The 72,089-nt window shown below is 36.3% G+C and overlaps 3 protein-coding genes and 1 long non-coding RNA gene across 6 annotated transcripts in view; 3 read left to right on the top strand and 1 right to left on the bottom strand.

Annotated features, from left to right (window-relative positions):
* LOC145095219 (uncharacterized) overlaps nt 1-58 on the top strand; it is a 1,794-nt gene extending 1,736 nt beyond the window's left edge. The window contains exon 1 of the mRNA XM_079033138.1: nt 1-58. This exon is cut by the window's left edge and continues 1,736 nt beyond it. Within this exon, the coding sequence (XP_078889264.1) occupies nt 1-58 (58 nt within the window).
* A 35,365-nt stretch (nt 59-35,423) lies between these two features.
* LOC145092168 (pentatricopeptide repeat-containing protein At1g09220, mitochondrial-like) lies at nt 35,424-37,523 on the top strand. The gene has a single exon (XM_079030080.1). It carries the CDS (start codon nt 35,807-35,809, stop codon nt 37,190-37,192), a length of 1,386 nt encoding a protein of 461 aa, XP_078886206.1. The 5' UTR covers nt 35,424-35,806; the 3' UTR covers nt 37,193-37,523.
* Nucleotides 37,524-38,728: 1,205 nt separating this feature from the next.
* Nucleotides 38,729-41,104, top strand: CCB3 (cofactor assembly, complex C (B6F)). Of its 2 annotated transcripts, none has more exons than XM_079030079.1 (4): nt 38,729-38,895; nt 39,042-39,100; nt 39,701-39,831; nt 40,624-41,104. In XM_079030079.1, the coding sequence occupies exons 1-4, from the start codon at nt 38,865-38,867 to the stop codon at nt 40,973-40,975; spliced, it is 573 nt and encodes a 190-aa protein (XP_078886205.1). In that variant the 5' UTR covers nt 38,729-38,864; the 3' UTR covers nt 40,976-41,104. The 2 variants fall into 2 exon arrangements, with proteins under 2 accessions (XP_078886205.1, XP_078886204.1); XM_079030078.1 differs by having other exon boundaries at nt 40,621-41,104.
* A 3,149-nt stretch (nt 41,105-44,253) lies between these two features.
* Nucleotides 44,254-46,091, bottom strand: LOC145094402 (uncharacterized). 2 transcript variants are annotated; one of them, XR_013703331.1, is made up of 4 exons: nt 45,961-46,091; nt 45,742-45,860; nt 44,791-44,867; nt 44,254-44,688 (listed from the first exon to the last, which is right to left on the bottom strand). It is a non-coding gene; the product is annotated as an uncharacterized LOC145094402 (long non-coding RNA). The 2 variants fall into 2 exon arrangements; XR_013703330.1 differs by having other exon boundaries at nt 44,791-45,860.
* Between the last annotated feature and the right edge of the window lie 25,998 nt (nt 46,092-72,089).

The following is a 72,089-nucleotide window of genomic DNA, read 5'->3' as shown; positions in this document are numbered from 1 at the left end:
TGACAAGAAGCATGTGAGGAGTTATGATATGTTAGAGAGTCCCACGTATCGAGACTGAAGCACAAATAGTTGGGGTCCAAGTCGAGCCAACGACATTAAAAAGGGGCGGCTAACCGGGAGGCAACCCGGGGGTATTTTTGTCATTTCGTATATTTTCATTGTATTTTCTTTATTTTCAAACTTCCAGGTTGTTTTTCATGCTAAAAAAGGGTTAAAAATCATTTTTCGGGTAGTAGAGATTTAGCGGGTTGCAATTTCAAAAAGTGAAAAAAATCAAGTTTTTTGGCTTTCTCAGAAGTTTACACGGCCGTGTAAACTAATGCATTGCATTTACATGGGCCGTGTAAACGATTGAACACGGGTTTTATGATTCAGGGATTTACACGGCCGTGTAAACCCTCCCCTTTGATTTACACGGGCCGTGTAAACGCAAAAACATGGCTGAACGATTTTAAAGTCAAATCTCGATTTTTCTAACTCATTCTTCACTCAATACCTGCGATTCCCTCTCTCCCTACTGCCCCCTTCGAAAAAAAACCTTCCACATACTCAATCTTCCTCAATTTTGCATAAAAAAATCAAGCTCCAAGGTATGAAATTCTTCCCTTTTCTTCATCTTCTTTATCTTTCACATCTATTTCAACCTCTCATGGCCGATTTTGGGGTTTTTGAGCAAAACCCTAGAATTTTTGAACCTCAAAATTTTGACCTAATGCTTGAAATTTCTTGTAGGATAAGCTTGGGGATAGCTTGGGGAAGCATTGGATATCATCTTACCACCATTATCAAGCACAAATTGGTATAGTTGTTCCAAACTCTTACTTTGTGCATTTAGATAGAACCACATTCCTTTTTTTGGTGTTTTTTTTGTGAAACTTGCTAGTTCTTGTGCTTCAATTGTCTTAATTGTGTGCAACATTTTGTTGCTTCATTTGGGTTATGGCTTCCCGGGGTAAAAGACATAGAGTTGGCACTTCACATGATGAACAAGACCCACATGCCATAGACAACCCCTATGAATTTGGTCTTATTTTTTAGACCAATCGACAGGAAATCTTGTATGCAAATCTTGTTACAAGAACAATGGGTGCTCAAAAATTTGTGGACATCCAAGCCCTCAAAGATTTACACATATACAAGGGTGTTCACAAGCTTTTTAAAAACATAGGATGGGAGGGTCTTTTGAATCTTCATGCAGTTAGTTACCAAACACCGATGTTGGAACTTTTGTCTTCCATTACCTTTGACTATCAAACCCATCTCCTAACTTTCCGTCTGCTCAACCAAACCCATCAATTTCATGCTGATATCCTTTGCGATATGATTGGTGCTCCTAAAGCAAGAAGGGATATATACACAGGTAAGGGTAGAAAAAATGTTGTTTTTGAGCAAGACTGTGCAAATTTTTGGAGAAACATCTCTTGTGAGTATGAGTATCAATCAGGCACTGCCAAAGCTTCTAGCATTATCCATCCGGTCTTGAAAGTCGCTCACCGGATCATTGCTTCTCTCTTATTCCCTCAAGAAGAGATTATCAAAGCTAATAAGAAAGAGCTAGAAGTTTTGTGGTGTATGATTAACAAGCCTGCAGAAGTCCCTCATTTTGGTTGTTGGGTTATTCAAAAAATGCTCAGAAGTGCTACGAGCAATGGTGGACAGCTACATTGTGGAGGCATGGTTTCTATTATTGCAGAGCATCTTGGCCTCCATCTACCCAATAACCCAACAAATATCATCATGGGCCGTACTCGTCTATCAATTGATGTTATGGAAACAATGCATCTCTTCCACCGCCTTCCCACTGGGGATATTCATTGGACAGTAGATGGGAAAGAGTATCTACATATAGACAGTAGAAATAAGAAGATACTCAATTTAGCCAATGATATTCCATCAACTAATTGGAAACTCAAATCCAACTTAGGTGTTACAGTAGACCATAGTCCTCCATCCTCTCCTCCTCCTGCTCCTACTGCTGGTGCTTCTAGCTCATCTCTCCCTATTCCTTTTTCTGAACATAATCTTTATATGGGCGAGTTTGCATGTTTGAATCATCGTTACACTAGTCTACAACAGGAAGTCGAGGAAATTTATACGGGTGTCGCTGAAATCACTTCTGATTTTCAAGACTACCGTAACTTGCAAGAAGAGCATTGGGCCCAACAAGAGTTGCGTTGGGCTGAGCAGGATCAAAGATGGGCCGCTCAAGAGCAGCACAACCGCAACATTCATCACCTGCTAAGCGATATCCATAGAGTTCTTGTCCTCCCCACACAGCCGCAGCCACCATCAACATCTCAACCCCAATGGCCGCCCTACTATCCTGCAGATTATCCTTCACAGTTCCCTCCATCTCAACCGCCCGGTCCTCAATAGGACAGCTATGCCTCTTTCCAAGCATCGATGACGATGCTTATTTTAAGCTTGGGGAGGGGCATCCATCCATGCATTATCCCGTTGCATGTAGGTTGCATGTAAATTTTGTACATATTGCATTGCATTGCATTAATTGCATTATTTTTCTTTGTCATTTTTTAGAAAAAAATTTCAAAAAAAAAAAAAAAAAAAATCTTTCAATTCTAATTTTTATTATTTTCTTTGCATCTAAATTTTTGCATTGCATTCATTGCATAATAATAAAAAAAATCGATCCAATCCCAAGCAACCGAATCTTTTCAAAACAGTTGAGCAGGTAAATGAGTCATGTGCCTTGAAATTGGCTTGCTCTTTTTATTGAAAAATCTAAAAGCAAGTTAATCACACACGAGCACATCTCCCGAAGCTACTTGTGCAAAACAAAAAATGAGAAGATTGCCAACACTGGAGCATAACAGCAGGTATGAGTCGATTCTTTGGGACATATGACCGGTCTTATGAGTAGTAATGCTCAATTGAACTTAAAATGCCAAATTCAAAAGTTCATAAAAAGAATGCAAAATCTCAATGTCCCGCCTTCCAGCGCTCTTAAAAGTCCTTTCTACTTATTCCCTTTTATATACCCTGCTTGAGGGCATAGCTTTCAACTATACTTACGGGTTTTTGCATGTTAACATTTAGTCCCCCGAAAAATGTCTTAGAAGTCCTCACGGTAATAGACCGTGAGATGTCCCATAACAGAAAAGTCAAGGAAGAAAATATAAAGAAATCGGCCAAATAAATAAATAAATTAAGTGTTATGTGTTAATTTAGTTATTTGTATTTAAATAATAATAATAATAATAGATCTTACGTGTATATATATATATATATATATATATATATAAAACTATTATTAAGTTAATCTATGACCTTTGGGATTCGAACAAGTAAACTCTAAGGGGTGTTTTACACCTAATCGCCTAAAGCTAAATTGTTTGGGACTGATTGAGTTGAAAATTCGTTACACGGGTTCCATAGAAAGTCATGAACTTAATAATAGCAAATAAAGCTAATATGTGGCCTTTGAGGTTCGGGCAAGTAAACCCGAGGGATCTTTTCAAATCTAGCACACTAAGGTCATTTGATTTGGATGTGTTGGTTGAAAGCCTGTTACACGGATTTCAAAGAAAGCCATGAGCTTTATTTGTAAAAAAAATGTAATTAGAAAGTTTGTACATAGTTGTGTTTATAGTTTAATTAGATGTTGTGTTTAGGAAAAATACTTGGCTGTCAAAAGATTCCCTTGGACTTGGATTTGAATTTATGACATTGGACTGAATGTTAATTACTTCGACTGGTGTAAGTGGTTTGAAGTTTGTAACCAATCTGGATAAATATTAGGGAATTTTTAGAAAAGACTTTTCAGAAAAAGATTATTGTTGACCAACAAATAGCTGGAATCGAACATTGTTATATTTTATGAAACAAAGATGGTTGAGCATGTTTTGTCACATATAATTTCACGAGAGTAAGACCATAATTTGTTCCAAGAATTGACTTGATAATATTGAAAAGGAATAAGTGTTGTGATCTTTAATTCTGTTGAGTTGTACTAGGGAGTGGCCAAAGTCTTGTTTCTATTATCATTTAATATTTTGAGACTAAAGCAAAGTTAACTCAAGGCATGATAGGTACATTCTCAACTATGGTACAAAACAGGGTAATTGGGTTGGATCTTTTCATGTTTGTTTTGATTTCATGCATTAAGTTTTAAATAGTTTTAACTTTAATTTTCTTTTCTTCTATTCTATTTTATTTATTTATTTATTTTTCTTCCAGTTTAAATCTTCTTGTTCTTTCTTGAGGACAAGAAAGGTTCAAGCTTGGGGAGATTTGTTAGGTGCATTTCATGCATTCATTTTTATAGTTTTAGTTCATAAAAGTGCATTACATTTAGGTTTAAACTCATGCATTTTGTATATTTTCGGGATTTTTCATGATGCAATTCCATTCACACGCTTTTAGGATATTTCAGGGACTTATGAAGGTTGGATCTTGTTGGAGGAAGTTATCAAGAGTTGGAGACAAAGTTGTAGAAGTTTTGGAGCTTTGAAGAGAGAGAATGAAGAAATGAAGAATTTGGCTTCACAGGAGTTTACACGGCCATGTAAATGTATACCTATAATTTACACGGGCCGTGTAAACGTATATGCAAGGACATTCTACTTCGAAGACCTGGAAGAATTAAGCATTCTACTTTTCTTGTTTACACGGCCGTGTAAATGGAACCCTTTGGTTTACACGGGCCGTGTAAACGTCTCGGCAGTTTTTAAAGTGGTTTTGTCTTCTTATAATTCAGACAATCAGTTTTGAGGGGAGTTAGGTCGGATTTTGGGAGGAGAAGAGACGATTTTCAGAGCCTTTACAAGTAGATTAACACTTGGAAAACACTTTAATTTCTTTTTGTAAGTCAATTTGAAGTTTAAACTTGTTTGATTTGTAGTCCAACCTAGATATGTGTGGTTGATTTTATTATCATTTCCGAATCTGGATTCTTAAGTATGTGTTGTTAGGCTATGATTTGAATTTAAGTTGTGTTTAACATCTAGTAATCTTTGATTTGATCTTAATCATGTGTTTGGTTAGTTCTCTTTTTCACTTGATCAATGAACTAGGGTTCTATTCAATCTAGTTAATCAAATCATGAAATTCGTATATGTTTTATGATTTGATGTTAGTAACACTCACTTACTTGGTTGTAATTAGATCAAAATTAGTGCAATCAAAGATTAAATGTTTATATTCCCAAGCTTAAGAGGAATGTTAAACATTGTTGGTAATTAGTGCAAGAACCTAATGTCATTTAATGATTTAATGCAAGAGCTTATTTGGGTTGAATCAATTAAATGAAGTTTTATTTAAAGAGCTTATTTTGAATAAAATACTTTTGCCAATTTGGATATTAGAGTTTATTAATATCCAACTTACCAACCTAGATTGAACATGAGTTATAATCATATTACATCTTTCAACATAATACATATATAAGAGTCAGAATCGGAAATGTACTTCTTTTACTACGTTTGTTTTAAATCTTTCTTATTTATGAAGTTTAATTCAAGTTTAAATACAAACCCCCATTTTAATATTACTTGTATTATGTGTGAAAATATGACAAGATAAAAAGTCTCGTATCTCTGTGGACCGACCCTGCTTACTCTATACTATCTTTAGTATTAGAAATAGCAGTGATTTGAGTTATCTTAATATTATTTTATCCCATCATTTGTTGGTTTGACACCCAAACAAGTACATACCAATTATAGTTTGGGGCTTAGACACCTAATCCAACAGATGTCATGGCTCAGAGGAAGCAACCCAACAGCATCAGGAAAGGCTCTTCGGATAACATTTACATACCATGCTCGGTTCAACAACACCCCATAATCCTTTACAATATGGGTTTGACGCCTACAATAGCCACTAGAGGTGGTGTGGATGGAGCATGGTGGCATCAACGATCGATTATCTTCCGACAACAAACAACTTAATCCTTTAGGCATGGAAATTATTTATGAATTTTATTTTTATCCCTCGGTTCATTCAAAATTTTAACAAGTCGGACCCGAGAAAAACAATCCTAGCTTCAGATAAATTTGCATCGGATAAAAATATGTATTTTAAGAATAAACTAGTGTACATGTGTTAATAACACTTCAAAAATATTGTAACATCCCATTTTCACAACCAAAATTTTTATTTTTATTAAGGTAAAATTTCCCTGTTATAAATCCATTTTCAAGAAAAACCATTTATTTCAAATTATATTTATCAAAAATCAAAGTAATATAATAAATGCAGAATCCTCAATGTTGCTGATGAGTGTGTACAGTCTCGCCTTCGCCTTCCTACGATCACCGAAAGAACCTAAAAACATAAACAACCGGGTAAGCACAAACCCTAGTAAGTTCCCCCAAGATAATCCATACAACAAACATACTAGCATACATATCGAGTCCACAATCATCGGATTGGATTACCCCGGGTATGTTGGCCTATTGTTTCAACCCAACCGCTCTTCTCGAGCATTCGTGCATACGGCTTACAGCCGGCATGCACCTGGTATCTTGGGTTATGTTTGGCGTACTAGTTACAAAGCTAGTTGTTAGCTAAAAAGCTAGATGATAGCTGAAAAGATAGTTGTTAAATAAAAACGTAGCTGATAACTGAAAAGTTAGCTGATAAAAAATAACAAACTAGCTGAAAATATGAAACGACATAAAATGACATTTAGAATAATTTGTTTTTATAATTTATTAAGGGGTGTATTTGGAAATTTTTTTAAAACTCCTAAAAAGCTAGTCTAAGTAGCTTCTTAAAAAGCTAGCTTATAACCTACTTTTTGGTAGCCAAACATGACAACTTAAAAAAAGCTCAAAAAATAATCTAACTTTTTAGCTAGTTGTGGCGCGCCAACCACAACCCAACAGCACACAGCAGGATCGCCTCAACCTCGTCCGCTACCATATGTCGACATATAAACAATCAAGGATAGGGTACACACATAATACACACAATTATCAATCATACAGCTCACTACCGCCTACTAACCCCTCACAACACACGGATCCGTTACCATCTAACCTCCATGGAATTCATAACCATAACCAGCGATGAGATAGCCACTCGAACAGATGATCATACTCTAGAGCCACAACCAAACAAGGAACATGCAAGAGAGCCTAAATTAAGAGTTCTCGGGCTATCTATTAGGTGCAATTTGTGCACCTTTATGCACACCTTTTAGTTCTATTTCATGCATCTATTTAGCATAATTGTTCTTTCCTTTTTCTTGCATTTCATCATATTCATGTTAGTCTCTAGAACAACCTTATTTGCACACTTTCATGTCTTTTTCAGGTAAACCGGAGCTTGGAATGCGCTTTGGGAGGTGCCGGGAAGCATTGGTAAAGATTACGGGAAGATCGGGCGAAGAACGAAAAAGTTGAAAAAAATCAAGTTTGGAGTCGGAGTCAAAAGGGTACACGGGCCGTGTTGGATTTACACTACAAAATCAACACGGGCCATGTTGACCAAAAATGAAAGCTATTGACCAAGCTGAACACGGGCCGTGCCCTCTTTGCCTTATGCTGAACACGGGCCGTGTTCGGCCCAAGAAAACTAACTTTTGGCAGTTTTTCTATTTTTCATATTACGGAAAATTGGGCCATTTTTACACACACACAACATATCATAGCACATTTTGAGAGGGGATTTCAAAGGTTTTTGCAAGGATTTGATCATTTATCATTTGGAAACATTATTTCTCTTATTTGTAAGTTGTAATTGCACATTATTTCCATCTTTTATTCTTGTGATCTTGTTCTAGCCATGTGTGGCTAAAACCCTAGTTTCTCCAACTTCATGTCTTGACTTCTTAGTTGTGATTTCAATCATATGACTTGATGTTTGCCTTTTAATTTCTATCTAGTGAATTTGGTTTTGATTTAATCAAATGTTTGATTCTAATTGTGATTCTTATTGGCCATTTGAATTAGGGTTAGGTCAATCAAGTTATCTCTTTTGCAAAATCCGTAATTGTTTTGTGAAATTGAACAAGTAACAAGCACTAAACTGATTTCCATTTAATGAATTTAGTGTAAATCTTATTCACACACTCTTACACACCCGAGCTTGTGAGGAGTATTGGGTGTTGTTGGGAACATTCACATAAAGTTTAATGCAATCTTTCAATCTAATTCTAAGAGCGTGTTTAGATTAGGTTAGTAAGGTTAGGGTTGATCAAAGAGCTTGTTTTGGTTAATTAATATGGTGAGTGGGAAGTGTTAGAGCTTGTTAACACTTTCAAGTACCAACTTAGATAGAATTGAGTAAATAACATGTTATCTTGGAATCACATTGCTAAGTTGTCATACATGAGGTTGGAGTCCTTACCATTTCTGAATTTAATTCACCCTTTTTGTTGATTACTGGTGTTTTTAATTGTTTGTTTTAATTATTTCATTCTAAACCCCCCTCTTTACTGTTGGTGACCATAGTACCTTGTGCAAAGAGGTATAGACCAATTATCTCGTGTCTCTGTGGATCGACCATGCTTGCCTTGTACTACCTTTTAGTGCAATATAGTGGGATTCTTTTGGAGTATATCGTACCCATTTATTTGTTGGGTTTGACACCCCTAACAAATTGGTGTCGTTGCCGGGGACACGGTGTTACTAATTGTTTATGCCTAGATCTTTTCTTACAGGTACGCCATTGCCAATTGACTCGGAGATAGAGAAGACTGCAAAGAAGCTAAGGAAGCAAGCCAAGCTTCGTAAGAAGCAATCGGGTTCCGGGACTTCTTCGTCATCTACTCCCCGGTCATCAACATTTGGGAGGACATACCCCTCTCAAGTGTATCCGCATCAGAAACAAAAAGTCTCTCACTCTCATCACAACCATCCTCACCCAAAAATACCACTCCACCATCTTCACCTACCTATAATACCCCAAACACTATACCCATAGAAACTTCAACCACTACTCACACCATGGGAGATAACCATGGAGGGAATCCACCTCCAAACCCACCACCCGAACAAACCCTCCGCCAATGGTCAAGACAAGAGGTTACTCAACAACCTCTTTGTATCACATATCCAGCTGCCACAAACCTCGAACTAAAATCCAAGCTTATCCACTTACTCCCAACTTTTAGAGGTTTGGAGAATAAAGATCCTCACAAGTTCCTCACCGAGTTCCATGTAGTATGTGTGGGTATGAAACCACACAATGTCACGGAGGATCAGATCAAGCTTAGGGCATTCCCCTTCGCAGTGCAAGATGCAGCCAAAGACTGGCTCTATGACCTCCCATCGGGGACGGTGACTACTTGGGTAGACCTTGCAAGGTTGTTCTTGGATAAGTACTTTCCCGAAATGAAAGCTTCAGCCCTACGGAGGGAAATTATCGGGATCAAGCAACACAAAAGGGAAGCTTTTCACACATATTGGGAGCGATTCAAGAAACTTTGTGTTCGATGCCAAAAGCATGGAATTACCGAATATCAGCTTCTCCAATATTTCATTGAAGGAATGACTCCAATGGAAAGAAGGCTTCTTAATGCCTCTAGTGGCGGATCTTTACCCGACAAGACTCCTACTGAAATCTGCAATCTAATCAAGAACATGGCTGAAGATTCCAAACATTCAAGCCATGATGAAGAATGGTACACGGATGCACCCCAAGGTGTACAGAAAGTTCAAACTCCTCAGATTGAAGATCAATTGTCCGAGCTCACAAAAGTTGTAATGATGTTGGCCAAAGACAAAGGTGTGCAGCCCACACCCCGCCCTTGCGGTATTTGTACTCAAGTGGGGCATCCAACTGACATGTGCCCTCAACTTCAAGATGCGGATTATGAAGAAGCAAAAGTCATGGGAGGATATTCCGGGTCAAACCAAAGGGGATTTGAGCAACCACAGAATGATCAAAGATGGAGTAACAATCAAGGTTGGGGAGGACATCAACAGGCGAATTATCAACCAAGTCAACCACATCAATACTAGCAAAGACCACCTTTTCCACCACAAAACTTCTAGCCAATGCAGCCACAGCATCCTCTTCAACAATCGGGTTCATCAAGTATGTCCTTAGAGGACATAGTGAAGAGTTTGGCAACTAGTACACAAGCTTTCCAACAAGAGACAAAAGCAAGCATAAAGAACTTAGAGAAACAAGTTTCACAGCTTGCTACTTCCGTAAGCAAATTAGAATCTCAAGGAAAGTTACATGCACAAACTGAAACAAACCCAAGGCACAAGGTGTGTGCCATCACATTGAGAGGCGGAAAGAGATATGATGGTCCAAAAGTGTCGGTTGATCAAAAGGAAGAAGAAATAGTGGTAGAAGAGGCAACCAAAGAAGAGAAGAAGGAAGAGAAAACAATCGAAAAGAAGCCCTTCACCACTGAGTCTAAAGTCACACCTGCTCCATTTCTCGAAAGATTAAAGAGCACGAAGAAAGAACGGGAGGAGAATGAGATCATGCAAATGTTCAAGAGAGTTCAAATCAACATTCCACTCCTCGAGGCGATCAAGCAGGTACCTAGATATGCAAGGTTCCTTAAGGATCTTTATGTATCTAAAAAGAAATTAAAAGGAAATCAAGTCGTAACAGTTGAGGAACATGTATCCGCAGTTTTACAAAAGACGATGCCCCCGAAGTGCAAGGATCCCGGTGTCTTTACCGTGCCTTGCAAATTGGGGAATCTTCATGTACCCCGAGCCATGTCGATCTAGGTGCATCCGTAAATGTCCTACCATATTCTCTTTTCAAATCAATTGGTGTAGGAACATTGAGCAAAACCGGTGTGATCATCCAACTTGTCGACCGGTCTTTGGTACACCCAAAGGGTGTACTAGAGGACGTGTTAGTGCAAGTCGATGAATTTATCTTCCTGGTTAATTTTTATGTCTTAGATATGGGAGATGATGACTCTCCAAGTTCAAGTTCCATACTTTTAGGTAGACCTTTTCTTAAAACTTCCAAAACAAAAATTGATGTCTACAATTGAACTTTAAGTATGGAATTTGATGGTCAAGTTATCAACTTCAATGTTCATGAAGCAAAAAAGGTTCCTTCCGAGGTTTAATCCATCAATCTTGTGAATTTGATCAAGCCCTCAACTAAAAAGGTTTTAAGTTTGTCTAACAATAAATTTCTAGAGTTAGTTTTGCAGGGAAAACTAGACAGAGACAAAGCCAAAGAGCTTGCAAAGGAGGTCGACATGGACAATGAGGTGTTGGAGAGTTTGGAGTTTACTGATGACAAGAAGCATGTGAGGAGTGATGATATAAAATCCAAGCCATCCACCAAAGTCAAATTCCTTCCACCGGTGGAACAAGCACTAGATCCGGGAGCAAAAACTCCATCGGACCCTTTAAAGCTAATACATGTCGAGAAGGAGAGCACTCAACTGGTCATCAACTCAAATAAACTATCGAAGGAGGAAGAGAGTGAGTTGATAACCATGCTGAACAAATACCAAAAAAAAAAGATTGAGTGGACAATCTCTGATAGTAAAGGGTTAAGTCCTTTTTGGTTTATGCACAAAAAGAAAACCAAAGGAAGGTTGAAGGTTCCGTTGAAGGAGGTGGCAAGAAGATTGATGTGTTGGAGAGGCCCACATACTTAGAACGAAGCATATGCGGGGGCAAAGTCGAGCCAACGACTTAAAACAAGGGCGGCTAACCGGGAGGCAACCCGGGGGTATTTTTGTCTTTTTCTTTAAAAACATTTCCATTTCTTTGAGTTTTTGGTTTTTAATGTTCCAAATGCATTTAAGCATGATTTAAAATCATCAAACGGACCTTGGGATGCAAAACCATAAAAAAAAGTGTGGAAGTCGCAATCAGAGAGGTACACAGCCCGTGTTCCTCTTTCCTTACAATGAACACGGGTCGTGTTCATCAATGGCAAGAAAGCTCGCAGTTAGAGAGGTACACGGACCGTGTCATTTTTCCTTTATGACCAACACGGGCCGTGTTCAGCCAAATCTCGCACATTTTATGCCCAACACGGGCCATGTGAATTTACTCTTATGCCCAACACGGGCTGTGTTCACGCAGCAGAACCTGTGAGTTTTAATGCTAAAAATCGGGATTTTGCCTCATTCTTCCACACATTCATTCCCAAACACTCTCTCTCTTTCTCCCAAGAAAACCCCAAGGTCCGGTTTTCACAAAAAAAAAATATACTTTGATTCTTCACGATTTGGGCTTAAATCTTCAAAGAGGTTTGATTTTCATCTTCCCTACTTCATCTCCTACATCTAATACACCATCTCCATACACTTTCATGGTGGATTTGAAGGGTTTTTGACAAACCCTAGGTCTGAAATTTTCTAAGAATTTTGGTGTTTTTCTGCTTGAATCTTCATGTAGGCAAGCTTGGGGAGGTTGAAGAAGGTGTTTGTCATCACCAACAACGCATTTCCACTAACGATTCGGTAAAATCTTTCCAACTCTCCACTTGTGGATTTTGTGTTTGTATGGTCAAATTTCATTCATTTTGGTCGTATTGGACTTGACAATCACTTAGAAACCACCAAGAACCGAATTTCCCACGAAATTTTGGTGGTCAAATTCGTGTTGACTGGACTCGTCAACAGTTGACTTTTTGACCCGTTAACATGTTGACTTTTTGACTTTAACCCAATTTTTTCATATGGAAGGTGAGAGTTCTAAACGACCTCGACACACCAAATCGTCGGTCCGCCATCGTAGGTCCCCATCACTGCCGCCCAGGTCCCCGTCACCCACACCTTCATCTCCACCCAATCTAGCACATTGTGGCGTGGTTTGTCGTGGCCCAATTCAAGCCGCCAAACTTGAGGCCTTTGTCCAACGCACGCATACCACCCAAAAATTCGCACATGTGCCCTCCCTCCGTGAGTTGCACATATACAACCAAGTCCACACACTGTTCCGGAACATTGGATGGCATGGGCTGTTAAAGGTCCATGAACTCAGCTATAAAGTTCCAACTGCCGAGTTCTTATCTTCATTCGATTTGGACCACGGTGTCCTAGGCATCCGGATTATGAACCAAGATCATGCCATGTCCTTAGACCAAATCAATGCCATAGTTGGGCCCCCCACAAAAAACACCTTTGGCCCCAATGACCCAATCCCAGGATACAGTGATCTTACGTGGTGGACCGACTTGACGCGTCAGCTTCCCTATGTCTCAAGTTTTGCTAAGGCCTCATCTCTCATCCACCCTGTGATGAAAGTGGCCCACAGGATCGTTGCTTCACTTGTCGTCCCTAGAGAAGAAAAAAGCACCATTAGCGCCCTTGAGCTCAAAATACTCTATGCGATGGCCCACCCGGACGATAATCTCATTCCTCACTATGGCTCATTCCTTTGTAACAAACTCACCCGCTTCAGCACATCACGGTCCGGCAAAATATCTTGTGGTGGCATTTTCAGTTTTATTGGCAAAAAGTGCTCCAGTTCGGGCCCCATACCCCGGAACTCACCAACCCCTTCCCGGTGAGACCTACCTGACCACGAGAGTTCTAGAATCTATGAGAATGTTCCAGGAGGAGGACGGGAATCATAATTGGACCGTGGGTCAAAACCACGATCCAAGGCTCCCCATCACCCCAGAGAACAAAGACATCCTTGCCCTCAGGCGTCCTAATAATTTCACCAACTGGAAAATCACACCATATCTCTTCCCCGATTCCTTCTCCGAAGAGGAAGAAAAGGAAGATGGTGACGATGATGATGAAGAGGAGGAGGAGCCCCACCATGCTTCTCCCACCGGTGGTGTCAGCTCATCCCATTATGCTGCACCCCCGTCTTATCATCAACAGTATATCGATGACTTCCAGTCAATCCATACTCGCCTCAACACCTACCAGCAAGATATTGCAAGCCTCACCTAGAGTTTCTCTTCCTTCACTACCCAATACGCTAGGGATCAAGAGCGCCAGCGTAAACATGAGGAGGACTTTTGGGCTTGGACCCACAACTCTGATTACTATCCTTATCCTCCTCCTCCTCCGCAATAGTTTGTTCCGCCCTCTCCAAGCATCGAGGACGATGCTTATATTTAAGCTTGGGGAGGGGTAGAGTTGTGCATTAGATTCATTTTCATCATGTTGCATTTTCATGTTCACGTCCATATTCATGCATGCATTGTTTAATATATATATATATATATATATATATATATATATATATCCTTTCTTTTTTTCATTTCCTTGCATTTTGCATTTATAAAACCCAAAAATATTTTTCTTTCCATCATTTTTATGCATTAAAAAAAACTTTATACGAGATGATGACACTCTTTACATACAATAGCTCCATGAAGTGGGAACTTGAGAGCTCAAATCAAAATGAAAAAAAAATACCAAAGCAACCGGATTGTTACCGGAAGTGTAGAATCAGTTGTTATAACTAGGGGACCCAAACACCGTAACTCGAGACCCTAGCCTTAGATAATAAAAAGAAATTATATTGAAACGTTTTTTGGGCGGTAATAACAGCTTTAGGATGTTTTGCTTATGAATGTTTAAAAAGAATCTTTATCGGCAACTTTGGACCCACAGAACACGGACCTATTTGTTGACACTTGTCACCCTCGCGGTGACAGAGAGCTTAAGTATCAAATCCACACAGTCAAGAAAGAAGGAAGGGTACAACTGTCATATCTAGTACCCAAATCAGAATTTCAAATGCCAAAACGAAGAAATCTCAAGAAATTCCAAAAATGAAGATTGAAGAATCCAAATTCAAAACGAAGTACCAATCAAAGTTCAATCAAATAGGAGTTGGGCCCCTTCGGGTGGGCTCACTGTTTCAGCGAAAGCTGATTCGCCATGACGGGTTCTTAAGGATGCGTCGATTCTGATTCTTGGTCATCTAGTCTTAAGGACATGAGATCCGGACTATGTTATTTTCACCCATAAATCTTAGTAAGGTATAAAGTTTTAATAAAACTAGGGTTGGATTATTGGGTTACATCGTTTCGGGTCTTCCTCACTTTGGGAGTCTGTGATATATGGAAGGAAGCAGGATGGTTGCCTAGGTATTAATGATTGGAGCAATATTGATGTAAAGTCTGATCGTACTTGTATAAATTATTTACTTGTGCCTTAAATTTCTTTTTGATACATTTTGTTTCTTTAGTGCTTCTGTACATATTTTTTGCCTTTCCTTTTTCATTGTTTGCATTGCATGCATTCATTCCTAGCCTTTAGGATCCTTCTGTCCCTTTTTGCTCTATGTTTCTTTTTGCCATCTAGAAATCGTCCTGTTTTGTTTGACTCTTGTTCTTTCTTGGGGACAAGAAAGGTCTAAGCTTGGGAGATTCGTTAGGTGCAATTTGTGCACCTTTTAGTCACATTTCATGCATCTATTTAGCATAATTGTTCTTTCCTTTTTCTTGCATTTCATCATATTCATGTTAGTCTCTAGAACAACCTTATTTGCACACTTTCATGTCTTTTTCAGGTAAACCGGAGCTTGGAATGCGCTTTGGGAGGTGCCGGGAAGCATTGGTAAAGATTACGGGAAGATCGGGCGAAGAACGAAAAAGTTGAAAAAAATCAAGTTTGGAGTCGGAGTCAAAAGGGTACACGGGCCGTGTTGGATTTACACTACAAAATCAACACGGGCCATGTTGACCAAAAATGAAAGCTATTGACCAAGCTGAACACGGGCCGTGCCCTCTTTGCCTTATGCTGAACACGGGCCGTGTTCGGCCCAAGAAAACTAACTTTTGGCAGTTTTTCTATTTTTCATATTACGGAAAATTGGGCCATTTTTACACACACACAACATATCATAGCACATTTTGAGAGGGGATTTCAAAGGTTTTTGCAAGGATTTGATCATTTATCATTTGGAAACATTATTTCTCTTATTTGTAAGTTGTAATTGCACATTATTTCCATCTTTTATTCTTGTGATCTTGTTCTAGCCATGTGTGGCTAAAACCCTAGTTTCTCCAACTTCATGTCTTGACTTCTTAGTTGTGATTTCAATCATATGACTTGATGTTTGCCTTTTAATTTCTATCTAGTGAATTTGGTTTTGATTTAATCAAATGTTTGATTCTAATTGTGATTCTTATTGGCCATTTGAATTAGGGTTAGGTCAATCAAGTTATCTCTTTTGCAAAATCCGTAATTGTTTTGTGAAATTGAACAAGTAACAAGCACTAAACTGATTTCCATTTAATGAATTTAGTGTAAATCTTATTCACACACTCTTACACACCCGAGCTTGTGAGGAGTATTGGGTGTTGTTGGGAACATTCACATAAAGTTTAATGCAATCTTTCAATCTAATTCTAAGAGCGTGTTTAGATTAGGTTAGTAAGGTTAGGGTTGATCAAAGAGCTTGTTTTGGTTAATTAATATGGTGAGTGGGAAGTGTTAGAGCTTGTTAACACTTTCAAGTACCAACTTAGATAGAATTGAGTAAATAACATGTTATCTTGGAATCACATTGCTAAGTTGTCATACATGAGGTTGGAGTCCTTACCATTTCTGAATTTAATTCACCCTTTTTGTTGATTACTGGTGTTTTTAATTGTTTGTTTTAATTATTTCATTCTAAACCCCCCTCTTTACTGTTGGTGACCATAGTACCTTGTGCAAAGAGGTATAGACCAATTATCTCGTGTCTCTGTGGATCGACCATGCTTGCCTTGTACTACCTTTTAGTGCAATATAGTGGGATTCTTTTGGAGTATATCGTACCCATTTATTTGTTGGGTTTGACACCCCTAACACTATCCTACATGACTACATACAACCCTTAGGTGCTCCACTAGACGATAACCAACCTACTGGTATTATAACCAGCATATCACTATTGATGCGTCCTATCATACAAGGATATATATATATATAGGCTTAGGTTATTCTATTCAAAGTAATTATTGTGTTATTGTATGCATAAATAGGTAACATTCACTTTCTTAAATTACCAAAAAGTTACTAATTAGGAAACACAAGTTTATTTAATAAAAAGTTTCGAATTTTCAGATATATTTGATTTTCTTAATTTTGAATTGTCATTTTTTTAATTAATTAGATTATAATTCTAATATAATTCTGTTAGAATGATATTCTATGAGAATGTCAGATTATCTATTCTTGGAGAATAACAAATTCTTGAACAATCAATTGAAGAATAAAAACAAACATTACATTATTTCTTATAGAATACGGGTAACAATTGTTAAGAATTAAATTTATTGTTAAAGAATAAAACTAAAAAAAACTTTCAAATCGGGAAAGAAAACATCAAAATCTAACAACGAGTAATACATTCTAAAAGAATAAAGTGGTCCGTTTCAATTTTGTGGTCCGTTCTTCAAGCATCAACTTCTGTGATTCCAACAGAACTGGAATTCGTGATTCCATTCCAACAGAATTGGAATTCGTATCATACCTAACCAATTGCAAATAAAATCATATTCTCCAGCATAAACAAGTATCTGAATACCATTTTCCAAAAGCACTGGAATCCCAACCTTGAAGTTGGAACACAAGAATACCCCGTTTGACTTAGGAAAAGTCAAAATTGAACCACTTCACATCTATCATGAATTCCGATTGACATCCATTAAACCCGATGTATGTTCTAAATTCAATTCCGATCGTGATTGATCCAGATTTTGAAGATATGATATCGACTTTCAATGAAGCTTGCAATACACAAACCAATTTTCCATCATCTGATTCTCGAACAGTGAATGATAATAGCGATTTTTGCTTCTAAATGATTTTAGTTGCAACATTCAATCCCAAGTTAGTAATATTCGAAATCGTTGAAGGCTGATACGATCGATTTTTGTTTTAGGATTAATGTGATTTCAAAATCGACTCAAGAATTGTGATTCTAAAGATTAGACATCGTTCCAAGTGTGCTACTGATCTCCAAACGAAAGTGGCTTGTGCGAATTTGATTCCAAGTGCAAATCATAATCAACAAACGAAATCAGAATATAAAGCTTGAAAACGAACGAAAGTCTTACAGAGCGAAACCGATTTCCCCTGACTTTCGCTTCTTGACTTGCAAATTCTGGTGAGTTCGGTGGCGATGGTAGCTGATGGTGTTGGTCGGCGAACGGGCAAGCTCCAACTTCTTATCTTCTTCAATCATTGGCATCTGTTAGGTTGAAAAAGTAGGGATGGATCTGTGATAAAGAAGTTGTAACAGTTTCAAGGGATTTAAAGGAAAGCAATTCAATATTTTAGGGATTAATTAAATTTTTATTTAATTAACAAAATTAATTAATAGGTAAGATTACAGATCCTTATTTAAGTTTATGAAATGATTGGCCCACATTTATGCATACAATAACACAATACTTACTTTAAACACCTGAACCTATCTCTCTCTCTCTCTCTCTCTCTCTCTTCCTATATATATATATATATATATATATATATATATATATATATATATATATATATATATATATGCATAAATCTGGCAGATCGCTACAGCATAGAAACATCCTATACACAAGGATACATAACCAACAATCCAAGGAATGCATAATCATATGTACCCAGAGGTGAGATAGACACCCGGATAGGTGACCCTACTCTAGAGCCACAATCAAACAAGATATAGACAAGAAAGCCTACATCAAGAGTCCTTAGTCTATCCTACGTGACCACATACATTCCTTATGGCATCCATCTACTAAATGATAACCAAAACTAGTGGGTAACATTGATACCTTCGAGACACGGGTATAGTGAGGAAACTCACCATAATCAAAGAACTCGGAAACACTATGACACACTCCCTTCCTGCAAATCCACTAGCACCAAAACCAGGTAGAATCTTAATCAACAGTCCAAAACCCTCAAGTTTGACCCAAAGTCAAACTTGGTCAAAAAAGTCAACGGTCAATGTGTTGGATTAGGTGTCTAAGTCCATAACTATAATTGGTATGTACTTGATTTGATTGTAGCATGGTCCTTTTGGGTTGCCTTCACTCATGCAACTTAACACGATGACTAGTGGAGAGAGAATAGAATTTGTTATTTGAAATAATAAATTGGTACTCAAAATGATTTTATTAATATATTATAAGATTAATATATTATTTGGAATTCATATTATTAAATAGTATTTAATCAGAAATTAATTTGATATTAATTTTAGGATTAAAGGAACTGATTAATAATAGATGGATTGTTTTGAAAATCTTTGATAGTTGCAAAACTGGGCTAATGGACTCCTTATATAGGAGTGGACGAAATCCTATAGGGAGGCCCTATAGATTTCGTCCAAGGCCTACTGGTAAGAAGTCCATGGGCTGCTTATGCCTTAAGCAGGAAATTAGGGTTTCCACTTGAAAACCCTAGCAGCCCACAACTATATAAACCCCTTCATACATTAGGAATTTAGGCCCTATGCTTCCTTGAAGAACCCTAGTCGATTTTCCTTGTCTCTCCTCTCATCGTTTTCCCTACGAAGTTGGTTTTTGACTTGGTACTTCGATCACTTCCTGAGTCGTATGGTTAGTTTGTTAAAGCCTACTATATGCTAAATCACGACGTGACCCTTGTTGATCTTAACTATTTGCTAATTGTTGTTGAATCAACAATGATTTGGCACACTGGTCAAGAAAATTTGATTGGAAGATCAATCTCCCGAAATTCCATGGACATTGACAATGGCAACGTTGGAAGTCCAGAAAAGTTTTCTCTTCCCAATGGAATGGATCAGCCAAGGTCAAACCGTTTGACCAAATGATAAAGAGAAAGGCTAAGTCTGAGATTGTACAGTGTGCCATTTCAAAAGAGTCTGTTTATTTCTATTGTCAAGAGAAGGGGCATTGGATGCGAAGCTGTCGTATCTACCTGAAAGATCGCAAGGATGGTAAAGTCAAAATGTATGACTCTACTCAAGGTAGTCCATTATCTAACTCTATTAAGTTCCTATTAGTGATTCTTATTACAGGATGTAAAGTTACATTTTGATGTTTTGCAGAATCAAAGAGAAAGAAGGAAGCTTAACGGAAATAGCATGCTAAGTCTGATCATGAGGAAGTGGATTTCGATCACATGGTTCAACGATCAGAATTTTGAGCCGTTGTTTAGGAGTTATGATAGATTGCTTAGGGATATTTAGTAATATAGTTTTCATTTGTAATTGTTTTGTAAGGACAAGTTTTTCCGTATTTTTATAAATAAAGAAATTTTTTACTTTTGTCTTATTTTATGTTATCCTTGCAATGGCATTTGTGAAAATTGTTGTTTATATGTTTTGATTAATAGCAATGTTGAAAATGTTCGATTCTTAGTTATATCGATTGTGGTAGTTCATAATTTTCTAAGTAAGGAAAGATTCTCATCGCCCAAGTTTCAATTGGACAGAAACTTCGAATCATGTGATTTGAATTATATGAAGTATGGAAATCTTGGTACTTGAGAAAATTGAGACTAATTCCTTGTTCGCATATATATGTGAGTCAAGTGAAGGACTAAAGGATCTAGTACACATTGATGTGAACTGGTCAGATCCACCACAAAGAACGATAAGATTATTCGTCATAATTTGTTAAAAGTTTAGTTAATATGGTTATACTTACAAGATTAAGTGTAATTCTAATACCTTGAAAAGTTTCAAAGTATAAGCATAACGAATAAGAAGAATCAATTAGGCAGAAAGATAAAAGGTTCTCCAATCTGAAAGGAAAGAAGAATACTTTAGTATCATGTCTTATAATCATCCTAATGATTATGGAACCGTATCATAATTGATCATATAAGGACACCTTAGTGCATTTATATGACTAAGGAGAGGAATCGGGAATTGTTGAAATGGTTAAAATCAAAAGGATGTGTCATACTTCGTTCTAAAATCGGTTCTTAGAGTTATACTCCAGTTACTCCAAGTGATACCTTGAGTAACATGTTCTAAGTAGGTTTATAACACCTCATGAAATGTGGATTAGAAATGTTTCTTACTCTTTCACATTTGGAATTGGTAGTTGTGATGTTTTGTATAAAACAACGACAAACTAAGACCAATTGCATGAAGTGTTGTTTTGATAAGAACCCACATTGACCCTTGAATATTTGTTTGTCAAAGAATGTTCTCTGACAAGAGAATCTTATATGTCAAGAGGTCAGTGGGAGTCTTAAAGATCTTGAAAAGTTTCAAGAACTAATCAAAACTAAACCTATTGTTAAATGATAGCACACGACTTGACGTTTTTAACCCATCATGTAGATATATTATTGTTTATGTGTCATTCCAGTTAAGTCGACTATGCATGTGAGTTATATGAGTCCTCATTTGATTGCGTAAGGCAAAGCACCTTGATTAGTGAAAGTACATTGATCAATGTGGGTGAGCTGCTCAATAACTTGGAAGCAATGGTAGGCCCTTGTGCTACCAAATGGCAAGAAATTAAGATTGAACAAGTTAAGTTCATATGAGTTCGGATTTGTCACAAACTTTGTCTTGTGATTATGGTTATGACAAATTCACATGGATAGGAGCACATGCACCATAAAATCTAAGTGACAAAGGTTTCTCTCCGCTTCATAAAAGGATTGTGAGGAAACGCTTTCACTAAGTAGATTTAAAGAAATAGCAGTTGTGTTAATTGCATTCTCAAATTCTATTATGATTATGGCATCCATCTTCATAGTTCAAATCATGAGAAATGAAAAATAGTCTGAACATTCGGGACTTACTGCTGTAAGTTCTGAAATAGTTTAGACACACATATGAGTTATCTAAGGAAAGTTGTATGAGTTTGAGAAGCCTAGATAAAGTCTTATCGAAGCGTCTTGTATCAGAAATCTGAACTTTGGTAAGAAAGTTAATAAGTATTGATTTCTAGAAGTCCAACTAATTTCTGGGTACATGTCAAAGCTAGTGGGAGCATAAGTGTTATGCTAGTAATGACATAATTATTGTGCTAGTGGGAGCATAATCATTATGATAGGTGTTGCGAGTTAGCAATGCTATTTATAGGAAACAAAGTTTGATTTGCAAAGTTGCAGAGTTTGAAAAGTTGTTTTGCTATAGTAAGGGAGAGGATACTTATACTTTATTTCGAATCTAAAAGTTTAGATTGAAGTGTTAATTAGACTTAGTCATGAGTGTATATGAATAATAGGTTGAAATGTTTCAACATTGGAAATTCTTAATATGGAAATATTATAAAAAAGGATTGGTCAAGTGTCATGTATTTATGTAAGACATTATGAATCGTATCCCATATGCTTCGGGTATAGGATCGATTGCATATGCTATAATAGTCGCTTGTTCTGATTTTTCCAAATGCCTAGTGCATTAAGAGGGAAAAAGGACTGGAACCAGATATGACTAAAAGTTGTTAAACAACTGTCAAGGACAATCTAAGGTTTATCGATGATTGGTTGCTTATGGACGGTTGGAAGTATAAGAATAGATGGACCATATTGATATAATTTTGAATAGATTGGATTCTATTAAGAATGGATTGTCATATGGAAATTATGGAAATGTTTCCATAATGGGAGTTGGATATTAAGAGACTATGTGTAAGTTAGAAACTTTTGTACAAGAAGGATGTTTAAGGAATGTATCTTGAATGTGAGACTTCATTTCCAGGGAATTGTCTTGTAACAATCCCAATGGAATGTTTTGTAATTGGCAAAGTCTCTGTGACTTTGGTGCCTAAACATTACAAAAGGATAATTGCATGTGAGTTTAGATCTAACAAGACTCTAATAGTGGCAATAATTTTGTATTCTTACACTTATAATAAGGATTAGAGAATTGTGAAATGAGCATCATTGGAAATGTGTTCGGCTGATCTGTTTCACAAGGTAAGGACCATAGGCAAACATAGTGTGCATGTTTGGAGCATGGGATAACTGGTGTTTTAATTCAAGTATTAAGTTGATTAGTCGAAACATTATACCATTAATAAAGTGTAATCAATATGGTTGAGACCATATTGGATTGGTTTATTCTTGTGTTTCTCTTTGCATATTTTACTTCCCGAATAATAATATTATTCAAACATCCATAGTCAATCATACTTTGGAAGTAAGTAATGAGGTAAGACTGTCATGAATCAGTCTGTAGATTGTCTAAGTGTTTAGACATAGCACAAGTTTGCGGCAGTGTTCATGAGTACTCCTGTAATAAGATTTGAGTATTGGATTAAACCCATGCTCATCTGAATCACTTCATGGATTTTATCACGAGTGATTGTGTGAATATAATATCTTATATTCTTGAAATAGAGACATAGGAGTTGTAGTTTACAAGTCGGTTTCACATTGATGATACGTAAACGCACCAGTAACTTGGTGTTATAAAACGTATTGTTGTGTGTGATTTGATGAGTAAATTGAGCAAGCATATGAGTCAAAGTTTGTCCGTTCCTTTTACCCAATGTGGGATAAAAGCGATATATGTGGGCCCCTCAGTAATTTAGTGATGACACCCTAAGCGCTTGGCCAAGCCTAGACTAAGTTGATGTATTCAATTGTAGTTTGATTGTCAGTCGCCATAAGTCGGAAATCGGGAAACAACACATGGACAAAGAGAATTATTATAATCCATGTCCCAGTCCATACGATATCTTGTAGAACGGAGGAATATTTGATCCCTTATCTAAAGGACGTGGTTCTGATATGATCAGAGTTCGACAACGACTTTTGAGAGCTATGATTGCTAATCGGATTTTAAAGTTACATTGGCAGTTATAGTTATTAGACTTATCTAAGTGGGAGACCGTTGGATTAGGTGTCTAAGCCCATAACTATAATTGGTATGTACTTGACCCGATAGTAGCATGGTCCTTTTGGGTTACCTTCACCGGATCAATTTGATAGGATAGATATTTAAGAAAGAGGTTATTTGTGATTTATTAATATATTATAAGGATAATATATTAATTGAAAAATCATATTATTTAATTAGTATTGATCAAGAATTAATTTTGAATTAATTTAGTGATCAAAAGAGACTGATTAAATTAATGGGGACTGATTAGGTAAATCAGTAATACTTATAATTTGGGCTAATGATCCATGTTGATTGGGGATGGACTAAATCTATGTGAGGGTCCATGAAGATTTAGTCTAAAGGGCCCATCAATAAGTTATTGGATTAAAGGCCTAAGTGAATGAATTAGGGTTTACAAGTTGAAACCCTAGGAATTACACACTATAAATGTAACCCCTATCACTCCAAAAGTTGGCCAAGACTTCCAAGAAGAAACCCTAGCCATTTTTGGATGCCTCCTAACCTCTCTCTCATAATCCTCCATTTTCTTGTGGTGTTTGTGTCTTATTAGAGGTATCACACTTGAGGTACTAAGCTCTTGAAGGGCCAGGAACTACAAGCTACAACCAAGAGGTATTCATCTAACTAGTTTTATGTTGTATATCTCCAATTGCATGCTAGCTAGGGTATATGCTTTGGATAAAATGAAATTGCATGTATAACTTGAGAAAACTTAGATCCAAAGCATTAGGGTTGTATGTGCACCACAAGATTGTTATAGTGCTCAAAACCCATCAACAAGGTGGCCGATAATAGAGGTAGAGATCACTATAGGTAAAAGAGACAATGATCAGTGTCGGTGGTGGTAGCAACAACTAGTAGTAGTGTCGAGCGGTGTGAATGTATGGGATTAGGAAGAAAAAATGATCGTCACCGTCTTCCACCTTAGGGTTTTGTTTATATAGCTTAAGATCATTTAGTCTTTTCATAGTGCTAGTAATGGAGATTAACGCTCTTGGACCAATGATATTAACAAAACCCTCAACATGAACCATCCATGAGAAAAAACCAACATTAGGACCAAAAGTGTGATTTTAGCCGAACCATAGGAATCAAAACTGTATTTTACTAAAATAATTAAGACAAAACTGCAAAAATGGTCCCTATGGTATGCATTTTTCTGAGGTTTAGTCCAAACCTCGACTTTTTTGGCTTTATGGTCATTTTGACCATGTTTATTTGTGATTTTGGTCCCTTTGAAAATTGAAAAAACTAAAATGCCCTTCTGATATATATATTTATATATTTTTTCTATTTAATTTAAATGAAAAAGAAAATAAATAATTAATTTTTGCCTCTCTCTCTCTCTCACACACACACTCACTCACTCAAAGCCATCCAAAGTTCATATTCACCATCCAATTCACCCAATTACAACCCTAAAACATTAAATATGTTCATAAACTAAAAATGATAAACGCCCAGATCATCCCCTCTAATCGGAAAACCAGTCAATCTCTACCAACCTTCCCTTTTGTGATCTCATGTTACCACCTTCACTTTAGCAACAACCTCCATTGACCGTCATCATACACCACTGCGTCACATCTACTATGCCTCACATCCCTAACTATGCAGATCATTGTATCTTTATGTGTACAACCCTAAGCCCCTAACTCTGCCATATCAACTATTTGACTTCACTACTTCAAGACGATTGACTGAAAGGAAAAAGGAACGAATGAAGGGGAAAGAAAGAAAGAGATAGTGAGGTGGGTCTCAAGAACCTTAGTTGTCAATTGATTTTACAAGCATGCCAGCTTAATTTGCGTTTGATAAACCTCCACCCCTACATCGCTAAACCATTCCACACCATACCACCGTCTCCACCATCTGCAATCCAAATTGAAAGAGAGAAACCATGGGTTCGTGTTGTGAAATCATCTGAATCCATTATAATCGTTGTTGTAGAAGACGATGAACAATACTCGATTTTGATTTCTAGGTTTTTGGATTTGGAGGGTAAGATGAAGTTCATCAAAGCCAAACAACACCAGCAGAGCAAGGAAAGAATGAGTGAGACCACAAATTCACACAAGGATTTAGATACATTAGAGCATGACCACATGTAACACCCGGTTCCTAGTACGTATTTAAATTCAAGTAATGTTGTAATTTACTCTGGGACTCGGCGAGTTGGAGGCCCAAATTGTCGAGTAGAATCGACATTATGCGGGGTTTTTAATGATCTACTTGACGAGTCGGGAGACCGACTTGATGAGTAGGAGCTTTCTGGACAAAACCCTAATGTTTAGGGTTTGCACCCTATTTAAACACTTTATCTCGTCCCAAACCAGCCTCCATCACCCTCCCAACTCAGAGAAACACTAGATTGAAACCCTAAACCCTTATTAAGTGTTCTTGAGCCTTTTTGTGAGAAGAAGGAAGCTTGGAAGTTCAAGTAGAAGCAAGGAGATCCGGAAGTTTTACTACATTCTCAGCTCATTCAAGGTAAAAAAGCTAGAACCTTGACCATCTATCTCTTAGATTTTGATTTGGGGCTATTTCTATCCTTTTTATAAGTATAAAGAAGTAAAAATCAGATTTTGTGGGTGTGCTTAGAGTTTCACTTTGGATATGGGGCTATTGGGGGTCTTTATGGCATAACGGTGCCAACTTTGTTGCTATAAACACCCCATGAATCCTGTAGACCTCTTTTTATGGCTTTTTAATCCAAAGTTCTCATGCACATCAAGTTTGTAGCTTTACGTATAAAATGGACCCTATGAGGCCAGATCTATGGTTTTGATGCGTTAAGACCTATTATATAACGCCCGCGTTTCCAGGCTAGGCATTTTCGTTGATATAATAGTCTAGGTTAACCGTTGTAACCCATTTTGAAATAATAAGAGTGTATTATTTGAGTATTATGTGTTTTGTGCTTAATTGCTTAGTTATGTGGTTTGATTAATTAAGAATAAAAATAAGCATCAAAATTTAAGTGTAAAATAAACTTGATATCTTTGGATAATGTTGTAGTAGTTGAAACGAGGTTTCCGAATATATATAGAACGCCCAAATCTAACTTCGTATGAGGAAGTTATGATTTATTGAAGTTTCGACTTAACGGTATGCAGCCTGAAATACTCGATTTGAGATCGAGCGGTTTTTAGCCGAAACAATCTAAACGAGAATCGAAGATCTCGTTGTTGGTATCGAAGCGATGGAAAGTTAGGCGAGAACGGACGTCAAACGAAGAAGTTATGAATTTATAACGATGTTTTCCTGTCCGGGCCTACTAAAAATAAATAATAAAAATAAAGTCAAAATTAGCCGACGAAGTCTAAACGAAAGTTGTAGAGCGTAGTCTCGCCTACGCGTGGATATAAAGAACGTCGAAAACGGAGTTCGTATGAAAAAGATATGAATTTCCAAAGTTTATTAAATAATTAATATTTAAATTTAATTATAAAAGCTGACATTATCCAAAGAGGAGTCACCGATCTGATCTGAGGTACGCCCCGCGTACTCGCGTACGCCCAACGTACCCCGATGCATGCACCGCCTCGCACTCAAGTGACTTCGGATACGTAAGCCATGACGACCGAGGCAGTACGCCCCGCGTAGCTAAGTATGCCCCGCGTACTCCGAGGCTCTAGCATCCTATAAATAGGATGCGAGGGCAGCCGACTCAATTGCTCTTTTTCTCTCTTCTCTCTCCCGTTTTGCATCGTTTTGCGTGTCAGAAGTACCCCGAAGCCCCGGTATCATTCCCGAGCCCCGAAGCAAGTCCCGAGGTCCCGAAGATCCCGAGAAGTAAGATTCCCGAGCCGAAGCTCTGCCCGCGAGGAGTCCGGTTTTTGTGAAGATCTTCCAGATCTGCCGAAGAATACTACTTCTGCAAGCCGTAGTGCTGTCCGATCATCTTCTGAGCAAGTGAGTGTGTGGTTACTTTCTTCTAACACATAATTATGAAGTATTTTATATAAAATACGTGCTATGTGTATATATTTTATTGTTATATGTGTGAATGTATATTCACTTTCTTCTATCTTATAGATCTGATTATTTCTCTATGAAATACGTGTTATGTGTGTGTGCCTCATCTGTTATGTGGAAAATGTATTGATTGAGCATGCTATACAGGTTTTGAAACTATGTATAAAAAAATGTATATTTTATCTACTAATATGTTGGGTAGAACATGGGTAGATAGTTGGTGTATAATAAACAGATGAGAGGCCTCGATGTAGTTTTGATTCAGTCATCTAACAGAGTTTAGATGACGACCACAGACTTTTCTAGACAGTCCTGTGGAACGCTAGCAGGTTCGCCACCTGTAGGTGTTAATGAACTTGGGTGTTCATTCGCTGTACTCCATCCCCCTCATGGTTGCCTTATTTGACTTATATTGCCGAGGAACCCACGAAGCATGTGTTGTCGCCCCGATGAAATATTCTTAGACTAGGTTCCTTATGTTAGTTGTCTTAGGGACGTAAAGTGAGAATAACGGGAATGGGTAATTGGGTTATTGTTGGTTGGTGGAAATTAAATATATTTATTTATTGTGGGTTGAAAACCCTATATGCTCACCGGGCTCCCAAGCCTGACCCACTCAGTTTTATTTGTATTACAGGAAGTGGCGCAAGGGCATAAGATGGATGAACCATCAAGTTGTTTTGTTTACAAGTCTGTATGTGTATATATTTGTTGAATGACTTGTAATGTTATCGTTTATGCTTTATGGTCTGTATCGGAACATGACATCCCGAGTTTTGATTATATAATGAAAATACATTTCTTTTATGAAATGCTTTGGTAAACATTGTTTTATCACGTTTTGTTTTTGGGAACAAATTCCGCAACTCTTTCAAATCAAAAGGATTTACTCTGAAACTATTTTAAAAGCATAAATGAAAATCGGTCTTTTCTGGCCGAGATTTTGGGGATGTCACACATTATAATCGACTGTATAATTTTGGACAAAGAGGGACTCGGCGAGTCGGGGTGTATTTTCCACCAAATCCTTTCTGCTTTTGGACCAGATGTTAAGATCGAAGGTTCCCCAATTGTTGAGGTTCACTAAGACCTGGAAATCACAGGACTCGGCGAGTTCAAGGGAATGTTCCAGCCATATCAAGACAGACTCGGCGAGTTCAAGGGAACTCGGTGAGTCATAGACTGAACACCTTCTTATGGATGAAGATGAACTCGGCGAGTCGGTTGAAGATAGTCTGATGTGTTGTTGAAGGCGAACTCGTCGAGCTCTTGCTAGACTCGACGAGTAGGGACAGAATTATGGTATTTTTTGGATATGGGGACTCGACAAGTTGGCAGGCCAACTTAGCGAGTCGACTCAACCAGATGTTGACTTTGACCAATGATTTGACTTCGACTTTGTCTTAGATTTGAGTGACTCTTGTAAGGGTTATGAGTATGAGTTGATAACTTAGAAAAGTTGTCGTGTAGGGATTGAGGATTCGAGGAGAGGTGATTTTCACACCGAGGACAGTGTAGACACCACATGACGTTGAGGTGGGTTACCCTTCAGTAGAAGTGGGTCTAAGGCACCAAGGTCGACCCACTAGTAGTTGATTACAGTTGAGATGATTGTCTGGTTTGCTATTACTTGATGAGTTCTATGCGCCAGTATGATATGTTCTATGTGATAGAGGTAGTAGGAGGGGAATAGTCCCATGATTCGGTCGTTAGGACCGATGGGTAGGTCGGACACCCCAGATATGTCTGACAACTTGTTTATGATATGTTATTATGCGATAGTAGTAGGGGATGAAATAGTCCCTGTGACCGGATGAGTTAGACCGGAGGGTAGGCAGGCACACCAGAATGGCCTGACACGGGTAGGTCAACACCCTATAATGGCTTGACATTGGTAGGTCAGCACCCCATAATGGCTTGACATGGGTAGGTCGGGCACCCCAGAATTGCCCGACAGTATGTATGATTGTATGGTATGTGGTATGATGGGGGAAGCTCACTACGCTTCATGCTTACAGTTTTTAATTTTGTTCTCAGGTACCTCTTCAGCTAAAGGGAAGGAGCCGACAGCGTAGCAGCGCATCACACACATATGATTTCCGCTTTGAGAACCCTGGGATTGTACTCTGATATTTTACCATTTGATGATATGATTTTTGAGACTTTTGATTTGGGACTTGATATTTGAAATGATAACAATGATGTTTTCCGTAAACTATTTTCATAAGTAATATAATTAAGCAAAAAAATTTGGGTCTCGATTTTGGGATGTTACACCATAAAAAAACTAGAAGAAATTAGACCAATTTGGGGCTACAACCAGGGGGTTTGGTTGGAAAAGATGAATTAGGGGGGGGGGGTTGGGGTGGTTTGCTTTGCCGTCGCTAGAAAGCTGCATCTGGATCTAAAGTTGTTGCAAGAGTTTTGCAGCCACTACCTGTTCCTTAACACATGATTTCTTTCCCTCTGTATCCATCGATCGATTTATCACTCGGTCTCTTTTCCTTCTACCTCCAAATCATCATAAGATCTTCAGTCAACACCAGATGAAGATGATCTTGAGTTTTACTTTCTTTGATGTGTATATGAGGGATAAGAGAGAGAGAGATAGATAGAATAATTGATGGTGGTGGTGGTGGATAGTGGTGGCTAACAGTGGTGGGTGGGTAATGGACCAGTTTCTAGGTGTGGAGAGAGAGAGAGAGAGATAGGTGGGCCCAGTTTTATATTTAATAATAATAATAATTTTCAAAAGTGAAAGAAAAATGAAAACTAAATTCATTAAGTGTATAATAGTCTTTTAGTTTGGACAGGGACCAAAACTGCAAGTAAGCTAGTTCAAAAGGACCACTAAAAAAGTCGAGGTTTGGACTAAACCTCAGAAAAAATAGATATCATAGTCAACATTTTTGCAAGTTTGTCAATAGAAATAACAACGGGGCGGGTTCGGGGAGGGCATGGTTTCCCAAACCCACCCCGATATCTTTCGGGTATCTTATCGAGGCGCCCCATTGGGTTTCGAGTATCTTATCGGGTTTACAACAATTCATAACGGAATCTTTATTCCATTTTAGGGTACCCAGATGTCTTATAAAAAATACATGTTCTATCCTCATTTTTAAATTAAAAATATGATGAATCACTTTAATAAAATGAACTAGATCTTATATTAAAAATTATTTGATTTAAGTTTAGTGTAATACGGTCAAAACATAAAAAGTAATCATTCACACCAAATTGTTAATGACTAGGGTAAATTACACAGATGGTCCCTGTGGTTTAGGGTAATCTGCATGTTTGGTCCCTAACAACTTTTTATAACTCGGACCATCCCTATCAATTGATTTTGTTGCATCGTTGGTCCCTAACCGACTTAAAATGACCAATATGCCCTTATCAATTATTTTAATTGTTTTATTTATTATTAAATAATTAAAAAATTGTAAAAGAAAATATTTAATAAATGTGGGTCCCACACACCCTTCATCCGTCTCATGGCATCGACCTCTTCATCTTCACCCCCTTTACGCCATTTCTTCATCGTAACCATTGCTTCTCCATCTCCGATTCTGGATGACTACCATCGGCCATCACCGCTACCATTCCACTACTATCTCTCTCTTGTCAACCCAAGTCCCCAACCATTACCGGGAACCCTTATCCACTAAAATTACTTCCTAACCCTAGGTCTACCTTTACACCCAACAATCTCTTTCAATCTGCTTCAACACCCTCTCTAGCATTCAATAACCACTAGAAACAATATGGGTTTTACTATGAATTAGCAGGTTTTGAAAACAATACTTTGGTTTTACTAGTTATCAATCTTGATTGCTTTGATTGCTTTATATGAATAATGCTTTAGATTTGTTCCAATTTGGAATGTTCTGATAGGGACAGAGACCATGGTGAAACTTGATATATGGCGATGAGAGGGGTAAGGGAAGTGAGTTCCATCATACACCTGCAAGCCCATCGATGAATCTGGTTTTCCGTTTCAATGGTGGATTTTGATTTCACAACACCGACCTTCAACCTCAGTGAGCTACTTAGAGCGCTTATCTATATTTTCTAGCTGGAGAAGATGATTGTGCTTCATAGTGTTCTAGCGATTTTGTCGATTTGTGTTTGATGATTGTGTTTTGTGGGTTCTATTCCAAACTCCAACCGTCAGAGCAAATAAATCAAACAATGGAGCCTTTTTATTTCCTTTACCAAAATTTGATTTTGATTTATATTGTGTGGATTGAATGTTAGATATAATGTTTCTAATGATTTGAGTTTTAGGTTTCAATTGGTATGATTTTATGGTTTGTGGTTTTTAGGGCAAGAAAGGGGAGGGGTTATGCAGGTTTTCGGGAGGGGATGGGAGGGAGGAGGAAGAAGATGTGCATGGTGGTGACCGATGATGCAGGTGCCGATGATGTTGGTGGTGGGCGATAGTGGAAAAGGAGAGGTGATGTAGGTGGGGTGGGGGTTAAGTGTGGGTTTCATTTTAACTTATTTTATTGTTTATTAATATATTTTTATTTAACTCATATTTTAAAAAGGCTAAAAAAAATCAGTAAGGGTAAAGTAGTCTTTTTAGAACGGGTAAGGACCAAGCGTGCAACAAAAATATAAAGTAGGGATGTTCTGAGTTAAAAAAATTATTAGGGACCAAGCACGCAGATTACCCCAAACCATAAGGACCATAGTAAATATTTTATCTTTGAATGCGTGCAATTAACATCAAAATGATATATATATATATATATATATATATATATATATATATATATATATATATATATATATATATATATATAATCGAGGCGGGGCGAGTCTTGGCGATGATAACCCACTCCCTGCTCCGAATCCGATAAAAAACCCGATAACGACCCGTTACGTGACCCGAAATGATCAGGTTTCGGGTTTCCCAGTCGGATTCAGGCTTTTTTGTCATCCCTAAAAATTAACAAAACCATCTTTCTATTTAGGGTGCTGATTTTGCCACTGACCCTTTTTATACATCTATCTATATATATATATATATATATATATATATATATATATATATATATATATATATATATATATATATATATATATATTGACAATAATACCCTTATTTTAATTCAAAGAAAGAAGGAAAACTCCGTTGAATTTGTTTCCAAATGGCACACAAGACTAGGGATGAGATTTAGAACCGGAAAACCGGACCGGAACCGGAATCGGATCGGAACCGGAACCGTTAGAACCGGAATATGTAGAACCGGGTCCGGTTCCGGGTTTAAAAATTGGCTTTATCCGGGTTCCGGGTAATCCGGGTTTGGGTCCATCGGGTCCGGGTAAACCGGGTCTAAAAACCGGAACCGGTTTTTGGAACCGGAACCACTTTTAGGGCCGGAACCGGTTTTTGTGAAACGTTTAAAAAATGCATATCTTATTCGTTTCAACTCCAATTGACATACGATTTTTTCCAATATGTTGTTTAGAGTTTGTACATGATTTTTAGACTATGAATTTGTCATTTTTAGTTTTATATTCATTGACTTACAGTCCTCCAAAGTCGAGATATCAAAGCTGGAAGTTTTTAGTTTTTCAGTTTTTTTATATTCGGTGAAAGTTTTAAAACATACATATCTAATTCGTTTGAAGCTGGATTGACATGTGGTTTTTTCCAACTTCTAGTTTACAGTTTGTACATGAGTTTAGACTATAATTTTGTCATTTTTGGTTTAATATTCAATGATTTACAGTCCTCCGAAGTCGGGATATGAAAACTGAAAATTTTCAACTTTTCAGCTATTTGTTTTTGTACTTTGTATTATGTGAAAATATTAACATAAGCATATCTCATTCGTTTAAAGTTGGATTCACATGCGGGTTTTTCCATAGTGTATTTTAGAGTTTGTATATGATTTTAGACTATAATTTTGTTAATTTTGGTTTCGTATTTAATGAGTTACAGTCCCCCAAAGTCGGGATATCAATATGAAAATTTTCAAAGTTCAACCCCTAAGTAGTAAGTAATTACCAAAAAATTCCAGTTTTTCGGTTCTAAACCCACTTTATCCGGTTTCAACCTACCCACTTTGATGTTTCCGGGTTTCCCGGTTTTAGTCCCACTTTACCCGGAACCATACCCAGAACCGAACCGGAACCGGTTCCTATATACCGGTCCGGTTTCGGTTCTATAAAATCCCGTTAACCGGTTCCGGGTTTTCCGGGTCCGGGTCCATCTGGTCCGGGTTTGGACCCACTTTCATCCCTACACAAGACTCCTTCCTTATTTCTTTTTCCTTCCTCCTTCTTCTTTCTTCCCTTCTTTTACTTCTTCAGATTTTTACACCCCGCTCCCGAGTTATAGCAAAGAAAAGAAGAGAAGAGAAAAGAAAGGAAAAAGAAATTGTCATTTGTGCTCCCGAGTCGGAGAGAAATGGAAGGAAAGTTAAACATTTTGTTCTTTCTTTTCAAATCCTCCCAAATCGGGAGGAAAGGTAAGAGGGAAAGTTTTCCTTCCATTTCCTTCCTTTAATGAAACTCGGGACTTGCTTTCCTCTCATTTCCTCCCATTTCCTTTCTTTTCAAAATCGATTTCTACAAACCATGGATGCACTCAATTATATATACCCCATCTGCTTTCAATCGATTAGACTAGGGCTTGAATCGACTAATTTGCATCGAAGGTGTGAAATCATGTCTATTTGAATCAGAGCTCAATCAACTGTAAGATTAGTTTTTTATGTTGTCTGATTTCTTCCTTTATTTTTTTTGTGCGATTAGAGTACGTTTTATGGATATGCGATTTCTTCATGTGTTTTTTTCCTCCTCGTGCGCTTTCTTTCACCATGTTCGTGTATGTTCATGTATTTTTTGGTCTTATACGAGTTATGTTCTTCTCATGCCTTTTCTTCTATTGAATTTTAAAAGTGGATACAAGAAAACAATTGATTTTTCAGAGGCAGCAAATGCTCTATCTATACCTGGTGGATTAATTCTAATTTAATCGTTTCCCTTCTGTTCACTTTTAGTTTGTTTTCGAGGTTAACAAATGCAAATTTCTCTTTGTTTATGCGTATGTCTACTAGGTTAATACTTTATTCGTGGAAGATCGTGGGTTAGAGTAATAGAACCGAAAGAGAAATTGATTTTGGTATTTAGCATTGAACATTTCATGCACCCACCTCTACAATTTACGTACCACAGAAGGAGGAATATGGCAAGTCCACTAACGGTTGGGACCACACCAGATAACAAGAACACTACACACCCTGGAGGGGACCAAGGGCAAATCGGGAATTAATCCCAGAGTATCCTTTGTGGGTATTTAAGTTAGTGGAGTGGTAGTAGAGGCAATGAGAATTTTTGTGTGAATTGTCATTCTGGAGATAGTTAGGGTTTCGAAGGCTAACATTCTATCTGTTCTTTCCATTTTCAATCAAGAATCATTTGAGTTTGGTTCATTTCTGTGTTTGTGTTTGTGCTTGTTATTGTGAGTGAGTCCATAACAATGCACTTTTATATTTGTTTTTTTTTTTCCTATAAAAGCATGTCATTTCTGAGCTAGACAAAGTATGCTATTCTAAATAAGAAAATGAGATGCACATTGACTTTTGAGACCATTAACATTTTTAGTATTTTTTGTTTTGCTAGAGTGTAATGAAGTTGTCAAGCTCTTCCAAACACCAATATCCCATTATCAGCTTCAACCAACTTGGCAGAACCTATGTATGTAAACATCCCCCCCCCCCTTTTTTTTTTTTTTCCTTTTAATTATTACTCCCTCTGTCCTCTGAAATTGCAACACCAGAATATAGGTCATACACATATTTCATACCGAAAGTTTGACTATTAATTAAATGTCTAAATACCCTTCAGTGATACAAGTAGAGACAATCTTGTAAGCTAAAATCATTACCCTTCAGGAGGGGTAAGCAGGTAATTTTGGCTTCATAGGGTCAAAATACATAAAGCAGCCATTGTACTTTCACCATCATATCAATTTAACGATTAAACCATTATATTTTTTTTAACCTTTAAAAAAAACAAATTTCCCAGTTACCGGCAAAATACAGAAAAGTAAAATGTAATGTCAAAATTTTATTGGTTTAGCCTTTAAACAAGTGCTCTTTCGTGATAGTTCATTGGCTAAATCCATCAGAATCACCAAACTAATGAGGAAAGACCACTACAACCTGTTATCGTTACTACACAAGCATCACTGCAACCGCCGATCGATTCAACAAATCCACGCTCACTTGGTCATCACTGCCGCCATAATCCAAACACCACCACCACCAGTCAGTCTCTGGACCACCATCCTCCACCATTATTCACTTGGGAATTCCCCCGATGAAGCTTTTTTGCTCTATAAGCATCATCTCCACCCCACCAGCTTGTTTTATGGCGATAGTTTCACATATGCTTTCTTGATAAAATCATGTGCTAATTCACATCTACCCATGTCGGGTTCACAACTCCATTCTCTCACATTCAAATTCGGGTTTGAGAGTCATGTTTACATCCAAACCGCTTTAGTCAACATGTATGTTGTATGTGGGCATTTACTCGAATGTCGCAAAGTGTTCGATGAAATGCCTGAAAGAAATCTAGTCACATGGAACGTTTTAGTAACAGGTTTAGCAAAACTCGGTGAAATTGTGCTAGCGCAATCTTTTTTTGATATAATGCCTATTAAGAATGTTGTTTCTTGGAGTGGTATGATAGACGGGTATACACGAGCAAATCAACCCAAGGAAGCAATTTCATTGTTTAGACACATGCTTGCACTTAACGATAATACAAAGCCAACTGAGATCACCATTTTAGCAATTTACCCTGCGATTTGGAATCTAGGGTCTTTGGAGTTATGTCAGTCAATTCATGCTTATGGGGAAAAAAACGGATTTTATATGATAGATATACGTGTTACGAATGCTTTAATTGATGTGTATTCAAGGTGCGGAAGTGTGGAGAGTGCTTTGCAAGTTTTTGAAGGCATAACAAGTGAGATGAGGAATTTAGTGTCGTGGACATCGATTATCTCTGTATTTGCAATGCATGGAATGGCAAGGGAGGCTGTGGATAGTTTTAAAAGAATGGAGGAAATAGGGATGAAGCCTAATAGAGTTACTTACTTGAGTATTCTAAGTGCTTGTAGTCATGGAGGATTAGTTGAAGAAGGGTTAGTGTTTTTCAAGAAAATGGTGGATGAGTCTGGTATTGTGCCTGATATAAAGCATTATGGGTGCTTGGTTGACATGTTAGCGAGAGCAGGGAGGATTGAAGAAGCAGAGAAAGTGGCTTTGAAGGTGCCTAAAGATTTGGATAATGATGTGATTTGGAGGGTGCTTCTTGGGGCATGTAGCTCCTATAATAATGTTGAGACAGGGAAGAGAGTCACGAGGAGAATATTTGAAAAGGAGAGAGGTTACTCTAGTGATTATGTGCTTATGTCAAACATCTTCTCTAGTGTTGGTGATTATGTTGATTCAGAGAAGGTTAGGAGAAAAATGGATCAACTGGGTGTTTCTAAACTACCTGGTCGTAGTTCCATCTAAGCTTTGAAATGGCAAAAAGGTGATATTACTTATGAGGTTTGAACCTATGGAGAATATACATTGGAGCTGAAATTTGTTCGTATATTTATGCGGATTGGTGATTGTGTTGGTGTGGGAAATTATTAGTCTTGGTTTGTTTGCAAGCCCCACTAACGAGACATTCAGGGAAGCAAACGATGAATGATTCAATGAAATTATTTCGTATGTTGTGTGTTTTTTGAGCATTTTTGAGAAGCAAAATTTTGGCGTATTTTGATCCAAATATTGTAATTGTACACGAGGTTTCATACCCGTTAATGAAATAAAATTGGCCCAATGAGACTTTGGCCTATTTTGGTCCAAATATTTTGAAGTATTTTATTTCACTCGATTATAAATTGGACTTCCAACTCAAATTCTTGAGGTTTCATAACCGTTAATCGTTATAAAGAGAAACCTATACTATACAATATACATACAAAGATCCAGGCTACACTGCTACAACCTACAGAAAGACATAACCAAGCCAAGAAATAACCAAGAAAAGGGCCCAAATAATGAAATAAAATTGGCCCAACGAGTGGACAAACTATAACTATTTGTGCACCTATAACCAGAGGTGCACATTAACCGCCTGTTTTAATCTGTTTCGGTTTTTTTTATAGAACATGTATGTTTTCTTGTTATCGGCTTTGGTTAAAATTTGTTTGTTTCTTTCGGTTTTTTGATGTGAAATTAAGTTTAAAAAATCGGTTGTTTTTGGTTAAAAACCAGTTCTGTTGGAAAAACCGGTTTGCAATATGTTAAAATTTATATCAAATTATCGGTTCGGTTTTAGTTGAATCATTATTATTTCTTTTAAACAGGTTTATTATTATTATTTTTTTATTTTTTGTTTTTTTAAACCAGTTGTGTTTGTGCACCTCTACCTCTAACTACAATCATTAAGCCATACAATAAAGGTCGATGAACAACAAATAGCATCAGGTAGTACCCTCCCTCTTTGAGGTCGAGGGTTCAAGTCCCGTCGTGGATATAAATGGAATAGGTGTTGTTAGCTTAGGAGTAGATTAGATTTGTCGGTTCAAAAAAAAAAAAAAAAAAAAACAAATAGTATCAAATATCTTTTCTCCGATTTAGTTCCAACTAAGTGGAATTAATGTTTCCCTCTTCTTATTAATGTTTCCATCATTTAAGTGAACTAACTCTCTTTCAGAAAGAGTAGTCTTGTACTCCAAAATTGCAACACGTTTCCATTATGTTCAGTTAATCATTGCCTAATCATTCCATGCCAATAACCACAATTTTCCCCAAATAATGATTCTTAAATACAATATACCTAAATTACATAGAAAGTTTTTGTATGTTTCAAAGGGTTTATCATTTATGTAACTCTTATTTATATGGCTTCTACATGGCAAAAAAATATAGGGGTATCCATGTTTCTATCCGTAAAAAAGCATTACCTAAAGAATCGAGGGTATTTAGGTAATTATACGTGCTGTCAACTTGACAGGCTATATTAGTGGATGAAAAGTTGAAAACATGCCTAAATTACTTTTTTTCTTTTATCACAATTCTTTGTTCGGTTCATGTAAAATCCCGGACGGACTAGACCGTTCAAAACCAGGATAACCTTCTCTTCTATTTCTAGAAGGAAGTTCTATCATACCTTCTTCCCAATTTAGCTTCAATGGCTGCATCTTGTTCAATTCAGAGCAAATGTACAGTTTTTATACTTAATTCAGTAGCTAGGGCTCGCGTTTTACCTACATATGTCTAAATTCAAGCATTGTTTGGGCAAATTCCTCTTTTGATTAACATATCGACTCATGATCTGCTGTTTTCTTTTCTCCTTGCAATTTTGCAGGTTATGCAGCACCACTACACCTAATTTCGACCTCAGGCGGATCAAATTTATTCGTTCCTGTAAGCTAATTCTCCGTCTCATCTTTCTTTTACTAGGCAGCAAATGCTCTTGTATATCTGTTCGTTTAATTCTGCTTTGATCGTTTCCCTTTTTTCATGTTGAATAAATGTCCAAATGCAGATTTCTCTTCGTTTATGCGTGTTCATATATACTAGAATGGATCCATTAGTCCAATTCGTTACTAAAATTTGTCAAATATAATTGACTAGGTGAGAGCCTTAAGGGAACATGAAACTGTTAGGTTAATTCGTCGCTTGTGGAAATCATGGCTTTGCGTAATGGAACCACAAGAGAAATGGACATGTTGCATAAAAGGGATGTTTATTATTCAGTATTGAACAGAAAACCACTTTTATATTTGTTTTTTTTTTTTTTTTCATATAGATCAATCAAATACTGTATGAGATTCATAATTTACATGTAGTTGACATACTTGAAGTTCAAGTTCAAGTCATTAGCATATATTAGCTTCTTACATGTTTCTGAGAAGTTTCCTCGTGTTCTATGCCCATTTCAATTTAGTGATTAATGTGAAGAACTTTTATGAGATCTTTACATTTGAAAGTCGAAACACTCATGTTTTCTCTCTTGTGTTTCAGAAATCCGTATGCCCAACAAAAAGAAAACCAAATCAGCAAGTCCAAAGATATCGAGCATGTTGCCTTTTAGAAGTTGCAGTTCCTAGCATTGATATTCCCTTATCAGCTTCAATTAACTTGGCAGATCCCATGTATGTAAACCTTCCTTTCACCCTTCTTTTTTACTTTTAATTATTACTCCCTCCATCCTGTGGAATTTCAGAACTTGGAAGTTAGACCATACACATATACATGTTCCAGATGAAAATTTTGACTATTAATTAAATGTCTAAAATACCCTTCAATTACTACAAATAGGGACAATCTTAGCTTTAGCTTTGATGTTATGAAATTAATGTAAATCTTGTATGGAGGGAGTACTTTTATGGGTAAAATAGAGAAAATCACTTGAACTTTTACTACATTATCAATTAAGCCACATAATTATTTTCTGTACATATCAAACCATCAAACATTTTTTACTGTTAAAAAAAAACAAATCTTCCTGGTACCCGTTTTGGAAAAAGGGTAAGATATAAAAATTATAGTTCAAGGGCTAAATCAAGAGGAATATACTACGTAATAGTTTAGACGCTACATCGATAAAATTAATAGTCTAGTAGCTAAACTGATAAAAGATTGTTGGTCATTTGGATACAATTAGAATTTTGGTGACTTAAAAGAGCAAATAAAGCGTTATTGTTGGTCATTTTTCCTTTCTTTTAAACAGACAACGAAAGTATAATGGATTAATCACTAAAGAAAGATCGTTAAGTAACTAAATCAATATATTGGTGAAAGTACAAATGCTTTTTTGTATTTTGCTTTATTTTTATCGTCAATTTAGGTGGATATATATATATATATATATATATATATATATATATATATATATATATATATATATATTTGTTTGTAACCTGAGCCATTGCTCTAAACAGAAGAGATGCATCGGACTTGATACCAGAGTACATGCAAAGGTTGGTTTTAATGGATCTGGACCCGGGAACAGCTAAGTTGGCAATACCCATATTGGGGCCTTTACTATCAGCATTTTCATTCCTGTTCATTGTAAGAATTGTCATGTCATGGTATCCAAAGCTTCCTGTTGAGAAATTCCCATATGTAGTAGCATACGCCCCTACAGAGCCGATTTTGACAGTCACACGCAAGGTGATTCCTCCCCTTGGTGGAGTTGATGTAACTCCCGTGGTTTGGTTTGGATTGATCAGTTTCCTTAATGAAATATTAGTTGGCCCTCAGGGCCTCCTTGTCCTCCTATCTCAACAGGTTTAGATTATGTAATAATGAATCATATACAGAATCTACATTTTTTCAACCCCTACCTTTCACTCTCTCTGAATATAATAGTTAGGGGATGTTTCCTTTTACGTAATAAGCTTTATGGGCATGTTTGTTTCCTTTTGACTTGATCCGAACAGAATGACTTAATGAATTAAACCTGAAAACCTGGCTTAATGTATTAAAAAACTAACCGTTTACTTATTTGCTTTTTTTTTTTTCATCCAACTCCTCTCACATTAAAATTGATAAACATTGTTAAAGATTGATAAATATTGGAATTCAAGAGTATCGGTTTGTTAAATCTAAAAAAGAAAACAAGTCTTGTGTTTGATAACATTTTATTCAAACATCTATGATCACCTACAAAGCTACTTTAGTTGCTTGGAATAGCCGTGTTGGTTGTGTGAAGGATCGGTTCGAAAGATATTTTTCTTTTTGTATACATTTAATTATTGATTATTTTTTGTTTATATTTAACCATTTAATTTGTTTTTTTGTACACATTCAGTTTTTAACCGATTACACTATATTAAGTTGGGAACGATGACTTAATAGGGTAATATAGTTTTCAATTTGTACACATTTAATTTTTAATCTTTTTTTGTTGCAAAATAAGTTTTTGTTGTTATTTTACATATTCAGTCCTTATAACAAATTTCTTTAGGTTTTACCCTACTAAATTGAACAAAAAAAGGACGGCACTAAAAATGGACAAAAAACACTGCTTGTTATTTCGGCTTAATTCAATTTTAATTCTAACGTAATTTGTAAGCATAACCGATTTTATTCTGTTAGAATATTTTTTTTGTTAGAATGATGCTCTTTCGGAATTTTATTCTATTAGAAGATTATTGAAGAATAACAAAATTCTTGAATCCGAGGTTCAAAAATAACACCATTCTAATATATTCTTATACATCCGAACTTAAATACAAATTCATACATATTCTTATAGACAAAAAGTCTTATACATTTTAATATAATTATACATATTCTAAAAAAATATCAACAAAAATGAATAAAATTCTTAAAAAATAACATTATTAAAATGTGAGTATGATCAAAATTTATTTATTCTTCAAGTTATTTCTATTAGGTCTTCAACACATTCTTCCAGCTATTCCTATCACAAATACAACAAAAACTAACAATGGTTAAAAACATGTTGCTTGCAAGTACCTATCACTTTATATATTCTGGTAGAATACATAAAATATGAGAGAATACATAAAATAGATTCTGGCAGAATACATAGATTTTATTTTGGTAGAATATATTCTGACAGAATACATAGAATACATTAGAAATTGTATTTACTGCTAATATAATTTTAGATTCCAAATACACAATAACGAGGGACACTAGAAATTGGAATTCAAAATCACAAATTGAACCAAAATAATACACAAATAAATTCTGGCAGAATACATCACAGAATACACTTAAATCATATTATTTTCTTTTATATGACAAAAAAATACATCACAAAATGTTTTTACTTTTCCTATCTTGACAAATAAGGAGATTTAAATCTAATTTTGTTAGATTAATAGGCATCAAATTGATGAGTGTTACTAACCTCATTCTAAAAGAATATTGTGTTTTCTCATTTTATAAGAATTTGCAGGTTTAAAATAATATTCATTATAATTTGTATTGGTAGAATACCAAACTTTCCATTTGTTCCCATTAAGAAAAAGGCTTAAACATGTGAATGAAGAAACAAGATAGGACAGCAAGAAAAAAAAATCATTATTTATAACCAAATATATCATAAACATGACTTATTATGGAGATCCCAATTCATTGCTATATACAAATTGCTATTAAATTAGATATATAAAAAAGGTAAACAATAAACTGGCGATTAAAAATGAAAAACAATCAACAATATAAAAACAATAAATAAACTATTAGTGGAGGTAATACGTATTTGATAATCATGTAAAAAGAAGAAATATTTTATCGTATGTATGATTTTTAATCACAAACATCTTATGAAAACTTAATTCATGTGTACAAAATCACTAAACACAACAATCTTTCTTAATTCAATAAAGGAGAGTCGCTTGATAAAATATTTATCCTTATGAAATAAACAGGAACACGAATACATACCTTCAATACTTTGGTGTTCAATTCATCAATACTTCGGTGTTTGGACTGATCCCCCTTGCGTTCGTCGTCGCACACTTTGACGGAGAACATAATTAAGCGTCGATTGACAACAATTTCCATGAACGACAAACCAACCAGAACTGAATCAAGGATGAAATCGGCATGGATGTGGAGACCGGGAGTCTGGCGATGCCATTGATGCCTTTTTGGGTCCAAGATGGGGGTGGATATGCAGTCGACGAGGGGAACAAACAAAGAAGACGGAGGAAGAAAAATAGGTTATGATGCGACTAAATAGAAGGATGCGTATTAGTAGGTTTTTGACTAGGTTAAAAAAAAGAATAAACGTCTTTGTTGCCTTCCAATTTTTACCCGGTTTGACTTTGATATGTGGATAATAAATATATTAATTATCTACCATAATTAAATATGCAAAGATTACTATAATACCCTTAAATAATTTATTTAATTATTTATTTTTTTTTCTAAATTTCTTTTGGTACATTCATGCACCCAATAGTTGTCAAAAACATTTGAACATCTCTCTCTCTCTCTCTCTCTCTCTCTATATATATATATATATATATATATATATATATATATATATATATATATATATATATATATCTTCTCTAATAAATGAAGGTTTTTTTGCCACTTGTCACACTCTCATTCATTTTGCCACATGTCATTTTGTGGTTATTTTGAATTAATTTTTATTCCATATGTAATTTTGTGGTTTTCCTATTTTATTAAATTCCATATGGTATTTAAATTTAATAATAAATGCATATCAATTTCATTAATGAACTTTCCTTATAATTTTAAAATTTTAAAATAAAATGTGATTAATTTGCTTTGATTATTTTATTTAAATGATTTGTTTAAATTTAAAAGAGAAAAAAAAAACACTTTAATTTTAGTAATTCAATATTTTTCTCATTTTTCTTATAAATTCAAATTTCTCAAATGTTTATACATATTTAATTATTTTAAATACACCCATGTAATACATGGGGCTCACACCTAGTATATGTATATATATATATATATATATATATATATATATATATATATATACATACTAGGTTACAATCCGTGAAAACCACGAGTAATAAAAAAAACAATATTGATAATTGAAAATAGTGTAATGAAAAATCAAAAATTTATAAAATTTTATTAAATTAATAAGATATGATTGCACTTGTATTGTCTTTTCACTTAACACATCTCATCTAAAAATGATATTAAGTTGTTGAATTGCTCGTTTCAGTTTTTTCCATTATCAACAAATTTTGTCTCCAAGTCCATATATTTTGTTCTCGTGTAGTAACTCGAAGAAATACTTTTTTTGACCCACACAAGTTCGTTTTCTTGAATTTGTTTGTTTGACCCATACCATTCCTCCATGCATACTCAAATCCTTTACCTATCTATTTCGAGCAACAAAAAAGGCTAAACATGCATTTAATGTTAATGAAATGCCTTATAAGCAAGCTTTCATTGAAAGCCTCCACAATTCCTCAAGGTATATGAGATTATGTCGATTATGCTAAAACTTGGGGTTCCCTCGAGTAGTTCCAGACCTATAAAAACAAACAAAAACAATAAGTAAAATGACCAAAATACCCTTGAAACAAAAACTTGGCTAACAAATATGAAACAATACATAAACGTTATAGAGGAACCTTGATACATCTCATCTTCTTGTTAATGGACTTCAAATGGAAATAGAGGAATCGATGAGGAATGATGAACATGTGATCTACGGGGATGAAATATTGAAACTTACGAACTTCAATCAAGAGGTTAAATGAATAAAGACTGGTTTCCTATAAAGGATTAAGAAATCACCATAGAAAGTAGTATCCAAATCTTTAAACGTTATAGAAAAGAAAAAACTAGTGAAAAAGATGACTTTTATGATAATTGAGATGAAAAGGAGATGGAAAATCGAGGTAGATCAAAAGCGATTTGTACTCTAATCATGCTAAATGAATCAAATCCGTTCCAAAAAATGAATCAAAGTCATTCTTATTAGACAAAACAGTTACAAATTCAACTTGTTCCTTACTAATCTTATCAATTCTTTCAAGCATTTCATCAAGCACTTGGTATGTATTTTCAAACCTGCCAATTTTCAACTTGTTTTTTGAACTTGTTAAGCATTCAATTTATAAGAATTACTTATAAAATAAAAACTAAGATAAATAGATCAGAAGTTTAGTTGAGTAAAATATATCAATATACTTCATTGAGATATGCATGATTTTGATTTAATTTTTACCTTGTATTAACATGAAAAGTGAAATACGTGATATTATAAAAAAGTATATTGAAGTGTAGTGTTTTTTCTTGCCTTTCCCTACGCAGCGTAAGCATTATTTCAAATACATAGCAGGTTCTTGCAACAGACCAAACTTTTCCTAATATTATACTTGTATAATGAACATAAATTATTAAAAGCATCCATAATACACAACAACTTCAATTTCAAGACAAATTAGGGTATATGAATTTAAAATAAGGGAAGGCAAACTAACCTGAACAAAACAATATCAACAGAACAACATATTTACAAGAAATGTCACAATAAATATAAAGAAGATGATCCTTAACATTTAGAAACACATCCATACCAGATAGGATGAAGATGACCGTTTTTCCTAGCCAAACAATGTCACAGGTTTAGAAGGTGATATCAGAACATACCAGCGGTGAAATCTTTTGACTTAAATCTGGAAGGAAAAATACTATGCTAACAAAAAAAACATATATAATAAGAATAACAAAGAAAATATAAACGAACACTTGTTTGCATTACAAAATCAAAATGTTATCTTTCAATATATACGAACCTAAGAAGAGTGAGAGGCTCAAATCTACAAGATTTGAATAATACAAAGGGGATGAGACGACACCATCGTTGCAACATCGTTTGTGTCGACCATTCCAAACTCCGAGCACTTTTCAATCGAAAGTAATAAAGAATTAAAGATCATTAGTGTATGTGACCATAAGAGAGAGAGATTTTTATTACATTAAACTAAGAGAAAATTACAAATATAGCTTAAACCATTAATTATTTTATGAATAGTAAAAAAAACAAATTACAAATATAGCCATGAAAATTGCAGATAAATTAAGCCTATCTGTGATTTTAGCATTCCATCTGCGAACGTACAAGTCGCTAAAGCACAGTCATCCTTCAGTGACTTGTACGTTCGCAGGTGGTTCTCATCCCACCTACGATTTTGCGTTTTCTTTTTAATTTTTAAAATTCTTTTTATTTTGATTACGAAATTGATAAGGTTTTTGAAGTGATAATTTTTTACAAAACTTTATATATAATACAATTGTTTCTTAGTTAAATCTTATCAATTTCGTAGTCAAAACAAAAAAAAAATGCAAAATCACAGGTGGCATGAGAGGAAATCGCAGATGAATTTAGTTCATCTGTGATTTTAGTCAGAGATCGGGGTATTTATATGTAAAAAAACCACTTGTGAACGCATAAGTCACTAAAGCACAGCTATATTTTAGCGACTTGTACGTTCGTAGATGGAATGCTAAAATCGCAGATGAGCTTAATCTATCTGTAATTTTTATGGCTATATTTGTAATTTGAGTTTTTTTTGCTATTCTCTATAAAGTAATTAAGAGATTAGGCTATATTTGTATTTTCTCTTAAATTAAAGAGGAATTTCATCATTGATGTTTTTTTGAAATATATGACGGAGCTATTAATAATTTGGCAAGATTTATGGAAAGTAGGAACAAAAATTAGCGAGAATTATGGATGAGAGTTATTATTTGTTCCTTATTTACTGCTTTGTGAATTTAAAGTACCATACAATTCCGCAAATTAGTTATATACATTAATGATTTCCAAAATATTAATTAAAAATACGAAGGGTATAAAGGTAAAAACATTTTTGGCTGGAAATGAATGTTGAAATGGCATGCAGAGAAAAAAAGTCTTTTATTAACATAAAAGATATTCTTATTCTTTCATATAATTTATTTTTTACTTTCATTTTCTATTGAAATCATATTTCACCATTGTTCATCAATTTGTACCTATTTTATCATATTTCAAAAATATTCCATAATTTTCTTCACTATCGAATGTCTTTAAGGATCCCGATGGTTTTTCAACATCACCATCATCCTAATTAAAATTTAAAAATTTTGTCCACCCCACCACTACCGGATTGGATGATATCTTCAAAATATTTAAAATAAATTAGAAGATGTCGGATGAGTGGGATTGAACTAAAAGAATTAATGCAATAAAAATGAAATTAAAAAAATTAACTAAAAAATTTAAAAATCCAATTAATTAGTATTTATTAATATACAAATATTATATATTAAAAATAATATTTATTAATATGTAAAAATTTAATTTTTTTTAAACTGATTAATTAGAAAAATTAATAATATTTATTAATATTTAAATATTGTATATATTAAACTAATATTTATTAATATATAATAATCCAAGAAAAAAAATTAAAAAATAATTAATTAAAAAATTAATGTATGATAATTCAATAAAATTAAAAAGAAGAGATTTAGAAGTGGTCCTTGTAGTATGTAAACAAACACAATTAGAGAAATGGATTCCAATATATATATATATATATATATATATATATATATATATATATATATATATATATATATATATATATATATATATATATATATATATCCGACAAAACTGTTAAATTTAACGAGATATGGATCAATATTATATCATGTATCAAAAATTGAACCAAAGACATTTGTCTTTGGACAAAAACCTCAAAGACCATTTTTACAAATTTTATTTAAAACATTATTATATCATATCAACTAAAAACAAGACATGATCGTATGATTTGCTATCTTAATGATTTCCAAATATTTATACATACTAGATGTGAAACCTGTGTATTACACGGGTTTATTAAAGTTAAAAATCTAATATCAATATATAAATATTAAATATTTTATAAATTAATATTTTTATATAACAAAATATAATATTTTGGAACATTTATAAAAAAAATCAAATCATTTGGAGTATTTATGAGAATTTATTATCAAATTAATATATAGAATAAATATCTTTCCTTATAAAACTCGTTAGAATTTTATGAAATTTTATTTTAAGAAAATAGAAATCTCCAAAAAATGACAAGTGGAAAATAATAATTCTAAAACTCCTACAAAATGACATGCGTCAAAATGAAGTAGAAGATGACATGTGACAAAAAAAACTTCATTTATTATGGTAGATGTGTCATCAAATTTTTTGGACTATGATAGACGAGAACACTACAATTTACCATGTTAAAATATGAACTTATATCATTTATAAACATATACTTTTTATTATCTGTAATACTCCATGATCTTAAATTTGTAATTTTATATTAAATTTTAATATATATATATATATATATATATATATATATATATATATATATATATATATATATATATATATATATATATATGGAAAGATTCAATTGAGAAAAAAAAGGTTAAGAATGGGGGAATCATTCTCAGCCAATCATTTATTTTTGCCGCAAAAACGTCCAACTTACCGGCGGAAATGGGAAAGGAATGCACATGTGTTTTCCAACAAAACATATTTCCTTAAACTATGCTAATCATTACCTTAATATATACAAAAACATAGTTTTTTTTTTTCGTTTTTTTAAAATTTTTAGAAGCTATTTTTATCAAAAAATGATTTTAAATATACAAAAATTCATGATTTTTTATTCTCTACAAATAGACATTCATATTGATATAGTTTTAAGATAAAATAATTTTTTTTTATATTTTCAGCTATCGTTATTCATAAGTGAATAAAAATGCATCAGGTTTTATTACAATACATTCGTTATTCACTTATGAATAAAAAGTATGATTTTTCTTTTTTTACAATTTAAGTATCATTCATATATGAATATAGCATATAATAAACATAGTATATTCATATTTTAATATTGGACGATGCATTTACTTGTGAATATTAACATAGTATATTCACTTGTGAATATTAGATGATATATTCACTTATGAGTATTAAATAATATTTCATATGTGAATATTACACAATATTCCATGGTATATCAAATGTGAATATTACATACTATATTCACTTGTGAATATTAGATGATATATTCACTTATGAATATTACACATTATATTCACATATGAATATTACAAGGTATATTCACTTGTGAATATATTCACTTATGAATATTTGAAGGTATTTTGACAAATATATATAATTTTTATATGTTATTCACATATGAATAACATACAGACTTGCATATTTGTTTTGTGTTTTTAATAATCATATCCTGATTCAAGTGAGAAAACATATCCATATGTGAATATAACGTGGTAATTTAGTTTATGCATTTCATCAAACAGTTGGAGTGCATACAAGTTAACTACTTTAAAATTGTTAAAAACATCAAGTTATCAATTCCAAATCATCATATACTTCCGATTTCGACTTCAGATGCGACATCCTATGTCTGATTGATTTCTTATTTTGATTTTGATTTCGATTTCCGAAAATCCAGTTGGGAACCTGTGAGTACCGATTCTGAGTCCTTCAATGTCGACTGTGACTGCGAGTCCAGAACTCCGATTCCAATTTCATGAACAGCGAAGAAATTCCGGTTTAGTTGAAGAAATCTGAATGATTATTGAAGGCTGGAGGAAAATTTTTGATGATGAATGGATTGTTATCGATACGTATTTGAGATTGAAGGTTATTAACATATTTACAAGTTTGCCACCGTGTCTTTTTATGCTTAGATTAAATGAGTGATTGAGAATGATTCTCCCATTCTCAACCTTTTATATTTTCTCAATTGAATCCACCTATATATATATATATATATATATATATATATATATATATATATATATATATATATATTAACTTGGATTCAATTTTCTAGAACCAAAAGTTAAAATTAATGATTAAGAAATTTGATAAAACATATTTGGTTTTCTTTTTAACCTATCAACATGATTTTTATAGTGGTGCGATTAGTTTTATATTTTGTTACATATTTTCTATAAAATTGAGCTAAAGTATTATAATTAGTAAGGTATATAACGAAAATATATTAGAAAGATGTGATATGTAAATAAAATAGAAGATAAAGGCAAATGAGATATATAATGTGAGATATTGGTGTAAGAAGCTAAATAATAGATAAGATAAAGCCTAAAGGAGATGTACCTTACCAAAGTTTAAACCGATTTCTCTCTCATGAACCGACTTTCATTCCACTAGGCTTCCTGTGCCGATCAATTGGCCCGATATTTAAGATCCATGGACCTCCAACATTTAACGCATTGTGGACTGTGGCCTTGCCGATGATGCTAAGTATTATCAGCTATGGACTTTCATTCATGGACCATTTTCTTTTGTCGTGTACAAATATCTCGAAGTTAGTGAATATCCAAATATAACTTGAAGTAAGTGAAGTATAGATAGAAAAAAAACCCATACCTGATCGAAACCTCAGACCCGCATCTATATTTACTTGGGAATCCCCGTATAAAAAGGCAGGGATGAAGATGGGATGAGAACACCCCTATTCTTCGATCATGGACCCGGATTCGATATATATTAACATATAAAACATATATTTATACTGCAATTTATAATACTTCAAATTCAATCCATATAATTTATGAAGCATATTTTTTTTTTTCTTTTGTTTATTTATTTTATTTTCAATATCACTCTGATAATTTTTTTCTATTGATGTATATATTTAAATTTAATAGACTGATTGTTTATGTAATCTATAGATATTTTTATATTTTGTAAAATATTTAAATTTATATTGGTAAAATTCAAATTTAAAGCTTTTCTTACGTAAAAGTTTTCATATTAAAAGAGAGAAATAAATCATCGATTCCTTATTGGGGATTCACAGGTTCCGTTCGGGGTGGGGATGATCAATGATAGTTTATTTATATTCCCGGATGAGAATAAAGGATTCAAAGATAAAGATAGAGATTGGGTCCCTTGTATTCCGCACCCTGTTTCCATCTCTGACATGAAGTGAGCAATAGGAGTAACGAGGCATTATGAAACCTATGAATTTCATTTCACAGATTCTATTTACAACAAATTTATAGTATGCATTTGTAAATTTTATTATCTATTTTATCACCTAATGATTGTATTAAATATTTTTAAAGTTGCTAATATTAAATGTGAAAGTTTATGTTTTTATGATATTTCCACATGCCTTTATTATTCTATGAAAGAATAGATTTTTTTATATTAAATCTCACATATTAAATATGTAAGTAAAGGTAAAAATAAATTGAGAGCTTGAACGTTCGCTTACACCCAAGATTTTAAATAATATGGGTCATAGCCTCCTTTCATGGTTAATTCTTTTAGGAGAAATGGGGAGTGTTTGCAACGACCCAAAAATCACGACTAAAAATTTCTTTTAAAACATTACTAAAACTAGATTTATAAAAATGTATCATAAGTCAAACATAACTTTCGAGTATTAAATTCAAAACATAATATCATTATCAGAGTCAAACATTCCCAGGCTAACTGACTATGGTGTGTGCTCTGCAATCTTCCCGAGCTCCTCTTTTTAAAACCGAGTACCTGAAACCAAAACTGAAAACCGTAAGCACGAAGCTTAGTGAGCTCCCCCAATCTACCACATACCACACAATAACATATAAAGCACATACTGAGCCTTGCCCACTACATCGGACCGAAGTCCAGACTAACTGGGGCCTTGCCCCCCACATCAGACCGAAGTCCGAAGTTGACATCGGACCGAAGTCCGAAGCTGACTGGGACCTTGTCCCCTACATCGAACCGAAGTCCGAAGCTGACATCAAACCGAAGTCAGAAGCTGACTGGGACCTTGTCCCCTACATCGAACCGAAGTCCGAAGCTGACATCGGACCGAAATCCGAAGCTGACTGGGACCTTGTCCCCTACATCGGACCGAAGTCCGAAGCTGACTGAACATAGCATAAACATATCAACTAGCATAAACACATAAACCCTGTTTGAGCCATGAAGCCATCAAACATACTAACTGCTACATCGGATCGAGGTCCGAAGCTGACTGCTAGCTAAACGGGCCGGCATTGTGGCCTTAGACCCGTTCCTACTGGAAGGACACTCACCTGAACTGCTGAGCTCTGCTGATAAACCTCTGGCTGCCACTCGACAATCCCCTGAACCGCTGCTCCTCTAGCTCTCCGGGCTATCAATATACATATAACACTTAGTCTGGCAGTCAACTAAGTCAACTCTGGCCAAAGTTAACCTTCCAGGTCAACCCTACTCGCCGAGTCCTCCTAATGACTCGTCGAGTTCATAAGCTCAGGGTCTTTCTATTTGCGACTCGACTCGCCGAGTCCAACTAGTTCCAAGTCCTGTCCTGTCCAACTCGCTGAGTCACCATCCGACTCACTGATTCGAGTCTCAACTCGAAGGGTTTGAGGTTTCGCGACCTGACTCGCCGAGTCCACTAATAGACTCGCCGAGTCCAAGGCAATCTTCAACCAACTCGTCGAGTTGCTCTTCCAACTCGCCGAGTTCATGCTTAACTTCATCCGACTCGACGAGCTGTTCATCTCACTCGTCGAGTTCCTCCTCATCTTCAAGCTACTCGCCGAGTCCACTCGAAGGACTCGCCGAGTCTATTCAGATCTTCATACATGCAGAGGACTTTTGAGTCATGCATGGACTCCATACTGCAGATCTACCCTTCCCAAGCCTATTCCCCACGTAAAGTTGCAAACTTTACGTGTAGGGAAGGAGATCTAGGCACCATACACCATAAACTTAGGGTTTGAGACAAAGGGGCTCAACAATCAACCCATAGACTGATGCTTTATGATTCTCTAGGCCAAGATACACATAGATCTGAAGTAGCAACTTCAGATCTAGGCTTCTAACTCGAAATGGTTCAAGAACTTGCCCTAAAAGCCCCAAATCCTATGATAAAGGTTGATCTATATGCAAAAGAGGGAAGGTAACGACTCATTACCTTCAAATGCTCTGGAAGACCTCACAAACTCTGGATCTACTGCCAATTCTTGAATCCCCAATGTGTGCCTTCTTCCTTCTTCCTTCAAATCACCCAAAATGGCAAGAAAACTTAAATGAGCAACAATGGAGGCTTAGGGTTTCTTGTTCTGGACTATAGGGCCGCAACTGAGCCCTAGGAAAGAGAATAAGATGCTTAAATAGGGTACCAAGTCCTGAAATTAGGGTTTCCAAACCCAGACCTGACTCGCCGAGTCCACTTGCCGACTCGCCGAGTCGGTCAATTGCTTTACACCCAGATCCCGCTCCGACTCGCCAAGTTCCTCCCTGGACTCGACGAGTCAACCCTCTTCAATTTAGGGTTTTTCCTTTCTTTTCTTGACCTTTCTGATCTCGGGTGTTACAACTCTCCCCCACTTAAACTAAACTTCGTCCTCGAAGTTTGCTATGGCCAACTGTCCTGAGAAATGCCTCCAACTTTCTATCTGGGAAAACTAACACCCTATTGTCCATCACTCCAGCCACTCACAGTGCCGATCACTACTGAAACGAAGCTACTGGAACCAGCTTGCTTATATCCTATCTGATTACTCAACTCCTGGTAACTCGAGCCTTCGATCCTGAAAGAAAAGCTACCTGCCTAGCTATCCTTACAGATCACTTATACTTGGCAGAAGGCTCGACTGATCCTGCTGAGAGGGACTTACCATTTCCAAATCAACCAACTATACCACCAACACTTGTCTTTCAACACAAATACTAATATTGTCCAAAACTCTGAAACTTTCCAAACACTGAACTGCCTGCAATATTGATCGTGCCTGAAACCCTAAACTGCCTGAAACGCTGAACCGACTGAAACGCTGAACAGCCTGAAACACTGAACTGACTGAAACACTGAGCTGCCTGAAATACTGAACTGACTGACACACTGAGCTGCCTGAAACACTGGACTGGCTGAAACACTAAGCTGCCTGAAACACTGAACTGGCTGAAACATTGAGTTGCCCGAAACACTGATCTGATTGAAACACTAAGCTGCCTGAAACACTGAACTGGCTGAAACACTGAGCTGCCTGAAACACTGGACTGGCTGAAACACTAAGCTGCCTGAAACACTGAACTGGCTGAAACACTAAGCTGCCCGAAACACTGATCTGACTGAAACACTAAGCTGCCTGAAACACTGAACTGGCTGAAATACTGAGCTGCCTAAAACACTGATCTGACTGAAACACTGAGTTCCAACTCAACCGTGGAGTCAAAGGACTCCTTACTTAGTCGCTCCCACGACTTCTGAACGAAATCTTTCTCTGGAACTAGTTTCCACTAGTTATCCTGTCCCTATGACTCTAACATCCTTCCGATCCAACCGATCGGGTCCATACGTCACATCCTGACATCATAAATTCCGCGACTAACAACACGACGGATCCCAGACTGAAGGTAACCCTTAACATGCCCGAACCCCATCGGTCCACTACTACTCTGATCCCATAACTGAAATACTTGGAAGTCCGAAATCTATCCCATGGATTCCCAACCTCACTGCTGCACCCGAACGGGTGTGAACTACTGCTTTCCCGCGCCCAACAATGCGCTCATGCTGCCTACCAATCCGAATAAGGCCACGGCTACACCCGCGGACTTACGACTCTCTAATACTATCTGGCTGCTAGTGAATGCTACGGCTACCCCCGTAGGCTTACAACACTACTGCTATCTGACTGCTAGTGAATGCTACGGCTACCCCCACAGACTTACAACACTACTACTATCTGACTGCTAGTGAATGCTATGGCTACCCCCGCAGACTTACAACACTACTACTATCTGACTGCTAGTGAATGCTACGGCTACCCCCGCAGACTTACAACACTACTACTATCTGACTGCTAGTGAATGCTACAGCTACCCCCGCAGGCTTACAACACTACTGCTATCTGACTGCTAGTGAATGCTACGGCTACCCCCGCAGACTTACAACACTACTACTACTATCTGACTGCTAGTGAATGCTACGGCTACCCCCGCAGGCTTACAACACTACTGCTATCTGACTGCTAGTGAATGCTACGGCTACCCCCGCAGACTTACAACACTACTACTATCTCGAGGACATCCTGACTGTCCCTAGTCCCGCTAGTAATTCCTCATCCTGATTTCTCAAAACAACCCTCAATCTTTGAATACTGCATCATCCTCGACATCTTATATCCTTGATATACGTAGCGCTTCGTCAAGGAACTCTTCGGCTTGGTTTCCAAACCAACCGTCTACTAATCCGGATACAAGAAGCTATTGTTGGGAAGTTTCCAAACTCCCAACTCCTGAGTCTACGCAATCTTGTATGCTGACTCTGCCACTGGCTACTAATACGAAAGCATCTCTTGCTAACCGTTCTCAGGATCCTCATTCCGACTCACTTGAGCCTCTACGGGTGATCCTCCAATCCAGGATTCTCCACCAACTTCTAACCATCTCGATTACATGAACTAACTACTGTGAAGGTCCTTGAACTTCCAGTTCTGAACCTCTCGATCCATCGATCACTGAGCTACTATCATATCCTTCTCGGAGGACGCGCACTCATTCTGAGTCTATGTGGCTCTTATCCCTGTATACTTGTAAGGGTTCTCCCCCACTTGGATTCGACTAGATCCCTTCTTCTCACAGGTCGAAAGGATTTCCATCCTTCCTTTCATTAAAGGGCGATATGCTGTCCGCCGACGTTTATCCTTGCCAGCGCTCCAACTAAATCTTACCAGATCCGCACCCTTCCTGCTATCTGATTGAGCACCCTTCGATCCTTAACTGAATTTGCTTTAAGGACTACATCCCGAGAACCTGCGTTTGGGGTGCACCTCCCCAACCCACTTCCTTACTGACCGCTAGCTATACCACTAAAAACTCTTGGTTATCACGACTGAAAATATAACTGATCATTACTCGACTAACGCCCTTCGCAAGTAGTAAGGCACTACTGCATCTTACACATACATGGTACAATTACTGTATCCGAAGTAACCTGATCTAGAGGGAACGACCTCCAATCCATCATTCGAATTCCAAGGTATGCAGATGGCATAAAACTCGACCACAAGTAGGTATTATAATGCCTCAACACTCCAGCTTACTGATAACAATGCAGCAATATAACAATAATATCACAATAATAGATGACAGAAAAGCAAAGATACATACCTCCATCACTTAGGGCTGTTCGAATCCCTGCTGAAATCTACCGGAAAACTCGGCTCCGAGCCGTAGGCGCCCTTGCCCGGCCCTGACGTCCGTCGGTCTCTCGAAGTCCCAGGGGAAGGAGCTGGCACCTGCCCAGCTGTATACAAACTCGGACAGTGGGCCTTCTTGTGGCCTCTCTGACCGCAATGGAAACATATCGGGTCAAGTCCCTGAGCAAAGGTAACAACACAGTCTCTACTAAAATGACCATTCTGGCCGCACCTGAAACATCCGGCATCGCCACCACTTCTACGCCTGCACACACCCATGTGCGTCCTTCCGCACTTCCCGCATCGGTTGCGGTTCTGATAGTTCTTCGTCCTCAAATCCGAACCCTTGGGCCTCTTACCCGAACCTGGGGCTACCTGAGTCTCATCCATTTTCCTCTTCCTTTCCGACTCCCTGCCCGCTGACTGAACAACAGCTGTCTGATCCTGGAGTCTCTCGATCAATCTATCAGTGATCCTCACGATCACGTCGGGCAGATCCTCGTGAATGGCTCGCGAAACTTCCTCAACTATCCAATCATACAGAGGTCTCTCTTGGAGACAGGATGCCCCACTCACTCCTATCCCCTTATGGCATAAACTAGAAATGGGATCTCCCTCCCTGATGGATCCCTGAACTCCATAAGATTTGGGACCTAGATGAGCCCCAATCTGTCCTGAAACTATCCCGGCCCTGAAGGCCTCAAGATGACGGTCCATGAGCTCCACAATGGCCTCTCTAACCAATCCGAAAATCACCGGAGTCTGATCAATGATGTTGCGCGTGATCTCTGCAGAAATGAAATCCCTTATCTGATCATCAAGCTGCCCGGCTCTAAAGCCCGAGCCAGATTCCTCCTCGACGCCTGAACTGCTAACTGGTAGCTCGCGCAATGACACCATGCTGAAAATATAACAATTCCTGATCAATTACACACTACTGCTGAGGGATTGCTCACTCACTTCACCATTCCCTGGTTTCGTCTTGGTCCCTCTTGAATCGAGTACGGATCCTCTGCTTTTAGTAGTATGGGCCCCTACTACCTTCCACATCTATTCGCACTTTCCTCAAGAGTTACCTCAACTCCACCAAAACACTTCTACTAATCTTTGCTACTCCCATCCTAGGCTTGCCCTATGGAACCTCCGACTCCACCCAAACCAGTCCTCAGCTGCTGAAGGCCTCCTTGTAATGCCAATTAGCCATCACCTGAATACCATCACATGTGACGAGGCTCAGATAATCCTTCGAGTAAAAGACTCGTCCCTACAACGGTTAGACTCAGACGAGAGCTGCGCAATAGGGCCAAATCCAACACTCTGAGATTATTCAACCCTAATCACATGTGACGTGACGTATTCACCTAACGGCTAACTCCCATCACTCAGAGTCCCACAAAGCACAAAGCAAGCAGCATTCGGATAAAGGAAACATACTCAGGCAAAACTATTCTCATAACAAGAAACTGCACTAGCATACAATGCTAAGCTCACACTATCAGGCAAAACCTACACAGGCTATCCTATTACTGTCTACTCAATACTAGCATGCAATTCTTATCAAGCTGAAATACATAAAGCAGGCACATAAGGCATCATCCTAGATCCTTAGTCCTATTCTAGCATGCTGTTCTACTGAAGTTGGAACTGAAACTAAAACTGAACAATTAACTTGTATGGGTAATTTGGGAGTACTTACTTGAGCTCAGCTGATTGCGTGCACCACACCCTTTTCTCTTTTAAAAATTCCTTTCTTTCTAAGTGCTTTCAAAATTCTTTAGAAAACATTTTCCTTTTAAAAATCTTTTTATTTTCCCTTAGTTTGAGTTCAGACACACCCGGAAGTGTATCCGAATCCCTCAAACCAAGGCTCTGATACCAACTTGCAACGACCCAAAAATCACGACTAAAAATTTCTTTTAAAACATTACTAAAACTAGATTTATAAAAATGTATCATAAGTCAAACATAACTTTCGAGTATTAAATTCAAAACATAATATCATTATCAGAGTCAAACATTCCCAGGCTAACTGACTATGGTGTGTGCTCTGCAATCTTCCCGAGCTCCTCTTTTGAAAACCGAGTACCTGAAACCAAAACTGAAAACCGTAAGCACGAAGCTTAGTGAGCTCCCCCAATCTACCACATACCACACAATAACATATAAAGCACATACTGGGCCTTGCCCACTGCATCGGACCGAAGTCCGGACTAACTGGGGCCTTGCCCCCCACATCGGACCGAAGTCCGAAGCTGACTGGGACCTTGTCCCCTACATCGAACCGAAGTCCGAAGCTGACATCGGACCGAAATCCGAAGTTGACTGGGACCTTGTCCCCTACATCGGACCGAAGTCCGAAGCTGACTGAACATAGCATAAACATATCAACTAGCATAAACACATAAACCATGTCTGAGCCATGAAGGCATCAAACATACTAACTACTACATCGGATCGAGGTCCGAAGCTGACTGCTAGCTAAACGGGCCGGCATTGTGGCCTTAGACCCGTTCCTACTGGAAGGACACTCACCTGAACTGTTGAGCTCTGCTGATAAACCTCTGGCTGCCACTCGACAATCCCCTGAACCGCTGCTCCTCTAGCTCTCCGGGCTATCAATATACATATAACACTTAGTCTGGCAGTCAACTAAGTCAACTCTGGTCAAAGTCAACCTTCCAAGTCAACCCTACTCGCCGAGTTCATAAGCTCAGGGTCTTTCTATTTGCGACTCGACTCGCCGAGTCATTCTATGACTCGCCGAGTCCAACTAGTTCCAAGTCCTGTCCTGTCCAACTCGCTGAGTCACCACCCGACTCACTGGTTCGAGTCTCAACTCGAAGGGTTTGAGGTTTCGTGACCTGACTCGCCGAGTCCACTAATAGACTCGCCGAGTCCAAGGCAATCTTCAACCAACTCGTCAAGTTGCTCTTCCAACTCGCCGAGTTCATGCTTAACTTCATCCGACTCGACGAGCTGTTCATCTCACTCGTCGAGTTCCTCCTCATCTTCAAGCTACTCGCCGAGTCCACTCGAAGGACTCGCCGAGTCTATTCAGATCTTCATACATGCAGAGGACTTTTGAGTCATGCATGGACTCCATACTGCAGATCTACCCTTCCCAAGCCTATTCCCCACGTAAAGTTGCAAACTTTACGTGTAGGGAAGGAGATCTAGGCACCATACACCATAAACTTAGGGTTTGAGACAAAGGGGCTCAACAATCAACCCATAGACTGATGCTTTATGATTCTCTAGGCCAAGATACACATAGATCTGAAGTAGCAACTTCAGATCTGGGCTTCTAACTCGAAATGGTTCAAGAACTTGCCCTAAAAGCCCCAAATCCTATGATAAAGGTTGATCTATATGCAAAAGAGGGAAGGTAACGACTCATTACCTTCAAATGCTCTGGAAGACCTCACAAACTCTGGATCTACTGCTAATTCTTGAATCCCCAATGTGTGCCTTCTTCCTTCTTCCTTCAAATCACCCAAAATGGCAAGAAAACTTGAATGAGCAACAATGGAGGCTTAGGGTTTCTTGTTCTGGACTATAGGGCCGCAACTGAGCCCTAGGAAAGAGAATAAGATGCTTAAATAGGGTACCAAGTCCCGAAATTAGGGTTTCCAAACCCAGACCTGACTCGCTGAGTCCACTTGCCGACTCGCCGTGTCGGTCAATTGCTTTACACCCGGATCCCGCTCCGACTCGCCGAGTTCCTCCCTGGACTCGACGAGTCAACCCTCTTCAACTTAGGGTTTTTCCTTTCTTTTCTTGACCTTTCTGATCTCGGGTGTTACAGTGTTAATATTTTTAATGAGATAATCATTGGATTAGGTGTCTAAGTCCATAACTATAATTGGTATGTACTTGATTTGATAAGTAGCATGGTCCTTTTGTGTGGCCTTTACTCATGCAACTTGACAGGACGACTGGTGAAGAGAGAGTAGGATTTATTATTTGAAATAATAAATTGGTACTCAAATGATTTTATTAATATATTAGAGGATTAATATATTATTTGAAAATCATATTATTAATTAGTATTTGATCATAAATTAATCTGGAACTAATTTTGAGATTTAAGGAACGATTAATAATAGAGGGACTTGTAACAACTGATTCTTGGTACGCATTTATTTTAGTAATTTTTCAAATTATATGAGCAACTCGACGAGTTGGATGCCCCAGACTTGTCGGGTAGAGATTAGAAGAGACGTGAGTTTTAAGCAACCTACTCGACGAGTCGAGATGCCTCAACTCGACGAGTAGGTTGGCAGGGGTGAAACCCTAACTTCGGGGTTTTGCATCCTATTTAAGCACCTTAATCCCCTCATGCTAGCCTTATTTCCATCCTCCAAGTCCTAAACCCTAATACATTTGTGAGCCACTTTTGAGTGAGTTCTACGTGTGTTGAAGCATGTGAAGGAAGGAGAAGCTTGGGGATTCAAGAACAAGCTAGTAGATCCAGAGACTCTATTTCATTCTCATCATTTCTTGGTAAGCAAGTCTCAAACTTGCTTAGTAACTTCTTAGATCTCCTTATTATCATTTTATTGGGTTTTTGGACCAAGAAGTATGATCTTTGGGAAATGGACGTCCCAAGTGAGTATACCTTCAGATCTAGAACCGTGAAGGGCTCTCATGGCATAAAGGTGCAAACTTTATGGCCATTGAAGCCCCATGCAAGCTTTAGGAGGTCATTTCGGCATTTTAAGCTCCAAAAGGCCATGCATGGAGAGAAAGATGGAAGCTTTACGTGTTCTTGTAGTGTTTAGGGTCCAGATCTCAGTTTATATGCCTTGGTTTGGAGTATTGATGGTGTTTGGATCAAGATCTAGGTCTTAAAGAAATAGGGTTTGAGCTAAACCCATTATGTAGGATATTAGCGGGTAAAGTTGGAAACTTTACCTTTAAAGGGACTTTTCGGTGTATATGTGAAGTATGAAGCTCAGATCTGAAGAATGAGGGCTTAATCCATTAAGATGAAGCAATAGACTGAAGAACTCAACGAGTCCATAGAGGGACTCGACAAATTAGAACGAGTTGTCCCGATTCTGTAAAGGGCAGAACTCAACGAGTCTAAGGAGGGACTCGACGAGTTAACTCATTTTATCACATTTCTGCTGAGCATGGAAACTCGGCGAGTCAGAGGGATGACTCGACAAATTGAGTCAACTCAGGGGTTGATTTTGACTGGACGTTGACTTTGACCTTGACCTTGAATTTGAATTCGGTCCGATGCCTGGCGGGGCCCGAGGAATGTTTGCTTTTTTATGTTATATATGTGATTATTTATGTGCATTGTCGATATATGTATACCAAGCTTTGCTCGATGTTGGGCGGGTTTCGATGTCGGACTTCGGTTTGATGTCGGGCGGAGCCCGATGCCGGACTTCGGTCTGATGCAGGGAGGGACCCGATGTAGCGGGCAAGGCCCAATGTATGTTATTATGTGATTATGTTTATGGTATGTGGTAGTTTGGAGAGACTCACTAAGCTTCGTGCTTACAGTTTCTAGTTTTGGTTTCAGGTACTTTTGGTAGTAAGGGGAAGAGCTCGGGATTACTGCAGTGCACACACCATTTGTTTAGCCTGGGATGTTTTACTCTGATATGTTGACATGTGTTTTGATATGATACCCTGATTTGATATGATGATTTATGTTTTTGAATGAAAGGATTTGGTAACTATGGTTTATGTAATAATTAAAAATGAAATTTTTGGACTGTATTTTTGGGATGTTACAGGACAGTTTTGCAAATCATTGATAGTTGTGAAACTGGGTTATTAGACTCCTTAATTAGGAGTGTATGAAATCCTATAGGGAGGCCCTATAGATTTCGTCCAGGGCTTGCTAAATAAGAGTCAATGCGTTGCTTAAGCCTTAAGCACGAAATTAGGGTTTCCTCCAGAAACCCTAGCAGCCCACAACTATATAAGGAACCCCACCTCATGGGATTTTCGGTCAATGCTTGTGTATTAGATACCCTAGACAAATTTTCCCTGTCTCTCCTCTCATCTTGTTGCATTGGGTGTTTGTGAACCATTAGAGGTGCAATATATGGGGCACTCAGCTTTCAAGAGTCAAGGATCTTCAAGATTGTCTTGTTATTACTACATAACAAGTAAGGTAATCTTCTAACCCTAATTTGTTTGTGAATTTCAAAATTGTATGCTAGATCTAAGGTTATTGTTTTGGTATTCAATTTGCATGTTCAGTTAGTGAAAAACTTAGATCCAAAGTAATTAGGGTTGCATGATCACATAGTGATGTAGATATGCTCAAAACTCATCAGTGGTATCAGAGCCTAGGATGTTTTTCAATTGTATTGATGCAATAGTGAACTATCCAAAGAGAAACAAAATCATTTTTGGTTGTCTGAACTAGGAACTCGACGAGTTCATTGGCCAACTCGACGAGTTGACTCTTCAGTTCCCTATTTTTTTGATTTTCAGATCTTATCTTGATTAGGATAATTGCCTTATTTCATTTTTAGTGCCTAAAATCGAATTTTTTTGAATGGTAATATGATATCGTTATCATAAACTAGGATTTTGTTAAATTTGGGTAATGATAAGGTTATTTTGATTTAAAATTTAACCTAGTATTTTTGAAAAGTTTTAAAAATAAAACCCTTTGATTTTATAATTTAGATTTGAAATTAAAAGTTTCTTTTAAAATTTTAAATGGAAAACTCTAGAAGATATCCTTATGGATTTTATTAATAACTTAATTAAAAGATTAATGAAAAGACAATTGATAAATCCGTACATCGTTTAAATTTAACTAAATTAAGAGTTTAATTTATTAGAGGATTAAACCACTTAGTATTTTAAAAGTTTAAAATACACCCTTATAATATTATAAAATTAAAAAGTTAATTTATATATATATATATATATATATATATATATATATATATATATATATATATGTATAAGAAAAGTCACTCTTACCGTTAGTAAGCCTCATTCACGAAGCCGGTCTATAAGGGGTGTTTAAGGAAGCGACTTATAAAATGACCGTCATTGGGTATCCATTCTTACCCACCGCACCCGTGGCTAGTGGAGGGTCGTTAGCCGAACAGGTAGGATAAGACAGTAAACTCTCATTAAAAATATAATGAATTATAAAGTAACTAAACGCTTTTATAAAATTCTCAATCTTAATTACTTAGGAAAAATGTGAATTTGATGCTAACCCAAAATTGCACATTGCACCTTATTGGTCGTTAGTGGAGCGTGTCTGGTTAACCGACACACTAATATGGGACCAATATTGTTGGCAATGGGGTTCTCGTAAATTATTGTTGATCAATGAAGCGTGTGTGGTTAACCAGCACATTAATTATGTGATAAACGACGTCGAGGGTACCAAGCTAATTTGCAAGGTTATTCATATCTCGTTTGTGACCCTCAGCATCCCAGTCACAAAGTGAGAGCATAGTCAAGATTAAAAATGCCATTGAAAAGTTCAATGAATCTCAAAAGACCTAGGAATTTCATCTAAAACCTAATTCGTTGAAATTTTGTTTTCGTGGTGGAATTGGTAAATCGTCATTTACCTACCTTCAAATAATTTACAATTGGATTATGGCATCCCTCTTTTGAATTATGAATTATTGTGTTGGGTCCTAGCCCTAATATTTCATTTGGGTGTTATATTAAGGATCTAAATCAACTTACTTGAATTTTCTCCTTTACAGATGTCGTGTTTAGACAACTATATGTTGGATTAGATGTCTAAGCCCATAACTATAATTGGTATAAACTTGAATTGATAGTAGCACAATCCTTTTGGGTTGCCTTCAAACCTGACAATGGAGTAGAATGACTATTAGAGAGAGAAGAATGATTTATTAATTTATTACTTGGTTGATAAATTAATTTAAAATCAAAATAAATGATTTATTAATGTATTATGGATATAATATATTAATTTGAAATCATAATGTTTTATTAATATTTAATCAGAAATTAACTTGGAGTTAAAGGAATTAATTGGAAATGCAAGGACTAAAGGTAACAATGCTCAAAAGTTGAGAATTGAGCATTCTAGAACCTCCCTTAGAGGGGGGGGAATGAAATCTAGAGTGTCCCAGGATTTCCTTGGGCTCTAAGGGTGCCTTGGAAGCCTTAAGGAGGAAGTTAAGGGATTAGGGATATCTTAGATACGCCTGCCTTATCCTAAACCTTCCTTATCACATATATAAAGCCCTATAAGGGTGGATTTCGTCCAAGGACTCCTAAGAAAGGCTTAGAGCCGATTTTCCACTTCCTTTCTCTCTCTCTCTCTCTCTCTCCATAATAATCCTTGGTTTCTAGGTTTGTTTGTGAGCCATTAGAGGCGCGACCCTTGTGACGCTTGCTACCAAAGGTCTTTCAAGCAAGGTTTTAGATTTTTATTACTATGTAACAATAAAGGTATGTAGTTTAATCTTTATTATGTGAATTTTGATTATGATACATAGAACCTAGGGTTTTTGTCTTCAAGTTTGCATGTTCAGTTAGAGAAAACCTAGATCCAATTCAATTAGGGTTGCATGCACACATATGATTGTATGTATTGCTCAAAACACATCAGTGGTATCAGGGCCTAGGATTGTTTCCTATTGAATATGATGCAATTGGTTGAACTTGAAAATTAGGGTTTATGACAATTAAACCTATTGGATTTAGAGTTTTCGCAAATTAGGGTTTCTTAACCCTAGTTTTCAAAATTTTGCATAAGGGTTTTAACCCTTTCCTTTGTCTTTCTAGATTTTGATTTTAGGGTTTCCCAACCCTATGATATTTCAAAATTATTGAAAGGATTTGGAATCCTTGCTTTCCTCCCCAAAATTTGCTAAATTTTGGAAATTTGGATTTTGGTAGGGATTTTTTAGTTTTGGCAATTATCTCCTTATTTGATTTTCTAGATAATTGCAAGATTTGTTTGATCCCATCCATATTTTCGAAAATTGCTAGATATGTTAGGGATTTTTTGTTTTTGGTAATTATCTTCTTACTAGTTTAAAAAGATATTTGCGAGATTTGATGGATCCCTCCCATATTTTCGAAATTTATTAGGGGAGTGGATTAGGTTAAATTATGTTGACTAACTTAATGGTTAATACTAAAATTTATTTAATAAATTAATTAAATGTTTCATTAATTAATAATTATTAAGTTACTTGGTTTAAATTTAAATTTAAATTTAAATTGTTTTAATTTTAGAAATTTAGTAATTAAACCTAGTATTTTGAAATGTTTAAAATACACCTTATACTATATGTAAAATTAAATGTTTAATATTTACTATATGTATAAGACAAGTCAGTCGAACCGCTAGTATGCCTCATTCACAAAGCCGATCTATAAGGGGAGTTTAAGGAAGCGGCCTATAAAATATACGTCATTAGTTATCCATTCTTACCCACCGCTCTCTTGATTGGTGGAGAGTCGTTAGTTGAACGAGTTTGATAGGACTAAACTCTCATTAAAAAGTATAATGAATTATAAAGTAACTAATTGATTTTATAAAATTCCCAATCTTAGTTACTTTAGGAAAATATGAATTAGATGCTAACCCATGAAATTGCACATTGCACCTTATTGGTCGTTAGTGGAGCATCTGTGGTTAACCGGCACACTAATATGGGACTAATATTGTTGGCAATGGGTTTCTCATAAATTATCATTGATTAATGGAGCGTGTGTTGCTAACCGGCACATTAATTAGGTGATAAATGACATCGAGAGTACCAAGCTAATTTGCATGGTTATTCACACCTTATTTGTGATGATCGGTATCCCAATCACAAATTTGAAGGGCATAATCGAGATTAAACATGCCATTGAAAAGTTCAATGAATCTCAAAAGATCTAGGAATTTCATCTAAAACCTAATTCTTTTAAAATTTTGTTTTCGTGGTGGAATTGGTAAATCGTCATTTACATACCTCAAATAATTTACAATTAGATTATGTCATCCCTCTTCTGAATTGTGAATTATTGTGACAGATCCTAGCCTTAATATTTCATTTGGAGTACTATATTAAGGATCTAAATCAACTTACTTAATTTTTATCCTTTTATAGATGTTGAGTTTAGACGACTATGGTCTTCCTCATCCTTTTGGAAAAAGTTTCCCTGATGTGTGTGAACTCAACTAGTTTTAATCCTACTAACTTAGATACAGAAACAAACACACGAAAGGCAATGTACCTATCGATTAGCAGCTCAGTTCAGGTAAGTAGGGTATCGAACACAGAGAACGGTAAATAATTAAAATAAATGCTAATATTATCTAAATAAAACAAGTAATAGAAATGGGGTTTTCTCTAGTTTTGCAAGACTAGAAACTTAAACAATTAAATAATACTCAAACTAAGCAACTAACAACTAAGCAAACAAAAATCAACTAAATCTAATAATAGAAGAGACTTATGTTTAGGTTTGAATCATTTATTCCTATGGTTGATTTTATGACGATTACAATGGATTAATTGGCATTGGCTACCGATAAGTGTGATTTGGTTCACGTTCGCTATTACTAATCCTTAGACAACATATCAATTGAAGCAGTGATCAAGTGATTAAACCAATAGATTTCCTAGTTTATTAATTCGGGCTAAGTAAGACTTGTAATAAGCTAATCAAATATGCTAATTCAATTAACTCCTTCTTGATGGTTCGTCACACAAGCTCACACATTAACTTACCCATTTTCTAGTTAACCCTAGTTTCACGTTCGTTATTCCTAGGCATATAACTATGTGTTCACATAAATCATATGAGATTAGCAATTAAGAGATGTTCATACAACTTAATTACTAATTTATTAATAGAAAATAGTTATTGTTAACGTTTAAGGTTCTTTAACAAGCTTAACAAAACAATATTACCAAATAAAATTAATCCTAACCATAAAATCATACCATAATCATAAAGTCATCTATCCTAAACAGAAGATAATAGTTTTAGCTCATGATTACAGTAAAAATAAGATCAAAAACGAAATCAAACAACTCAAACATAGTTCAACTTAAAGAATAAGTAAGAATGGACTTGAATTTCCCTTGATTCTTCTCAAAATTGGATCTAGGGTTGATTCTCTGGCTTCCAGCACCTTAGCAGGTCTTCTAATCGCAGCTTTACCCCCAAGGGTTTCTCTCCATGCCAGGGTATCGATCTGAAAGTCCCTTTATATATATTTTCACAAAATAGAGGTGACCCGTCGATTCTAGTGACCTACTCGGCGAGTTTGTCACTTAAAACCCGTGTACGGCAAGTCAGCGCGTCTAGAATCGCGAAAGTTTGACGTGACTCGTTGAGTTTATGGCCTACTCGTCGAGTCCATTTGGAATTCGCATTTTCTCAAAACACGAAAGTCGTCCGAAATTGTGTCTAGTTTTTAGAACATTTTAAATCCCATTAATCGGAGTTACGGTTCATGAGATATGGCCAAAACACTGACGAGGGGTCAAGCTGTCTAGCAACATCCTTCTTTCTTCAAAATCCAAGATCCAAGCTTCCAATTGCTAAATCCGCTTCATTTTCCTTTGGAGCATGTCTTTGTTGCTGAAAACGAAATATTTAAGCTAATTAAGCACCTTTGGTTCATTATTTGAGATAAAATTAACATAAAGTATTAAGATCATGCATGATTTTTATGACTAAATAAGCCCATATCATTCCTTTCTGAAGATGATCTTCCATGTGTCGATCAAGGTGAAAGATATTTCGCTTCTTCGTGCGTTGGTGGAACTGGAAATCATACTTCTCTTCCTCCACCTCCTCCAGTGATTCTCCCTGACCCACGTTTCCGTCGACTTGAAAAGTTCAAGGTCACTAAAGCCTTATTGTCATGCAAACATCGAGATAGAAAGTATGTGTGTGCACACATCCTGAAGATGAAGTCGCACATCGACATAATGTGAATGTTGGGTGTCTTTTTCCGAAGGAAGCTAGTTGTTGACTTGGTTATCCAAACGATTCCTGAGTCATATAGTCAGTTCCTGAAGGACTACTCTTGACTGATCACGATGTGACCCTGATCGATCTGACATATTTGCTAATTGCTGCTGAAGCAGAAATGTTTTGCCGCACTGGTCAATCAAATTTGTTTGGAGGATCTATTTCCCAAATTTCCATGGACGTTGGTAACAACAACGATGATAGTCCAGATGTGGTTTCTCCTCCTAAGGGAGATAAATCCGCCAAGGTCAAAAAGTCTGACCATAAGAGAAAGGCCAGTTCTAAGATAGTTCCATGTGTCGATGCTAAAGAATCCATCTGTTTCTACTGCCAATTGAAGGGACATTGGAAGCGAAGCTGCCTAGACTACCTGAGAAATCTTAGAGATAGTGAAGTTAAATTGTATGACTTTACTTTAGGTACGTCCACTATCTAACTCTATTAAGTTCCTATTTATAGATTCTTATTACATAATGTGTTAACCGCATTTTGATGTTTTGTAGGATCAAAGAGAAAGAAGGAAGATTAAAAGAGCAGTAGGCTGATTTTGATCTGAAGAAATGGATTTCGGTCACAAGGTTCAATGATCAGGATTTGGAGCTGCTACTTAGGAGTTATGACAAATTGCTTAGGAATATTTAGAAACATAGTTTTCATGTGTATTTGCATTGTAAGGACAAGTTTTCTGCACATTATCAATAAAGCAAATTTTTGTGGTTTATCTTATTTACTTTATGATTACTTGCAATGGCATTTATGAAAATTGGTGTTTATATTTCTATTATTAACGATGTTGAGAAATGGATTTGATTCTTAGTTATAATGTTATATACCTTGTGGTAGTGTCATAATTTACCAAATAAGGAAGGATTATCATCACCAAGCTTCAATTGGACAGAAACTTGAAATCATATGATTTGAATTGTGTGATTTATGAGAATCTTGATTTTTGGAAAATTAAGACTAAATTCCTTGCCCACGTGTATATGTAAGTCAAGTGAAGGACTAAAGGATCTAGTACACATTGATGTGAACTGGTCAAATCCACCACAAAGGGCAACAAGTCTATTCGTCATGATTTACTGATAATTCAGTAAATGTGGTTATGCTTATATGACTAAGTGTAATTCTGATACCTTGAAAAGTCTTAGAGTATAGTAGAACGAATAAGAAGAATCAATTGGGAAGAAAGATAAAATTTTCTCCAATCTGAAAGGAAAGGAGAGTACTTTATTATCATGTTTTATGATCATCCCAATGATTATGGAACCATATCACAATTGATCCTCTAAAGACACCTTAGTGCATTAATATGACTAAGAAGAGGAATCAGGTATTGTTGAAATGGTTAAATCATGAAGATGAGTAATACTTCGTTCCAAAATCAATTTTTAGAGTCATACTCTAATTACTTCAAGTTGTACCTTGAGCAACATGGTCTAAGTAGGTTTATAACACCTCATGAAATGTGGAGTAGAAATGTTTTCTGGCTCTAGCACATTTACAATTGGTAGTTGTGATGTTTTGGTTAAAACAAAAACCAACTAAGACCAATTATATGAAGTGTTTTCTTGATAAGAACCCACACTAACTCTTGAATATTTGTTTGTCGAGGAATGAAAGAGAATCTTATATGTCAAGAAGTCATTGGGAGTCTTGTTGATCTTGAAAAGTTTTAGGAGACAATTGAGAATAAACCTTTTAGTAATCACTAGCACACGACGGTTGATAACCTATCGTGCTAACATATTCTTGTTTCTGTGTCCATTCCAGTTAAGTTGACTATGCATGTGAGTTCTATGAGTTCTAATTTGATTGCATAAAGAAAAGCACCTATACCAATGAAAGTACATTGATTAGTATGGGTGAGTTGCTCAATAAATTGGAAGCACTGGTAGGCCCTTGTGTTATCGGATGACAAGAAATTAAGATTAAGCAAGTTCGGTCTATGAGAATTTGAATTTGTCATAAACCTTCTCTTATGATAGTGGTTGGGAATGACAAATTCACATGGATAGGAACACATACACCACAAAATCTAAGTGGAAATAGGTTTCTATCTACTTCATGAAAATGATTGTGAGGAAACGCTTTCACTAGTAGATTTTAAAGGATTGGAGTTAGCAGTTCTTCAAATTGCTTTCTCAAATTCGAGTATGATTACGACATGCCTTTTCATAGTTCGAATTCTGAGAAATGGCAAATAGTTTGAACATTTGGGACTTATCATTATAAGTTCTGAAAAGTTTTAGACACATACATAAGCTAGCTAAAGAAAGGTGTGTGAGCTTGAGAAGTCTAGGTAAAGACTTATCGAAGCACTACGTATAAGAAATATGAACTTTGGTAAGAAAGTCAATAAGTATTTATTTCTAGAAGTCCAGCTGATTTCTAGGTACATGTCAAAGCTAGTCGGAGCATAATTGTTCTGCTGACAAAAGTGTAATTGTTATGCTAGTGTGAGCATAATTATTATAATGAATGTTGCAAGTGGGCAATACTGTTTGTAGCAAACAAAGGTTACAAATTTGCAAAGTGCAAAGTTTGGAAGTTGTTTTGCTATAGTAAGGCTTGTGGTAGAGGGCACTAATATTTCATTTCAAATCTAAAAGTTTAGATTGAAATTTTATTGGAACTTAGTCATGGACATATATGAATATCAGGTTGAAATGATTCAACGTAGGAAATTCTATATATGGAAATATTATAGCAAAAGACTGATCAAGTATCATGTCTTTATGTATCGAATCCCATATGCTTCTGGTATAGAATTGATCACATATGTTATAATATTCACTCGTTCTGATTTTCCAAATGCCAAGGGCATTAAGAGGGAAAAGGACCAGAACCAAATATGAATGAATTTGTTAATCAACTGTCAAGGACAATCTAAGGTTTACCGAAGATTGGTTGCTTGTGGACATGTGACATCCCCAAAATCACGGCCAGAAAAGACCGGTTTCATTTATGCTTTTAAAATAATTTCAGAGTAAATCCTTTTGATTTAAAAGAGTTGCGGAATTTGTTCCCAAAAACAAAATATGATAAAATAATATTTACCAAAGCATTTCATAAAGAAATGTGTTTTCATTATATAATCAAAACTCGGGATGTCATGTTCCGATACAGACACAAAAGCATAAACGGCATATTATAAGCCTTACAACAGTTATATATAACTACATGCCTATAAACAAAACAGCTTGATGATTCATCCATCTTATGCCCTCGCACCACTACCTGTAATACAAATAAACTGAGTGGGTCAGGCTTGGGAGCCTGGTGAACATATAGGGTTTTCAACCCGCAATAAATATGTATATTTACTTTCACCAACCAACAATAACCCGATTACCCATTCCCGTTATCCTCACTTTACATCCCTAAAACAACATCTATCTCAAGGGACCTAATCTAGGATTTTCATCGGGACGGACATTACTGCAAAGGGGTTTCCTCAACAGTAGATGTCCTAAAGGCAACCATGAGGGGGATAGAGTACACTGGTGAACACATTGTTCACAACACCTACAGGTTATGAGCCTGCTAGCATTCCACAGGACTGTCTAGAAAGAGTCTGTGGTTGTTATCCATACTCCGCTGAATAACTAGATCAACAACAACAACATTGAGGCCTCTCATCTGTTTATCACACATTAACTATCTACCCATGTTCTACCCAACATATTAGTAGATAAAAATATATATTTTTAAACAT

The sequence above is a fragment of the Lactuca serriola genome, chromosome 3, assembly GCF_051521515.1.
Source record: "Lactuca serriola cultivar US96UC23 chromosome 3, Lser_US96UC23_V15, whole genome shotgun sequence".
In the NCBI taxonomy this organism is placed as follows: Eukaryota; Viridiplantae; Streptophyta; class Magnoliopsida; order Asterales; family Asteraceae; genus Lactuca; species Lactuca serriola.
This window is presented reverse-complemented; position numbering and strand designations above follow the sequence as displayed.

Coding starts and splice junctions, on each gene's coding strand:
- LOC145092168 (XM_079030080.1), top strand. CDS start 35,807: ATGAGGAAAGACCACTACAACCTGTTATCGTTACTACACAAGCATCAC.
- CCB3 (XM_079030078.1), top strand. CDS start 38,865: ATGGCTGCATCTTGTTCAATTCAGAGCAAAT. Junction 38,896..39,041: donor TTGTTCAATTCAGAGCAAAT/GTACAGTTTTTA, acceptor GCAATTTTGCAG/GTTATGCAGCACCACTACAC. Junction 39,101..39,700: donor GATCAAATTTATTCGTTCCT/GTAAGCTAATTC, acceptor CTTGTGTTTCAG/AAATCCGTATGCCCAACAAA.